The sequence below is a fragment of the Panonychus citri genome, unplaced genomic scaffold, assembly GCF_014898815.1.
Source record: "Panonychus citri isolate SS breed McGregor unplaced genomic scaffold, ASM1489881v1 Contig00090, whole genome shotgun sequence".
Classification (NCBI taxonomy): domain Eukaryota; kingdom Metazoa; phylum Arthropoda; class Arachnida; order Trombidiformes; family Tetranychidae; genus Panonychus; species Panonychus citri.
The window spans coordinates 658,877-723,842 of NW_026515495.1; the positions used below are offsets into that span (position 1 = coordinate 658,877).

At 31.3% G+C, this 64,966-nt stretch overlaps 5 protein-coding genes across 6 annotated transcripts; 4 read left to right on the top strand and 1 right to left on the bottom strand.

The window, feature by feature from the left end:
* Positions 1–295: 295 nt before the first annotated feature.
* On the bottom strand, positions 296–33,932 carry LOC128387494 (testis-specific serine/threonine-protein kinase 2-like). Of its 2 annotated transcripts, none has more exons than XM_053346705.1 (6): positions 33,581–33,932; positions 33,257–33,429; positions 4,383–4,824; positions 2,737–4,309; positions 1,348–2,565; positions 296–571 (listed from the first exon to the last, which is right to left on the bottom strand). In XM_053346705.1, the coding sequence occupies exons 3-4, from the start codon at positions 4,808–4,810 to the stop codon at positions 3,814–3,816; spliced, it is 924 nt and encodes a 307-aa protein (XP_053202680.1). In that variant the 5' UTR covers positions 4,811–4,824; positions 33,257–33,429; positions 33,581–33,932; the 3' UTR covers positions 296–571; positions 1,348–2,565; positions 2,737–3,813. The 2 variants fall into 2 exon arrangements, with proteins under 2 accessions (XP_053202680.1, XP_053202679.1); XM_053346704.1 differs by having other exon boundaries at positions 1,179–2,565.
* On the top strand, positions 26,094–30,876 carry LOC128387490 (probable serine/threonine-protein kinase DDB_G0282963). Its single transcript, XM_053346699.1, has 3 exons — positions 26,094–29,216; positions 30,040–30,226; positions 30,317–30,876. Exons 1-3 carry the CDS (start codon positions 26,422–26,424, stop codon positions 30,389–30,391), a joined length of 3,057 nt encoding a protein of 1,018 aa, XP_053202674.1. The 5' UTR covers positions 26,094–26,421; the 3' UTR covers positions 30,392–30,876.
* Positions 31,079–32,562, top strand: LOC128387493 (ribose-phosphate pyrophosphokinase 2). Its single transcript, XM_053346703.1, has 3 exons — positions 31,079–31,665; positions 31,751–32,112; positions 32,335–32,562. Exons 1-3 carry the CDS (start codon positions 31,164–31,166, stop codon positions 32,425–32,427), a joined length of 957 nt encoding a protein of 318 aa, XP_053202678.1. The 5' UTR covers positions 31,079–31,163; the 3' UTR covers positions 32,428–32,562.
* Positions 33,933–34,559: 627 nt separating the features above from the next.
* On the top strand, positions 34,560–36,483 carry LOC128387492 (ribose-phosphate pyrophosphokinase 2). Its single transcript, XM_053346701.1, has 3 exons — positions 34,560–35,573; positions 35,695–36,056; positions 36,256–36,483. The coding sequence occupies exons 1-3, from the start codon at positions 35,072–35,074 to the stop codon at positions 36,346–36,348; spliced, it is 957 nt and encodes a 318-aa protein (XP_053202676.1). The 5' UTR covers positions 34,560–35,071; the 3' UTR covers positions 36,349–36,483.
* A 1,272-nt stretch (positions 36,484–37,755) lies between these two features.
* On the top strand, positions 37,756–44,737 carry LOC128387491 (bestrophin homolog 24-like). Its single transcript, XM_053346700.1, is given in 6 exon segments — positions 37,756–37,778; positions 38,851–39,471; positions 41,160–41,294; positions 41,731–43,370; positions 43,373–43,426; positions 43,720–44,737. Coding segments are annotated over 5 exon segments (2,412 nt in total). The 5' UTR covers positions 37,756–37,778; positions 38,851–39,292; the 3' UTR covers positions 44,124–44,737.
* Positions 44,738–64,966: the final 20,229 nt, after the last annotated feature.

A 64,966-nucleotide genomic window follows, 5' to 3' on the forward strand; every position in this document is an offset into this window, starting at 1 on the left:
TAACTTTTGGAAATTGGAAAATATTTTCACAGGAATACATTTGATCGTATCGATGTATTAATACTTACACACTTTCTTTACCGAGAGATTTTTGACCATCCAAATACTCAAGCTCCATGCTTAGCCTGAACAATTCAGATAATCTTGAATAATCCAAAAGGTTCCAATTTTGTATAGCGATTGATAAATTGAGCTAATGAAATTACACATGTTGGCCAGAATATTGTATAAGATATTCCAACGCAATATTGTATAGTGATTATTGGACTTTTCATTGACTCTGATGAACGGTGTGTCCAATGAATGAAATAGTTTTTTATTACCACAAATTTTGAGTAATTTGGGTGATGAAAAGAAAATGATTGTTAATCGATGCCCACTGAATTCACTAAGATTATCTTCCATCAAAAATCGGTCTAGTTCACCTCTGCTTGAGTAAATTCGTAATCCAATTCATGAGATTGCAATACAACTTCTTCGATCGAACCTTTATAACCAACATTTAGATCAATTTTCGATATGAGGAAATTGTTTCTCTCCTTCTATTCCATGGTCGGGATAATCCAAAGTTCTAATCGAAGAGAAATACAAAATTATAGAGAAAATATAACACGAGAAATTAGCTAATTAATAATTAAGGGAAACAATTAAGAGAAAACGAAACAAGAGTAATAATGTTAATGATCAACATGGAAATAAACATTTCAAAGTTTTTTCACTAATTTTTCTTTGGACCTTTAAATTGATTAAATTAATTTCCAATAACATTTACACCACCAATCAAATCATTTGAATAACTAAATTAGAAATCACATCAACAATTAATAATCAATGATAATTGTGTTTTCTTTCATATTTTCCTCTGACCATCATTCCGATTATATCCGATTATTAATCTCAATTATATTAGAGGTCAATCAGTTATTAGGTAGTAATTAGCTATTATTAATAGATTTGATTGTGATTTTTACTTTTGTTAGTTAAATGAAAGAGAGTTTGATTATTTAAATGGTGTTGAATTCAATCAATGGAAACTTATTGATCTAAATTTATTGTAAAGAAAAACTTCAGAGAAAGATAATAATCACTGATTGAAAATATCCTTTTCTCATTAGTTTTTCTTAATCAACATGGGGCTCAGTGGGAATCTCAATCAAGTGCGCTTAATGAACTCCTACTTGTGTTCAGGCCAACATGAGTGGCAATATGGATTGATCATCTCTCCTATTGATCTTTATAAGGATTTACTTGATTTTTCATCAGGTTTAATTGAAGAAAGGCGACATTTAGAGGTAATCATTCCTGATTGTGATTGATTTTCACAATAATTAAGTGATTTGAAATTACCAGTAGTTATACAGCTTCCAGTGCAATTTTCAAGGGAAACATCGGAAATTTGGGTAGGGTAAGATCTTTGATTCCTCGATGAAAGGATAAGTTGTTGCCTTTGTTGAACTGAATAAACGACATTCGAGATTTGGTACAAAATTCATCTTCGGAACAAATTTCACCACAATCTTGATCGTGATCTCGCTGGATAACTTTGGTCGGATTCTCGACTGTGAAACCAGGAGTCTTGTAGAAATCGTATTGATAACTTGGTCTTTCCAATAGTTTACACGAAATGTAAACGACACTTCCAAGGTACGAAACTTGTATATCTGGTATTCGAATCTCGGGAATAAATGAAAGAACTTTTCTGGTTATCGCTTTTAATACTTCGTCTTAATCTTTCCAAGATTCAAGGTCATCTTTTTTACCAGAGAAAACGATTTGAAACCAAGTGTAGTCTTCAGGTTTATCGAAACATTCAGAGATGTCAAATCTTTCCTCGAAATCGATTGCTTTTACTTAATATTTGATCACTTTAATATCTGATTGTCTTTTATCTTATATCGAGAAATTTATGCTGTTGTAACGCTGATCCATTAGGTTGAGTGAAAAAGAGAGCAGTTTCCATGTTCAGATAAAAGTATCGACCTGAGCAAAACTGGGGATCATAATAGTCACAGAGGTAAGTTACTCGCACCCATGTGCTAGCCAATCATTAATAGTTGATTTCTTAACATCAGCAGTTAAACAGTTTGACAAAACAATATTGATCAATATCGACAAAAAAAAAATGATTCTTTAGCTTCTAGATGATACTAGAAAAATTTGTGTTGATAATCAGCTCAATCGCTTACTACTAGCATAAAGTGTCCAACGAAATTGAGTTAATGAAAAGTTTAATCGGCTGTTAATAAATGACCAGAACCAGTTCAACTTTACTAATGTAGATATCCAATTTGATGGACACCAAGTGACATTATAAGAGCAAGTTGAGATACTGCAGTTTCTACTTCAAAACCATTTTCCATTGGAAAGATAGATCAGGATTAAAATTATTCATCTCCGATCCACATGTGAGGTGTTTTCAACTGCGGGGAAAAAGTGATCAACGCCAACACTCATTGTTAGAAAACGCCTGCATCTTCATAATGGGTTGATTGGAAATTCCATCCATCTACTTGTTAGAATATGGAGACATTAATCCAATATGATCCCATTAGAAAACAAAAGATTCTAAAAAGAATAGAAAAATTGATTATTTAAAAAAGGAATAAATGATCAGCAATCTTATGAATTATGGGCCAATGAATTAGAAATTAAAGAGAATGGAATACGATGTAACGTTTAATCAGATGGAGACAAAAAGAACAAGAGATTTAGAAATAGAAGAGAAAAAAAACAAACCCATGGTGGTGATAGAAAATTATCATGTTGAGATTGACACAGAAGAAAATTCAATTCCAATGTTCCATCCAGAGATTTTATCTTCAGGGGTACACCCATTTTCCAGCCTTGGTGTTTTTACCTAATCACAGTTGATCAAGTAAATGATTGTAACAATTAAATTGTTACCTGGATAGAGAGAGAGAGAAAAAAAAGTGAAAACAGTTATAAATTATAACTTATAATCAAAGAGTAGAGATCCGAGTAAATCACTCGATCGCAATCGATGTTTTTCGGAAATTGATCGATCTTTTTTTCGAAAAGATCGATCATCCCAGACAGGGAGAAAAAGAAAGAGAAAAAAGTAAGAGAATTTCTCTTTCACATTTAATGGCGCGAATTTTTTTCTATTTAAAATTGATTAAAAACTTTTAGAGAAATTTGATCAAAGATCGATTGATCTTTTTGATCGATTTGAGATTCGCTGATCGTCCATTACTAAAAGTCACTTAAAAACAACTTGTTTCTTTTAGGAACCAAAGAGATTGACATCGCTGCTACACTGGAACACATTAGAGACCAACGAGGAGGAAGCGTCAAGTCAAAGGCCCAATTTGAGTTCGTTCTCGAGGCCATTGCCTAGGAGGTTTCGGCCATTCTCAAGACACTTAAGCCCAATTGATGGAGAAGATAAATTGATTACTGTTGGTAGATTTGAACAATCAAATTGATTCACCAAATATTCACTGACTATGACTATTATCACCACTACAACAACACCGACATCATCATCTTCACCAGAGATTCAAGAAAATGAATGAAACTCGTAAATAGAATTGACGAAAATTCTTTGAGCTTAAAAGTGAAAGTGTGAAAATTTTTCGTAATCTGAGAAAATAATGAATAACAATTAGTATTTTATCACAATTAAAGTTTAATTTTCAGGAACAATAGCACAACAGGATAATGAAAAGAAATGGTTAAAGTCTTTCCCATCAGGTGAATGAAAATCTATGAGAATCATTCAAATTCAATTGATTTCTATCAATTATTTTACTTCGGGATTTGATATCATGGAAAGAGAGACATTTGATAGTTTCACTTTTTTGGACCTAAACTTATACCGGTAGTTCCACTCGAATCTCTTAACCATGGATGTCGAAGTACTTTGGCAATGGTCAGTCTTTTAGAGGCATCAGGTTCTAGCATTTGACGAATCAAATCTTTCAAATCAGGTGACAGTTTATCCATTACTTTAGAATTGAAATTCCAACTTTTATTAATCTGACAGGTGATCATCTTGTTAAGATCAGAATCATCAAAGGGAAGTGCGTTATTGACCATAACGTAAAGAACCACACCAAGTGACCAAACATCCGATAATCTTGGATTATAAGGAACCGATCGTAAAACTTCAGGGGCCACATAGGCAGCGGAACCACAGTAAGTCTCGGATAAAACACCACGACCTGTTCTTTGATCAAAACAGTCCCGAGAAAAGCCGAAATCCGTTAATTTTGCATTCTTACATTTATCTAATAAAATGTTCTCTGATTTTAAATCCCGATGGGCTATTCCATGGTCATGAATATATCTAAGTGAAGGTTATACAAAGGAGTAAAATCATAAGAGGAAATATTGAACAATTGGAAAATACAAATAATTACCTGAGGGCTTCAGCAGCTTGTTTGAACCACAATTTAGCCTGAGGCTCTGAAATAGCTCCATGCTCTTTTAGATGATCTAAAATGTCACCTCCTTCAGCCAAATCCATAAATATATAAATTTTGTTGCTTATTGTCATAATTTTGTGAATTGTGACAATATTTGGATGTCGAAGTGTCTGGAGAGTGTGAAGTTCTCGAGGTAAAAATTTTTGACGATATTCGAACGATGTTTTAGTTAAATCGATCACTTTAACAGCGATATCTTTGTCGAGATATTTGGCCTTGTAAACTTTTGAGAAGCTTCCAAAGTTGATCTTATCCCCGATCTTGAATCCTTTCTTGTCCAACATTTTCGTTTCCTCAGGTGAACATGGATTCTCATCTTTTTTGGGAATATCCGATCTCTTACCACCCGCCATGTTTTTCATAGAATCAAGGAAAACTTTAAACGGAAACAAAATTAAATAAAGATTTGGCTATTTAATTGTTTGGGTCAAGTTAACAATATAAAAAGGATCAGTTTAGATGATCATAAAAAAAACAATAACAATTATAACAATACAAGGATTATGCTTGTTGAAAGTAAATCAACAAACAATTAGTAGATTGTAAAAAAAAATTCTTTTTTTTATTAGACTGGGATTAGTTAATTAGTTAATTTAGTTTTCTTATTCCAATTGTTAACATCTTTGAATTTTTCTCTATGGTTTCTCTTTATTAATCGAAAAGAAAAAGTTCAATCGAATCATTTATCGTGACGATTATCATCATTATCACCAAGACGAATCAATATTTACATGGAATTGAAAGGAAAGTGATAATAATAACCAAGAATTAAGAAGAAATCATGAGGCTGCTCTGAGTTTTTTTCTCCGAAATTTGAATTGGAAAATTTTCTTTCAGTTTAGTAAACAATAACCCGAGAAAGTAAAGTTGTAGTACTTTTCGTACTTTGTGGCAACTTTCATGAGCTTATGATTCTTGAGATATTCAGTGAAATCGCCCTGATGGATGAAAAGAAAATTCTGTATAAGAGGATTTGAATTAATCGCAAACTCGTTAATTGTCCTTAGTAACTAATTGTAACCCGAGATGGCGACTCAAGACACTTTTACATTTTCGTTTCTGTGTCTCCATCTGTTGGTTAATTAAGTTTCTAATTAAATTGAGTTTATTTCTTGTGTTTTATTTTACTCTATGAGAAGGTTAATTATCTAAGACTGATTAATTTAGTTGACCTTTAATCATTCTTCTGATGATTGTATTGTGAACAGTAATTAATGGAATCCAATAATAATAGTGATAAATGTAATTATTAGTTAACAAGTCGTTGGCGTTTAAAACATATCAAATATACAATTAGTTTGATGATGATGATGATTTATGTTATTAACGTTTAGTTAACAGTTTAATTTGATTTGGTTGATACAAAAAGACTTGAACAGCATCTGAATGACGCTTGTAATCAAATTTTATAACCAAATTAAGGTAAATGGTAATTCTGGTTGACTCCTTAGCTTTGCTGTTGATTAGTTGATTGCGTTCTAATAAATTGTAACAATATAATAACGAAGAAAATGAAATGAAATGAATCATCTAATTGTTTTGGATGAAGGACATTTCAATTTTTTAATTAATTAATTTCTTTCTATTGTTAATTGGTTAACCTCCATAACTATAGTTATAATTTCCTTAATTGTTAACCTCAACAAATCAAATTGATTAGAATCCTAATTAATTGATCTAAATAATTAAGAGATTATAATATCCCAACAATTAATAATAATTAATCAAAATTTCAATCTATATCTCAAGATATAATTATAGATGAAGTTAATTAAAATAATTAACTGAAATTTCTTAATTGTATTAACCTAAATCTCTTCATCTTAAGATGACCAAAAATTGGTTACAAAAGTAAGAGACCCGATTTTCTCTTTCTCTCTATCTTTCTTTTTACTTTCTTTTGTTTTTGGAAGATGTATTGTTAAGCTACAAGCATCTTTAGTTCATCTTTATCTTAACCATTTCGGTTAACCATATTTTTCATCATTGTCGAGACATAAGACAAAAAGTTACTTTGTAACAATTGTTTAACCTCATCACTAATGTGATTAATTTGGTTAATTTGATTTAATTGTGTTCCCCCAATTTAATTGTTACCTTCCTCATCATTAATTGATTCCCTTTAAATTTATTTTTGTTCTTTATTCTAAAAGAACTAAATTTTCCCTTTGTTCTTTAGTCGTTGTGATTTTCCCAACTATTCAAGTTGATCTTATTTTCTCTACAACGTACTCTTATTAAAAATTTTCAATTAAGTTCCATCTAAATCTTTAACAGTTAATGTTTAATTGTTACCTTGAATTCTAAAGAATTATCGAGTTTAAATGCAAGTGCTTAACATTGAGATCAATAGATCAGTAAGTAAAGTGAAGTGACACAATCCTAAAAGAATCTTGTATTCGGTAAATTTTGTGGGACCGAAAATCTTCTGTTTCCCTTCCAAGCCTAAAGACTTAATCTGAGTTTCATCTCAATCCATCCGAGTTTCATCTCAATCAATCTGAGTTTCGTCTCAATCTTAATCCATCGATCTAAGTGATCATCTAAACCTCATCATCTCAAATTTTCCCCCACAAATTGGCGACCCAGGCAGGATTGTGTTCATTTCTCCCCTTTGCTTATTCTTTTGATTTACTCAGCGTGAAAACGTTGTTTCCAGTGTTTTGTGTTTGTGTTTTTCTGCTCATCCAAAATTCTTTTGAATTATCTCCATCCATCCATCCATCTAACTCTCAATCAAAAATTCCACGGAATTAAATTCAATCCATCCATCTAAATTTCAATAAATCCATCCATCTAAATTTCAATTAAAATTCTACTGAATTATCTCCATCCATCCATCCATCCATCTTTCCATCTAACTCTTAACCAAAATTCTATTGAATTAATTTCAATTAATCCATCCATCCATCTTTCAATCAAAATGCCTCCTAAGCGTTCAAGAATCGCTGCTATTACTCGTGTTGCTGCTGCTCGTGCTGCTAAAGCTGCGAAAGCTACTCGTCGTGTTACTACTACACCCGAACCTGAACTTTCTGAGGATGAAACTCTCATCCCATCACCTCCATCTTTTAATGATATTCAAACCCCGGTCAACCCTCGACCACCCACTCGTGTTTCTACGATAATTTCCAAACCAAATCTCTCAGAGATCTCACATTCAACGAGATTCTCGAACTTTTCCGTCTTTGGAATTTCAATTCCAATTCGTTCTCTTGCCATGAAACGACTTACTGACATTGTGTCAACTAATTTTCTTCTTCTTGGAGAAAATCTCACTTCCGAAGAAATTCAATCTCTTCCTATTGAGGAAATAAAAAGCCAAAACCTCCCAAATTGGTTAACTGAATTCCGTATTCAAAATCTCTCTGAGCCAGAGATCCAAAATTTCATAAAAACATTGGAAGAAAACGAAATTATTTTCAATCTCTCCTCAGAACTTTATGCTCTCCCTCTCTCTCTTGGTGTTCTCTTAAAAATAAAAAACATTTTAAATTCACTCGGTGCAAATATTACCGATCCATCACCTCCATCAATCTCTCCATCTGTCAATTCAAATGACAATCTAACACCTTCAACTTTCTTCGAGTTAATGAAGCAGTTGAAAACGGATCCTCATGTACCCGAATTCCGTTCTGGTGAAGACCCCTATTCATGGTTGGTCAAAACTAAAGATCGTTTATCCAAAGAAAACGTGGATGACGAAACCCGATTACGACTTCTCCAAAAGTCTATGGCCCATGAGATAAAAACAAGTGCCACTGGTTTAGACGATATTACCAATTACCAGGAATACGTTGATGCCCTCTTCAAAGCTAAAGACCCTGAAAGCCAATATTCAGCGGACTTCGAATTAAGAAATTGTCGCTACAATCCCGAATTTCACCCTGAAAAATTCTTCTCAGACATGCGAAGGTTGGTAACCAAAGCGTTTGGTCCAACCAACGATTCCTCTTTCTCAATCTTGTTCTCAACACATCCTCGAAATATCAGAGATGATATTTATACTCTCGGCATAAATGATGATAAAACAAAATTTATAATCATTTAACTCGCATCCATTTTGATTACAAAATAATCAAAATCGCCAAAAGTTCAGAAATCAATCCCTCGAAAATCCCAACTCAAATCAATCGAATGAAAAATCTTCAGTTGCTCGAATGTTAAAAACTAACAATCCCCATTACTCTAACTCTAACTCTAATTATAAAAGGCCAAAACAGTTCATCATCCGCACCTAAAGATGCAAAGTTTTGCAACTATTGTAAAGGTGATGACCACACTATTGATGTTTGCTCTAAATTAGCCTACCGAAAAGCTCAAGAAGCTGCAGGAATTAAACCCCCTTACCAAAGAAAAGATCAGAATTACCCTCGTCAACAATTCAATCCCACCGTTACTCAAACTAATCTCGCTACCCTAGTAGGTCAAGATCAACCAACTCCTCAGGTACAACTTCCTCCTCAACCGATTAATACAATGGTTACCGTTCCCCAAAATCTTACTAACCCAATTCAGTTTGATTACCGTCCTCCCTCTCCTCCCGAACCAATGCAAAGTGGACTCCGTGGTAATGTTGGATTTGCCATATCTAAGGATATCAAGCAAATCTCGCAACTCGGTAATACCGCAATTGCCCACATGCCCCAAGTTAATCTCACTCTCTGTCTCCCCGATAAATCCCGAGTTCAAGAAGGTAAAGTTCTAGTTGATACTGGCGCTTCTGCTTGTGTGATTGATGCTGGTTTAGCTTCTTACCTTCAAGCTCATGTTATTCGAGTAAATCGAACTCTAAAAGGAATTGCATCCGGAGTTTATGTAGACTCTTTTGGTTTTTCTTACGCTATCTTTAAGCATGACGGAATGGATGAATCAAGAATCATCAAGTTCCAAATTTGTGACAAATTTGAGCCTGTCTTCTTATTAGGAAATGCTTTTCTTCATGTTTTTTATATGACACTAAATTCAGATGGAAATGAATATAACATTTCAGTGAAGAAAACCCAATTCTCCCAATTGTAATCCCGATTTTACTTCCGATTCTGTACTCCCGATGAAACTGACTTCATCATCGAAACTTCTATTAAAGTTACTGGTAATGCTTCTGATTACATCTTGGATTCTAATCCAGTTCCTCATCTCATTCGGCTTCAACAATTAATCCTCCCTCCAATCATCATCCAAATCTAACAACAATTAACATTCACCCTGATAATCAAAAATTCAAAAACTTTCCTCAACAATCACTAATTGCGCGGTGTATGCTAACTAGTGAATCTGAACTTAACGAATCTAAAATTCAACCTCTTCTTGACAAAATTAAGTCGAGAATCAATCCAAATCTCAATCCCTCTCAACAAGATGAACTTTTAAAACTTTTCGAAAGTTATCAAGACATTTTCTCTCAACATAAAAATGATCTTGGATTTGTCTCTTCAACTGTTTGCCCAGTTAAAATTGATCTCGAAGATCAAATCATCCCGTACCAAAAACCGTACAACTGTAATATCCATCGTCGTGGAGTTTTCCGTGAGATCATTAATGACATGATCGAACATGATCTGATCGAACCCTCTGATGCTCTCGGAGGTGCCCCTTCATTATTGGTTCCTCGATCAGATGGTACCCATCGAATGGTGACCGACTACCGGTTACTCAATAGACTCACTAAAATCCCAAGGTACCCGATGCCCCGAATAGACGATTGTCTTGAAGTCGTCCGCGGTGGTAAATTTTTCAACCTTTTTGACCTGGCACAAGGTTACCATCAAATTGAGCTTCCTCCCTCCGAACGAGAGAAAACCGCTTTTGTAACACCCGATGGTAAGTACCAATATAAGCGACTCCCTATGGGACTTGCCGGTGCTCCCTTTATCTTCCAACGCTTCATGAATAAAGTTCTGGAAGGACTTCAGTACGTCAATTGTATTGGATACTTTGACGATATCCCTGTTGTTGGTGTAACTTTTTACGATCTCATCAATAATACTAAATTGGTATTAGATCGATTAAGAAAATATAACCTAAAGGTTAAACCAGAAAAGTGCCACTTCGGTGAAACCGAAATTCTATTATTAGGTCATCTCGTCTCAGGCGAAGGAATTCGTCCCGATCCGAAAAAGGTTCAAGCCTTAGTGAATCTCCGTTACCCTAAAACTGTTCGTGAACTCCAATCCCTCTTAGGATGTTATAACTACTTCTCCAGGTACATCAAAAATTATTCATCAATCGCTGCCCCTCTCTATCGTCTAATCTCCAAAGAAAGAAAATTCAAAATTCTCCCTGCTGATAAACAAGCACTCGATTCTCTCAAATCATCTCTCATCAATACCACTCTCTTGGTACATTTCAATCCCAAACTCCGTCGAAAAATTTCCGTTGACGCATCTGATGTTGCTGTTGGTGGAATCCTATTACAGGAAGACGAAAATTCCGAAGACTTCAACCCGGAAAATCCCATCGAAACCGTAAGCCATTGGCTCCCAATTTCATTCTTTTCTCAAAAATTATTGAAGCACCAACTTCATTACAGTGTTTCAGAAAAAGAACTCTTAGCAATTCTTGTCGGTGTGTACAAGTACAGTCACTATCTTGATGGTGAAAATTTTCTAATTGAGACTGACCACCATGCCCTGTGTCAGCTCCCAAAAATTAACTTCAAAAACTCTCGTCTCCAAAGATGGTCTATTATGCTCTCATCTTATAATTTTAAGGTGATATATAAAAAAGGTCTAACCCATCCCCCTGACTGTTTCTCCCGTTATCAGTCCGAATGGGACCACAGAAAAACAATTGACCCCGAGAAGAATTTTAGACAAGTTTTCTTAACGAATATATCGAAGACCCATCCGATCATCACTATCATGATATTGGATTAAATCTCATCAATCTATCGTTCGAATCACCTCTCCTTGATTACGAACAAATCAAAGAACCTCCTCTCATTCTTTACTCCATCTCTTCAGAAATCGCTCATCTTCAACCTCAATCAAAATCATCTCCTCAAGAATTTTCCTTATGGAAGGAAAAAGTTAGAACTTCTCAGAAAAATAATCCTGATATTCAATCAATCATCTCTCAGCTCTCCAATCCAAATTCAATCGTCTCTAAACGATATGTCCTTAAAGACAATCTTCTCTATCGAAAAGACTCTCGAACACCCTTTGGTACTCGACTTGTAATCGACCCCGAGATCTTAAAAGAGATATTTAAATTAGAGCACGAATCAACATTAGGTGGACATTTCGCCACCGAGAAAACATATCTGAATATAGCCCGAAGATTCTGGTGTAAATTCTTATATGATGAAGTTAAAAAGTTATGCGAAAATTGTTTAGTTTGCAATTTATCGAAACCCTCCAACATCATATATGTTGATCCCTCCATCAAACCAATCCCTCAACAAATCTTCACCCGCTTTGAACTCGACGTTCAAGGGCCAATCACCATTGGAAATCAAAAGAAATACATCCTCGTCATTGTCGATGTTTTATCGCGATTTGTATACGCGAAATTAACCACCAATCAAACAGCTTCAACTGTAATTAACTTTCTCTCTCCCTTCTTTCATCTCTTCGGTTTTCCAACTCACATACAAACCGACTTAGGTACTAATTTCACCTCAGATGAATTCAAAAGGTTCATGGATAAACACGGAATCATTCATGATACAAGTACGTACCTCAATCCCAAGGAATAGTCGAAAGGTAATAGGACTATTGCCGAAAGACTTCATACATTTGTACCCAAGGAACAAAAATTAATTTCCCTCTCCAAGCATCTTTATATGCAATTAATTCATCCATCCACAAAATCACTCCTTCAGCCCCTATTTTCTTGTTTTTGGTCATGAGCCAAACAAACCCTTGACAATTACTTATCCATCAACAATTCCCCAGTGACCGTAAATGAAGCTCGAAAAATTGCTTATGCACGGCTTAATTCTCAACAACTCTACCAAGTTAACAGAACTAAATCCCTTCATCCTCACTCTCCTTATGCTATTGGAGATTATCTGTTAGTAAAAATGAATCTCAGTTCATCAGTTTCAAAAACTCCGTAATCGCTATCATATTTAGTTTGTGGTCTAAAGAAAGGTGCAATAATGCTCTTAGATACCTTAAGCTTTAATCTCTTCATTGCTAATGTTTCTAACACTAAGAAATATTCAGGTAAACTAACCACAGCAATGATTAACCTCAGAGATAATTTCTTTAATCCTGACTCATTTTTAGAAAATGAAAATTTCAATTCCCCAGAAATTGAGTTAATTACCAATAACCAATTTCAATCACTCAGTGATAATAATTATGATCAAGATGAAAATCAAGAACCAGATTTTCTTTCAAATGAAGATTTAAACAACTCAATTAACCCTAATGAAGATGAAAATCTAAATGAACTAATCCAAAACTCTCCTCAACCAAATGACCAATTTTCCCTAATTAACAATTCAAATTGTAACAATCAGTTGATTAATGATCACTCTGGTGATATATTAATCGATAATTTCAAGAAACCAAAAAGAAAGTACCGAACATCTGATCAACAGATTATTGATCAGCCCAAGTTAATTGTTAACAATCAAGAAAAAATCTTAACTCGACAACAATTAAAAAACAAAAAAGTTTTTGTATTGTTTAAATTGTCATTGTTAGAAGAAGATAATGAAAATATTTTTCTAATTAATCTTAATTGTTGTTCCCAATCTAATCATTATAATGATAAAAATCAAAAATTTTCTCAGAAAATTAATTTTGATCAACCCAATCACTTTAATGATTTTAATTTTTCGAAATTCGAAATTAGATCAACATCTGTGGGAAAGAAAAATCTTTTCTTTTTTAAGTTAACCATCTCCACCGAAGGCGTTAGTTTCGCTAATTACCTTTACCCGCCTTCCTCTTTGTTCTTATCTCAGTCAACCCATTGGTCACATCGAGTTAACATCTCTTCACTTGATTTCATTTTTCTTTTCAACATTGAAAATTGTTCATCGTCTGATTTGATCAAATCTTTAGATTTATTTAGTTTTCTCATCTCTTCATCTCACCTAAATTTCCTTAATTGTGAAAAATTAATTAGTTCAGTTAATTGTTTCAATCAAAATTTTCATCTCTTCATCTACCAAAAACAATCAATCGCCCTCTTCATCAGTGTTAAGTTAAGTGTTTCCGGTCAATTGACTCAAAGTGTTTCCCTCCACTTCAACCAATTTAATCATCTCCATCAAACTCTAATTAATCATCCATCTCATCTTAGCTTTAAAACGCTAATTAATCTCGTGATAAAAATGGACAACAATTCTAATTCACCACCCACACCTTCTAGTGTATCCGCTTCCTTCAACAATCAACGTGCCAACTCTCATCTCCTTAGATCAGTGATTCCTAATTGTGGTTACGAAAGTGATCCAGATTGTTGGTATGTTCCAGGCCCAATAGACAATACACCTCAACCAGAATTTCCTCTTGTTAACCTTGACTCTCCACCCAGAAAAAAGATCGATCTCAAAGTTGTTTCCTTCCGTTCTCCACTTGTTCATCATCGACCCCAATTAAAACGTTCGATTTCCGTAGAATCTTTGGATTCAATCGCCTCATCTCACCCCAAACAATTAAAGAAAATCACTCTCAGGAATCCAATGGAGGAAGAAAATAAAGGTAAGGTCGTTTCTTTGCCAAGTACTTCTCATGCTGAACCTTCTTCTTCTTCTTCTGATTTTCCTAATAAATATCCGAAACCCTTTGAATACCCAATAACACAGTAATGAAATTCCTGCTCTTCCGTTAGAACTTCCTCTCATGCTTCGATTGAAAATTCATGAAAATTAAAGCCTCGGTTCAAATGAAAATGAAACTTTAAAACAATTAAAGAAAAGTTCGAAAGAATGATTCGTGAAAAGATTTATTTGAATCTTTATCAAGATGAATCAATTTATTCTATTCCTCTACCAAAGATACCTAAAGGTATTTCAAGAAATTCAATCACTCATGAGAATCTAGACACCTTCATCGATGAAGTTCGTTGCTACTTTTGCGAACAAATCGCTCTCACTCCCCTCGAATGCAATTTCTGCAATCATTGGTATTGCACTAGATGTATCATGTTCATCCAAAATTTAATTGCAACCCTTAAACTATCACCTCCAAATCATCCAACCAAATTCATCTGTCTATTCCCCAATTGTCTCAAGAATTTCGCATCATTAGATGATTATCCTACTTATGGATTCGTTTGTTACTCTCAAACTTATGTTAATTATCGAAGTTGCAAATTCAATTGCCGTTACACTCTCTGTACTAGCCAGCTCAGTCCAAACTTATTCGAAGCCCATGAATCCCGATGCAGGTTAGGATTATTCAGAGAGGAAGTAGACCTCAACGCTATCCCACTCTTTCATCATGGTTCTTCAGTACAAGAACTTTCCAACATCACTCCCAAGCGTCTAATTAGTTTCATTCCGCCACATGTTAAACTAGCCCCTCAGCCTAAAATCTCATACTCAACTCATGAGTTTGATTTCGAAAAGAAATTCGAGTTGTACGCTTGTTTACTAGTAAACAAGGAAGAAAATCCAAATGACCCTCTCTTATCGGACACTAACATTCGTTCTCATGCGAATCTTAGATTAGGTTTTTGGGAAACTTTTAATAAAAGAAAAGACCCCACTCTTCCCCTATCCGAAAATGAAGAATTCGTCCGTTCAGTAGGCTTCCTCGTTCTCTCTTATGCACCTGCATCCCGACCTCGAACTACTTGGTCAACCAAGAAAAATCCAATCCTCATTACCTTCTCACCGACTCAGAAGAATGGTTAAAGTTACGAGAAGGAAAAAAACGCGATCTGCCTTGTTCACCCATCAGAACTTCCCTGATGCTGGTCATCCAATCACTCCCTACACCACAATTGACCCTCTTTCTAGATTAACCCAGGAAGAGCAAAAGATTAAAATAAAATCAAAGAATGGTTTCCATCTCTTCGAGAATTGGTCACCTTCACCCAAGACTCTAATACATCCAACCCGCTCCGACTCGAGTACAGAGTCAACAGGAAAATAAAGCGTGTGATCTTCAATTCCTAGTGGAACAACAAGTTGAAGACCTTAACCTGGTCAACAAGAACTTTTGACCAAACAAATTCGTGACCACCCTGATCCATCCAACGTCTACTCCATTAATGCTGCCTACGTAAGAATCTACAGATTCAGTCCAGAAGGAGTTCGAAAACTCGTTCATCAGCCAGTATGGATCACAATAATTGACGAAATTGTGAAACCGTTTATGAGACCTTCGTCCATTATAAATTCATTCCATGGATACTTATTATCATGGACTCAAAAGGAAGACTTGAAATTTGCTAAGCATCTTTCCTCAGTTAGAGATCAAGTTCTCTGTTATCTCGCCTGTGCCCGAAGAATTATTGGTGCTGGTCTTATAACCCTCTTCAAAGTCTTACCCCCGACGAAATTGACATTCTTCGACCAAAGATGCGAGATGTCACTATTTACTTCTCTCCCTACAGAACTTCACCTTCATTATCTCTCTAGCCTTCATTCTCTTTCAGGCTACACCATTAGAGCTCAACCTCATTCACCCGCCATCAAAGCTCTCACCGCCATGAGAATGTATATGTTTTCTGGCAAGACATTGAAGAAAAGTTCTGGAGACTGGACGTGGAATTCATAATGAATCCATTCAACATTATGTGAGAAACGATAAAGTTTCATATCTCCACCGAAAACTAAGTGATCTAGTCAAAGCTCAGAAAGCCCGTTGGCCAATCGATTGGAGTTATTTCCAACATCACCGAGAATCCCTGAGTACTCAGAATTCACTTGCGTCTCTCTCCATCACCTCTTCCATCATCATCATCATCTTCATCATCAACTTCATCAATCGATGAACCAAAATCTCATTTCACCTTATTCAAAATCGTAGACCCTCCGAATCAACCAAGAAAAGAAAACAATCACCCCGTAGCCTATCAGCTCGGAAATGATAAGAAAATTTATTCATTGGTTTCAACCAAGGAAATGAAAAGCCCTTCACCCAAAATTCCCTCATCTTCATCGTCACCAACATCTCCACCTAATTCAGCCCTGGACAAGAACTTTTATATTAGTTCTCTAATTTCTGATCCACCTTCAACCTTTGGTTCTCTCAACAGCTCACAAGATCCAAGGAAAAATCCCACCAAGCCCGACTACTCCGACTTCTTCCATTACACACCCACCGGTTCATTACCTCCGTCCCCGAATCCATCACCACCAAATCAAAATAGGATTCCAAAGGAAACCCTGAAGAAGTATCTTCATCAAAGTGCTGGGGACTGAAGGGTAGAAAAACATGAAATCCTCAGTCTTTCCTTTTCATCACTATTATGATTTGGAAACAATTTAAAAACTTTTCTAATTTTAATTCTCACTCTCAACAATTAGTTAATTGTTGTGCTTTCTTAATTTCTTTTCATTTAAAAATTTCTATTGTTAAATTGGTGTTACTCCCATAACTATAGTTATAATTTCCTTAATTGTTAATCAACAAATCAAATTGATTAGAATCTAATTAATTGATCTAAATAATTAAGAGATTATAATATCCTTAATTAACCAATAATAATTAATCAAAATTTCAATCTATATCTCAAGATATAATTATAGATGAAGTTAATTAAAATAATTAACTGAAATTTCTTAATTGTATTAACCTAAATCTCTTCATCTTAAGATGACCAAAAATTGGTTACAAAAGTAAGAGACCCGATTTTCTCTTTCTCTCTATCTTTCTTTTTACTTTCTTTTGTTTTTTAGGAAGATGTATTGTTAAGCCTACAAGCTTATCTTTAGTTCATCTTTATCTTAACCATTTCGGTTAACCATATTTTTCATCATTGTCGAGACATAAGACAAAAAAGTTACTTTGTAACAATTGTTTAACCTCATCACTAATGTGATTAATTTGGTTAATTTGATTTAATTGTGTTCCCCCAATTTAATTGTTACCCCTTCCTCATCATTAATTGATTCCCCTTTAAATTGTTACCCCCTTGTTCTTTATTCTAAAAAGAACTAAATTTTCCCTTTGTTCTTTAGTCGTTGTGATTTTCCCAACTATTCAAGTTGATCTTATTTTCTCTACAACGTACTCTTATTAAAAATTTTCAATTAAGTTCCATCTAAATCTTTAACAGTTAATGTTTAATTGTTACCTTGAATTCTAAAGAATTATCGAGTTTAAATGCAAGTGCTTAACATTGAGATCAATAGATCAGTAAGTAAAGTGAAGTGACACAATCCTAAAAGAATCTTGTATTCGGTAAATTTTGTGGGACCGAAAATCTTCTGTTTCCCTTCCAAGCCTAAAGACTTAATCTGAGTTTCATCTCAATCCATCCGAGTTTCATCTCAATCAATCTGAGTTTCGTCTCAATCTTAATCCATCGATCTAAGTGATCATCTAAACCTCATCATCTCAAATTTTCCCCCACAATGAAATAAACACCAAATAACGAGTATCATTGTTTTCATCAATTGTAAATAATTAAGATATTCATTCATAACACAAAAGGAAGTCAATATGTTTAATAATTTTCATTCATTCTCACGTGTGAACCCAATTAAATTTTGTTCATAATCTCTCATAATCCTAATTATTAGTAATCTAATGTTGCTGTTAAATTAATGAATGAAGATGATGTAGATGTAAAATAATACGATGACCTGACCTTTCCGTACGTAACAATTAGTTGATTGTTGTTTTTAATGAGATTGACCAAACTTGAATTTCCAAAAGTTTTTTACAAATAATATTCTGGTTACTAGAGATTGAGAAACTCAATGAAAATAAATTGTTGGCAAAAAGGCTTGAAAATCAATGGAAATTGAATATTTCCCCTGATAGAAACTCTATCAAATGGTGATTAGACTAATTGTAATCTGAGTAATTCAGTGATTGTTTTTTGTTTGCCAATCAAATTGTCGCGTATCACAATTATTAACCGTTTTTCTAATCATATTGATTGAAAATTATTACCAATCCTTATATTACTTGTATCGATAATGATAAAACAATGATTAATAATTTACCTTTTTCATAATGATTGAATTTTAATTGTGATGCTGTAATAGTTTTTTTTCCTGATTATCATTAAATCATCTCGATTGATAATCATGATGATTATTGTAATGTAAATATTGAAATGATCATTAATTTTTGTATAGTCATTTAATTGTGTTTTAAGGTTAAGGTCATTGAATTGAAGTAATCATCAGATTAAATTGTAATTGTGATTTTGATATTTTTATCATTATATTAATGAAGATGGTAGTTAGTTAATTAAACAAAGGAAAACTGTACAATTTCAAATGGAACTATTTTTTTTGTTCATTTATATATTTAAATTATCTGAGAAAAGCCTGAGCAATTAGCTAATTGTGAGAGTTTAAACTGAGTGATAAACGGTAACAATTAATTGTCACTCTTAATTTACTATTAACCATGAATGAAACATACAGAAGAGTTTACTTGTTATGATGAGAAAATTTCTTATTTTCCATTTCGGTTAAAAGTTCTGATCAAGATTCTAGATGATTAAATTCAGTTGAATGATGATGAACCTGTTGACGATTCTTGTCAAAATGCTAACAGAATCTGAGTTTACATGATAATAGAAAAAAAAGAAAATGATGAAAAGAGAATCACTTGATAAAGGAAACTGGTTCTTTTCCATTATCATTGAAAATTCTGTGATAATGATGCTCAATGAAACTGAATAGAACTGAACATCTCTCTCTCTCTCTCTCTCTCTCTCTCTCTCTCTCTATCTCCCTGAATTCACCATGATGGTCATTCATTGTTATGGACAATGAGCCAGAATCATTTTATTAATAAATTATTTCCGGTTACCAGTTTTTTTACTTCATCGTTGTTATCATCATGATGAATTAACTAAACAGTTACAATAAATGAATAATAAAAAAGGTTATTAGACAAACTTTTTTTTTCTTTATGTTCTAATTGTTGATCATCACTGACAACGGAAGTGATGATGTTTGATTATACCATTTGTTGGGTGAAATGATTAATTCACGATTACAATTCAATTCTGATTCTAGTTTTGTCAGTTGGTAAATTAAATGGTTCGTTGGTAAATTGTCATCGTTGTAACGAAGCGAGAAAATAATTTTTTCTTTTCGTTGATTGAACAATTTAAATATTATTACAATCGTTTAACTGTAATCATTTGTGCTTCATTTGGTTTATTATTATTATTATTATTATTAAATTGATTCTATATTATAATTAAGTTTCCGTTTCAATTAAGTTTCGGTTTAATTGTGAAAGCAAAAACATTTTGATTGTAAACTTTGTCTACAAAATTTGTTTTTTTGTTGCATTAAATTGTTTACTATTATCTAATAGTTGCTGTTGTTTTTTTAACCATGTTGATTGTTAATTGTTACTACTGTTGATCAATTAATGGTTTACAATTATATAATCACTATTTACTACTCTTTTTAATTGTTTACTTTAATTAACTTGATCAACTTTTACTTACGATCAGGTAAATACAAGCAGCAGAAACAATCAAAACCTAAATTGTTGTTGATTGTTACTTTTCTGGAAAATTGTTTAATTGTAAATTAAGTCATCTCAATTTAACCAAAAACCCGTTAATTAGTTCATTTGTCAAACAATTAGGATTACCAATTAAACTGCCAGTCATCAGTTACCATTTTAATTGTAATTTAATTAGATTACAGGATAAAATTTAGAATCACAATAATTTAATTGTAATATAACAATCAATTGACAACTTTTAACTTGAACTTTTGTATTACTATTACTATCAAATTATATGATAGTTGATTGTCATTGTGATTAATCAATTAATTGTATCTATTGATTTGATAAACTTTTATTACTTGACATTGGTAGTTGATAGTTAATCAATTTTACACTTTTCTAATCAAATTAATTTACCTGTAAACCTTTTGTCTGATTATCCGAAAAGTTAATTGTTGATCATGTTTTTTTGTTACTTTTCTCGCTAATTACAATTTAAATAACGGCTTTGCTAATTGTACACAGTTGATTGTTGAACCTTTTTTGTATACACATACATAATATATTTATGTTCCAGCGTTAATCCAGTTGTTTGATTTACGATTTAATTTGATTTTAATAAAGGTACAATCGACTACAGATTAAATTATATACAGAAAACAATAACTTCCTTGTTGGTTTTGTTTAGCAATTTAACTTGATTGACAAAATGGATTCATCATCATCATTTTTTTTTTCGTGGCAATTTGAGTAAACTTTTTGTTTCCATTCACTTATTGTTGTTAATAGTTTCCTTAATTGTTCACAATCAAGAGAAATCATTTTCGAGCTCATTAAATTATCAGAATTGGGATGAAATGACAATAATAATGATACATGATAGTTAGACAAAAAAAAAGTGAAGAGGAACAAGAAAATATCCTAAATAAGGTTGAATGTTACAAGCTTTTTGTATCACAATCAAAACTAATTGTAATTAGTTGAATGTTACATCATAATAGATAATTAACAACTTCATCAATTAGATTTGTTAACTTTTACTTTGAGTGTTTGAGTTTTTAATTTTTCCACTGATAAAGTTTAATTGTTTCAAGTGAATCCAAATCCAAATCATGATCTTGATTATCATGTTTCCAACAATTTACTACAATCTAATCACGCACTTGATTATGATTATACTGTAAATTGTTGTTGCTGTTGTTGGTACTTGTTTGATTATCTTAAATTGTGCTAATAATTATTTTACTGACCTTTGAATGATAATTACTCAATCTATTATTGATTAACTATCATTAAAATTACCATTGATTATTTCATTGATGATGAATTAAACTAACTATTCAATTAAATCATCGCTCTACCCAACACAATAATTTAAACCTTTTTCTTAATCATGATCATCAAATGAATGGTGATGTTAAATCAATTTGTCCGGTCCATTGAGTTTAATTATAATTATAATAATGATTAAATTGAGTGATGATTATAATCAGGTAATTGTTATCCAATTATTACAATCAATACAATCGGTGTGTGTATGTGTATATTACCTTGATTCAATTGAATTTAATCAACAAAAAAAACTTAAAGACTTTGATGATGATGATGATGATGATTACGTTTATTATTTTAATGATTAATTGAAAACCGATTGAGATTTGCTCTAATTATCTGATCAGCCATAATTAATTAGAGGGCCAATAATGGACATACTTATAGCAATTTAATGACAATCAATAAAATTGATTCTTTTGCCTTCATCATGAAAGTAAACAAAATATTACAAATCTTATTGAAGAAAAAAAAAGTTTGTTCAAATGATAAAATCAATCAATTGAAAACTATTAATAAATATATCAGGTAATTGAAATAACATTTTAATAGTTTTCTGTTTCCGGTGTATGTATAATTTTAATTTAATTGGGCTGAAATATTATCATGAAACAAGGATGATAATTAAAGGACAGAGAGATTCAAGTTTACAGGTAAACCTGGTTTTCTTATACAAAACCAGGTAAATGGTTTCAGTTAATTGCTTCTCAAAGTGGACAACTTTTTACAAGGAGAAAAAAAAAGTTGAGCCCAAATTGGCTTTGAAATGTATTATACAAAAAAAGACATAAAGTTTACCTGGGCTTTTGGACAAGGGAAACACTTAAATGCCCTTAGGGCAACCGAATCTCTTGTCATCTTTCAACTTTTGCAGAAACTTTTGTGTTTCTTCATCATCATCTTCTTTCTTATCATCATCAACATTTACCTTTTCGCCCAAACCCTGGACAGATAACCTTATATTTAACAGAAAACCAATGACCTGGGCCACTTTTACCTTCACCTTGAAGGTCAAATATTCACCTTAAGTTATCCTCATCTATCATCTCTTTCTTTCTTTCTTTCTTTCTGATTTTTTATTCCAATTGAAAGTTTTGACAATTTATTGAGGAAAATACAATAATCGTAATGATTAGTTAATTGTTTCTTTATGATTATTTTTTTTTGTTCACTCGTTTCAAATTTCGTCAATTGTTCAAACACTTTGACTCACCTAAAGCTCATCAATTTTACTGTTGAGTATTTCCCCTGTTTCCCTGAACAGAAACAAAACTTTTAAAGTGCTAATGGTGATTATAATTCATCAGAATGATTAACTAACATTGTATTAAATTATTGTTGTCGTTGAGTAAAGTTTGTCATTTACAATGGAACATGTTTCTCATAACAATAAAACCATGAAGGTTAGTTAATTGTTGATTAACATTAATTGCTTTGAAATGAGTTTCCTGTAGAAACCTTAAATTGTCAAGTTCAACCATCATCACTAATCATCACAATTTATCATTTACTTAGATGTCACAAATTGTTTGACCTTAATTGAATATCAATCTATTAATTCATTCATTCATTTAATCTAATTGTTCATTAGCCATTTGGCCTAATCAAGTTTGTTAACAATTTGGCAATCAATTAATTGACAAACTCTTGCGACTTGGCAACTAATTTAAATCCAATCAATTAGTTTATATAGTATTTAAGTTTTAATTGTAATCAAGGCTAATTGTCAACTGATATTATATTAAATGGTATTGATTGTTGTTGTTGTTGTTGCTAATTTTCAAATCACAATATTTTAATCAATCATTGATTTCATTGATTATAATTATGATTAACCTCTTGGTTTTATCATATTACAAATCAATCAATGATTTAAATTGATTGTTGAAAGGAAAATTTAATAATTTGATAAACAATTAAGGTGTGCTTTATGTTTATGATTAGCAGTATGATTTAGATTGGGAAAATAATAATTAGCACAACAATCAAGGTTTAACAAACTTTACCAATGATATTTAATATCAACCAAATCAGATCATTAATTGTAATCAAAATTCAAGGGATTTGTTATGGTAACAAGTTAAACAGCTAAAATCATATTGATTAAATTAAATTAAACCTAATTGTAAATAAGTTCAGTTAATTGTTTACTATTTATCGTAACAATCAAATGTTGATCAAGTATCAAAAACCATACAGGTTATCATTGTAATCCACAATATGTATTAAGGTTAATTTAAATTAATCACAGTTAACGGGGAAAAAAAATCACAATACAATTTAAAAACCTATCGAATGACAATCAAAATTAAACTAAATCAAGGATAATCGCAAGTTTAATTGTTGGATGATAATAGATGGGAATTAATCAACAGAAACAACATTGATTGTGTTGATTTAACGATTATCCTTGAAAGTAAACAAAACAATTACAATAATAGATGAAAATATCAATGAGTACGAAAATTTAATTTTCCAATTGATTGTATTTAAATTGTGCTTTAAATTGTTCACCGTTAATTCAGTTATGAAGTAAATAAATAGTTTGTCACTAATTGTGATTTACTAAATCAAATAAGTTAATCACTTTTCACACCCAAACGTCAATGAAATCCAATAATAATTACTAACCTTCGTTGGGACGATATGATTGTTTTTTATTATTTCTCGTTTAAATTGTAACCTTGGTAATGATTAGTTTTGGTTAAATTGAGTTGATCATTAATAACAATTTAAATGGTTCCAATTGATTGTTGATCATTTACTGATCATGATATTTATTACTTGTCATTAGATTATGTTGATTATTGTTCATTAAACATCAGTATCATTTGTCTCAACAATCAAACTTTGATGTACAATAAGATTAATAATATTAATTGAGTTGATTAAATTGTTGTTTTTCTAATAACAACAACAATTAATCTAATTATCGGATCTGTTAATCGTGGGAATGTATTAACATTGAGGAATTAATTTTTCTTAATCAGCTATAGTGATTTAATTTACTTTCTATCGTGTGTATGTGTGAGTGTTAATTAAGAGGCAAGGAATTAAAGAGAAGAGAAAAAAAAAATTAAATTCTAAATGAAAAAAAAAAGATTTCGATTCTATTTGATTAAAGGAAGATAATTAACTGATTGTTATCAGTTAATTTTAACGATAATAATCATCACCATAAGTAACAATTTAAGCTCTTGATTAGCTTGAGTTTTTGTTTTCACTCATTAACAATCTTAATTAAGAAAACAAAATGATTGATCAAAATCGGTGGATTCAAGAAAAGCCAATTAAACAGTTAATTGTTACTTTAAATTGTCTACTGATTGTAATTACAATTTGCATTTTTTACTCTTTCATTTGCTGCTGTTTCTTTGTTTTCATAATCAAGTTAATTGTTTCATTTGATTTGATTGGGTAATCAATTTTATTGATCACTGATTGTCGGGTTAAATTGCTGTTAATTAACAAGGTGTGGTAAACCCAAGTAACAATTAATAAAATCAAATATATATTAAATCAACCTTAATATTAATGATTATTGTTATGATGAAACTTTAATTGTTATTGTCAAGTTGATTGTGCCATTGATTTGACAAAGTACGGAAGATGATTTAAAATAGACACTATGATGAATTTGATTGCTTATTTTAGCTAATCAAGGTAACAATTAACGTTAATTTCATGTTGAGAATCAGTGTGAACCTTGATTGTTTAGAATAATATATAAATTGTAAACAATGTGAAACAATTTCATTGATTGTTATCAAAATGGAAACATTTAAATCACCATTCAGTTAATCAAGTACTAAATTCATTCGTGAACTAATTACATGATTTTCTGATTTTCTCTCTGGCATCAGGTTGATTTTGAGTTTACCTTTACCTGTGGAGGTAAAGAAAAAAGTGAAACAGGTAAGATGAAGATGAGATTAGATTTTTAGGGATGAAAAGAAGGTCAGGGACAGAGAGAAGATGAAGATGATGAGAAAGAAAGAAAGAAAGAAAGAAAGAGAAATGCGAAAGAAGATCCGGGAACCGGTAAAAAAAAAGAAAGAGAGTGAAAGGTATTAGGCCAAATGATGAAGAAGATGAAGATAAAAGAAGATGATAAGTGTATTTGAAGATAAAGAAAGATTTTGGTTCTTATATTTACCTTGTTAAGCCCCGAGGGTCAAGAAGAAAACGGCAAAGAAATGTTATATTAGCGATGATGGAGAAAAAAATAAGATAGAAAAACTTTTCGTGATGACTAAGCTCTCTCTCTCTCTCTCTCTCTCTCTCTCTTCTGGATCATCTTCTCTTTCACTCTTTCAACCTGACAGGGAAGACCACCTAGACTCACGTTCCAAGGTTGTAACAATATTATGGATGATGCAAAATTTGGTAATTATGATAATAATAAAAGGAGAAAGATGATAATTGTGATGATGAAGGAAAATGAAAGAGGATAAAGAGAGATGATGATGAGATTTTGATGTATCACCCATTCAAATGGCCATTATTATGGTCAATTGTTTACATCATCAAATTTTTCTCTATGGTTTCTCTTTGTTAATCAACAAAGCAAAAGTTCAATCAAATCATTTATCGTAACCATAATCATCATTATCATCATCAAGGAAAATCATCATCTACATGAAAAGCGAAGAGGAAAAAAAAATATAAAAAAACGATTAAGAATTAAAAAGAACCCACCAGGTGGCGCTCGAAGTTTTTTTCCTCCAAAATTTGAGTTTGAAAATTTTTCTTTCAGTTTGATAAACAGAAACCTGAGAGTAAAGTTGTTGTACTCTGTTGGTTGTGTCAACTTTTAACAATAACAATCAACCAAATAGTTAAAATCTATTCAAATTAACAAAATTGTTCAAATGATAATCAATTAGTCTTGTGATCAATTGTGACGAAACATTAAATAATCAACAGTTTCCAACATAAAATACAATTGAAACAAAAACCTTCACTTATTGTTTGTTGTTGTTGTTGTTTTGTTTTCTTACCTCAACCGATTATCTTATTGTTTAATTTAATCTGGATTAAATTGTTCACTAACTGTTTTATTTGTTTTCAATTCAATGGCTCCCAATAGACGATCTGTTCCTACCTCATTGTCACTCTCTGATTCATCTGATCCTGAATCATGGGGATCGCCAACAATTAACAATCATAACAACAATAGTAACACAAATATTGGTAAAGTTAAAACGTTAATAACAACAACGAGTGAAATTGTCAATGGTTCAACAAATGGACACTTTAATGGTAATTCAAATGGACACTATGTTAATACAACCATTTTCAACACTCGTAATCATATTAACAGGATACAAGTTAACAGTTCCAATGATTGTGTTACTAATGATAAAATTAATGGCAGTGTGAATGTTTCATCATCATCATCATCAACAACAACAATTACAACAACAACAAACTCATCATCCTCATTAAATCATAATCATCATCATCAGCATCGTGAAAACAATATCAATGGTAATCATGATCAACATCCTTGGAAAAATTGGCCTAAAATTGATTTGATTAGTTCAATTGATCCATTTGAATCGAGTGATTCAATGATTTCAGCATTCGCTTGTGTTGCCCATGTGATTAATAGTGATTCAGCAAATGAAGAAGAAGAAGATCAAATTGATGGAGATAATGAGATTATTAGAATTACTGGTGATAATTCAGAAAATGGAAACGATGATTATGATGAAGATAATGGTTCATACGATTCGTCTAATCATCCTAATTCATTGGAATCACCGGAAAATTACCGACCCATTCATAAACCACAATCACTTGTTGTTGATTATAAAAGTAACAATGATAAAATTAACAGTAAATTAAATGGTAAATGTTCAATTAACGATAAATACATTAACAAATCTGATCAAGTGAACACAATTAAACCTTCACCACCTCCGCTATCAACAATACCTCGTCCATTACAACAACCACCTCCACCTCCAGTCTCATCATCATCATCATCATCAACTAAATCAACGATAATTACAACACCAACAACTTCATCAACACTTTTCCCTAATCAAATTAACTCACCTACATCAAAATCAACTATTCCTTCAAACTGTTCATCAATTACAACTCCAATAACTGCCAAAGATCATCTTTATGAGACAATCTATCCATCCAATATCCGACTTACCAGAGAATCAAAGTATTTTTCTGATTATCAGAATTATCGTTCAATTCTGAGTCACCATATTGAATCAGCTTCATCGTCACTGAATCCAACCACCAATGGACACACCTCTATTAAAGTAAATCAATCTAATCCTACCAACGATAATCCTAATCATTCAGCTTCCATTGATCTGATTAACTCAAAAGATAACAAAGAAATGGTTCGAAGAGCAAATTATTCATCATCCCCATCATCATCATCATCATCGCCATCGTCATCATCAATTACAGGTAGAAACAGTTATAAAAATGTTACTGGACGATTATCAACATCGTCAACTGTCAATCAATCATATAATCAAGTAAAATCAATTCAATATAATCAAAATCAACGGACAAAACCACAATCATATAATTATCATCATCCACATCATCAGCATCATCTTCCTGGTCATAGTAATTCAAGTTCATTGTATAAACCATCATTATCTTCATCTTCATCATCACTAATGTCTCCACCTCCACCTTCATCACCTTCACCAATATCACAATTAAATCAAGGTGATCATAATCAACGATTGATGAAAAAATTATCAGACAATTCATCATCACTGAATAATAACAACAACAGCAACAGTAACAATAATAATAATAATTATTATCATTCATCATCATCTAAATCATCAACAATTAGCAGACCAACATATTTAAAATTTAATAAATCAACTAACCAGTTATTTGATGAAGTTGATGGTAAACTAATTAATAATAATAATCCACAACCTTCAACAATTGGAAACAAAGTTACTAATGAAAAATTACAATCAACACAAATCAGCTCAATTGATAATATTAATAAGGATAAAAATGTTGACAATCAAATTGAACAACAAACAATTAAACTTAAACCTGATCAAGTTTATCCAAATTCAATTAGTATACCGATTATATCTCGAGCCAATGTTAGATCAACGGAAGAATATGCAACAATAATTAAAAGCCGATCAATTAACTCGATGAAAAGTTCAACCTTAACTCCATCATCACCAATCAATAATGAAGAAATTAAATTGCTATCAAAAGATGATTCCAATTTAATTTCAGAATCAAAGGGTAAACAATCAATTGAATCACCAATGTCTCTAAATTCATTGTCTTCACTATCACCAACAAATTCACCATCAACATCATCAATTGGAAATAATTTAATTGAAACAAAGCACAAATCAATCAAATCTAAATCAAAGGATAAATCATCTGGATCACCTTTATCTCAATCATCTTCATCATCATCTCGATCATTTTTCTCAAGATTTTTCTCATTAACTCATGTAATCTCACGAACCTTTAGCGTTGAGAAGATTGATAAACACCATCGATCGTTAAACGATCATGGTAAAGGTACTAATCTAATCAAATCCGCTGTTTCCACGCCAGCGTTAACATTTTCAACTCGATCAAATACTTTGCTCAACGATCTCAATGGTAACAACAATCAATTCCCCTCGACACGAACTTTAATTGATTCACCGACTGGAAGTTATAACAATCAAGAGACAATCGAACCCGTTTCGTTAACAACATCAAATTCTGGTTCTAAATCTCTACAAACCAAATCGTCTTCATCCTTTGTTCGAGCTTTTAAGAATCGATTAAGTCTTCGGCGAAGTCGACGAAAGGTCAAAGTTAAAGTTGATGTTACTCGAACCAAATCAGATCCAAGGTTAGTAAATTTACTAATCACAATTAATTGTTCTCAGATAATTTCTAATTGTTCAGATTGTTTCAGAATCTTTTTTTTTATATATATTCTTTATTATTTATCATTTATCTAAATTGAATTTACTATTATCATCCAAGAGTTTAAACAAAAGTGATTAGGAGACAATTTAATTGATTAACAATCAAACTTGCCAGTGAACTGATTAACTATTAGATTGACATTTTGTGTCTGAAAAAACAACATACAATCTAATACAACATTAGTGTATTAAATTACTGTAATCTAATGATAATTTATAAATTGTTACTACACAAAAAAAAGTACACAAAGGTTAGAGTTAAATTGTGACAATTTAATTTTTTTTTGGCTCAAACAATAATCAGTTTAATGACAGTTAATACAACCTAACCCATCATCTTAATTATCATCAATTTCATTTTCATCTTTAACTTTTACTTTTGTGAAAATCATGATAATTGTTAACAATTAGAAAGAGCTGGCAAAATAAAAAACAATCATGGTAATCAAATTGTAGCACTTTTTGATTACCTTGACAATCAGATTAATTATTCATTTCCTGTCCAAACTGAATTAAGTTTCCGGTTACTATTAGTTGTTATCTTAATGACGACAAAAAAAGTTCAATTGTTTGATAAATTTATCTTTAATTACATATCGTAATTAGATCACAATTAGAACTTTTTTTTCCAACAACCAATGGTCAAACTTTTCTAAATTGTTGATCAATTGTAATTACACTTTTTTTAATTTTCTATCATCTAAACTCATTGATTTAATTGTGATTTTTTGACTTCTTTTCCAGAGTAACTAAAAGTAATCGATACGAAGATGACAAGATGATTCCAAAACAATCAATGAAAGAGGAAACGATCCATGGGTCAATCGTTGCAACGAATTCAGGTGACCACATGAAAATCGTTGAGATTCATCGTCCTCAAGGTAAACCTTTCGGATTTTTTGTCGCCGTGGAACTGTTAATAACGTTAAAGGTTAGTTAATCAGCTTAATCATATCTCGCTAATTACTCATCAATTGAATTCATTTAATCTAATCAATTGTGTTTTCCTTTTAACAATCAGGTATTTTCATCTCAAGAATTGATTCCAATGGAGAGAAAGCCTTTCAGGGATTACTTGAAATCGGTGACAGATTAATTGAAATTGATGGAAACGATGTAACCGAAGCTTCAGTTATCCAAGTTAATCAATTGATGTCAAACAAAACTAAATTAACTCTCAAGATTGTACCTTTCAGCGTGATTTCTGATACAACGAAAACCGGATAATAACATGATTATAATCATTCAATTCCTTTAACCATTACAATTAAAATGTCACATGTATATCCAATCAAACATAATACATGTTGATAGTTGTTGTCATTTTAGTTTGTTTATTAATCGTTTTTACAATTGTAATACTTTGATTGTCCATATTATCAACACACAATTATCTTGATAATATATAAATTGTTTACTACTATTGTTGTTAAATTTTTACAAATCAACTTTGAAAAGTTTCATATTATTAATTGTACTTGTATCATAATCTTAAAAAAATATTTAATTGTGAAAACTTTTTAACTTTGTAAAACTTAATGTTAACTGTTCAATGAAAATCGACCCAATTGTTAATCGTGATCTTTGAATTTTCACAATATTCTTTATTTAGAAAGTAGATTGATAAACATCCATAGTGACGAGAAAACTGATTAGTAGGTTTTGATTGAGAAATAATTAAGAAATTGTATCAAATTAAAAAAAGAAATTGAAACAAATGTATTTATATTAACGGTCCCTTCCAATGACGCATAGTCAGAACTGAGATCAATGTTTTCATGTGGAGATTTTTAAATCATTTGTTGACAATTTTTGGTGTTGATTGTTTGTGTTTTAATTATTAGCTTTTTGTTGTTAGCTGAATAATTATGCCAAATATCAAAGTGTTTAGCGGTTCATCTCATCCTGATTTGGCTCAGAAAATTGGAGAACGACTTGGAATTAATTCTGGTAAAACTGTTCTAAAGAAATTCAGTAACCAAGAAACTTCGGTTGAAATTGGTGAAAGTGTTCGAGGTGAAGATGTTTACATAATACAATCGGGTTGTGGTGAAGTAAATGATCACCTAATGGAACTTTTAATCATGATTAATGCCTGTAAATTTGCATCAGCTGCTAGAGTTACGGCTATTCTACCATGTTTTCCTTATGCTCGACAAGATAAAAAGGATAAATCTCGAGCCCCAATTAGTGCTAAATTAGTGGCCAACATGCTTTCAGTGGCTGGAGCAGATCACATAATCACCATGGATCTTCATGCAAGCCAAATTCAAGGATTCTTTGATATTCCTGTGGACAATTTATATGCTGAACCAGCGGTATTAAAATGGATCAGAGAAAACATTCCCGATTGGAAACAATGTGTAATCGGTTAGATTCACTTTTCTTTCCTTTGCATTTCTTTATTTTTTTTATTCTTATTATGATCCTAATTGTTATTCTAATTTGATTTTAGTCTCTCCTGATGCTGGTGGAGCAAAACGAGTTACATCAATTGCCGATAGACTAAATGTGGATTTCGCTTTGATCCACAAGGAAAGGAAAAAGGCCAATGAGGTCGCTTCCATGACCCTTGTAGGTGATGTCAAGGATAGAACAGCCATTTTGGTTGATGACATGGCCGATACTTGTGGGACCATTTGCCAAGCAGCTCAAAAGTTAAGAGAAGCTCAAGCGTCTAAAGTTTATGCGATCTTGACCCATGGGATTTTCAGTGGTCCTGCGCTACCAAGAATTAATTCAGCTTCATTTGAATCTTTAGTTGTTACTAATACCATTCCACAAGAAGAGAATATGAAAAGATGCTCAAAAATTCAGGTACAATATTCAATCTCTTATTACCACATTTTCTTTTCTTTTCTTTTCTTCTCTTTATCTTGTTTTCTCAATGACATTGAGATATTCCATCTCATCTTAGTGATAATCATTGAGCAAAAAAGAGATAATCACTATGAAGATCCCTCCGATTCTTATTCTGATTAATTCAATTAACATCATCTTTATCTTTCTATTTCTATTTCTATTTATATAATATTCTAGTGTATCGACGTTAGCATGATCCTTGCCGAAGCCATCAGGAGAACCCACAATGGTGAATCTGTCTCTTATCTGTTCAGTCATGTTCCCATGTGAGATGATATTATTAAAGAAATTGTGTTAAAATCACCAATCAAATTAGATTGACAATCGAGAAATCAAATCGAAATATATTATCATCTTAATATTGTAATAATAATAAAGAGAAAACAACAATCAATTCAAATTTGACCAACAACACAAACCAAATTGTTCGTTATATTATTAAATATTAATAGTTAATTAAAATCTAATCCATCTCAACAAGATTTATCATCTAATCAAGTAAACGATTCAAATTCATTACTTTTATCATCGACTATCCATAATTTCAATGTTTCAATCTCAGTTTCATCATCAAGAGATCAAAAGACTCAAGGATTATCTCCTTTTCCATCATTAATCAAGATTTATGATCAGATCTTGCTAGAAGATTAATTGATTAATTGCTTTTCTATCTGATTGCTAATCAGCGATAAATTAAACTTGTTTCTTTCATTAATTCAACTAGTAGTTTCGTTCTAAGTCCATGGTCACCATCAACAGTTTCCCAATTCCAACTTCTAGTGTAATGAAGGAAAATATTAAATTTAGAACCAAATATGAATTCAATTAGTGATTAAACTTGAACTTCTATTAAATCACTACCGATAACATGAGAAAATATATTCATGGTGACAAAACTTTTCCAATTTATTATCAGTCAAGTTTTTTTTTTCATCTACTTCTCGGTTCATATGATTTTCATATTCCTTTGAGCTTGACTAATGCATCAGAATATCTGATTAGTTGATTGTAGAGATAAAATTTGGCCGATTTAAGTTGACATTAATGTTTTGTTTTCTTTCATTATTAATAACAAATATAAAACTATTTCGTTACTTACCTTTGGTTAATTTTGTATTGGAAAAGTTTGATAATCAGATGGACTCAAGCAAATTGCCGAAAGTTGGTTATTCATTTTGGTCCTTTAATGGTCAAAGATGAGAGACCGAAGCAGCTCTTTAAGTCGAGAGAAATGAATTGATGGTCACATACCCAACGGGTGAATTATGGAATCTATTGTAAAGGATAAGAAGAAGAAGAAAAAAATTCATATTGTCATTAGTTGATTAGTGATTATAATCAAGTCTATGGATTAAGACTCGAACTTTAAATGAACTGTAATTGCGGTTCACGAAACAGTAAAAAAATGAGAAAATGAGTTTACCAATGTTATCGATTGTTTGGTGAATATTCAGAACAATTAGTCAACATAATTGGAATTGACATCAATTGGGAACAAATCGATTGGCAATCACTTAACCATTTACACGGAAATTTGTTGTTACCGATTTTTGCTTATCCAGGAAGAAAAGGAAAACCTTAGAAACAAAAATTCGGAAGTTTTTCTGGTTCTCAGCCAATCGCCTTGTTCATTTTTACATGACAACATCTCAATAGAACATAAAGAGAATATCAATTGATCAATTAATGAGAGAGAATTAAAATTTTCCTCTCTAATTAAAAATTCAAATTTTGAGATAAATAAACAAAGGAGAAAGTCACATGATCGAGTTACATGTGATTCTCCCCCAAATATATTAATTTACATTCGCTAATAGAGAGACCAAATTAATGAGAACAATTTGTTTTCTATTCTTTTTTATTATCTGGAATTGAATTCGATTAGTTAATTGATTGTTTTTGTTTTCGTTTCAGGAGCCAAAGAGATCGACATCGCTGCTACACTGGAACACATTAGAGACCAACGAGGAGGAAGCGTCAAGTCAAAGGCCCAATTTGAGTTCGTTCTCGAGGCCATTGCCGAGGAGGTTTCGGCCATTCTCAAGACACTTAAGCCCAATTGATGGAGGAGATAAATTGATTACTGTTGGTAGATTTGAACAATCAAAACGGTTCACCTTCATGTTTACCAGATATTCACTGATTATGATTATTATCACCACCACAACAACACCGACATCATCATCCTGATCATCACAATCATTAATAATTCATCAACAGAGTCTTTGGTTAAAGTAAATGTTGGATTTACATTATAACCGATGGTTTAAATCAATCACAATTTCCGGTTTAATTGTCCTGATAATTGTAGAACTGGCTAATTGTGTTTACCGACTAATTGCTTACAATGGAAAATTATCCTTAAAGAAAAGAGGAAGATGAATGTTCATATTGACAGAAAAAAACTAATCAAATCCAATTCCGATTCTACTTCTAATCAGCTGAACGATGTTCATTCATTTATACAGAAATTCATTTGAATTTATTACAATTTTTTCGTTCAATTATCAATTTGATGATGAAAATCTCCGATGATTTAATGTTTAACTTTGTGATTACAGAATCAAAAGATCAAACTACTTGACTCTGTCTATTGGAGACAATCAATAATAACCTCCTGCTGTGATTACGATTAAATCTCATCAAATCTATTGAGAAGATTGGAACTGATTAACTTTGTCTTTGTTAATTAGTGACAATCAACTGAATCTTGTTTCTTTGTGAACAATATTTATAAATGGTCCCTCACGCAGAGGCAATGAAATTGTTGAGAAACTCAGAGTTTGTTTTGTAAACATATTTACCTTTGTTTACCTTTAGCTTTTTGTCTGTGATTTTCAATTGTTTTTCCTCTTGTTTTTGTAAATTAATTTAATCTATTGGAAATTTTGTTGTTTTAATTGTGTTGATTAAAATGCCAAATATAAAAGTGTTTAGCGGTTCATCTCATCCTGATTTGGCTCAGAAAATTGGAGAACGACTTGGAATTAATTCTGGTAAAACTGTTCTAAAGAAATTCAGTAACCAAGAAACTTCGGTTGAAATTGGTGAAAGTGTTCGAGGTGAAGATGTTTACATAATACAATCGGGTTGTGGTGAAGTAAATGATCACCTAATGGAACTTTTAATCATGATTAATGCCTGTAAATTTGCATCAGCTGCTAGAGTTACGGCTATTCTACCATGTTTTCCTTATGCTCGACAAGATAAAAAGGATAAATCTCGAGCCCCAATTAGTGCTAAATTAGTGGCCAACATGCTTTCAGTGGCTGGAGCAGATCACATAATCACCATGGATCTTCATGCAAGCCAAATTCAAGGATTCTTTGATATTCCTGTGGACAATTTATATGCTGAACCAGCGGTATTAAAATGGATCAGAGAAAACATTCCCGATTGGAAACAATGTGTAATCGGTTAGATTTACTTTTCTTTTCTTTCCTTTTCTTTCCTTTCCTTTGCATTTCTTTATTTTTCATGACTCTTATTATGATTCTTATTATCTTGATTCTAATTGTTATTCTAATTTGATTTCAGTCTCTCCTGATGCTGGTGGAGCAAAACGAGTTACATCAATTGCCGATAGACTAAATGTGGATTTCGCTTTGATCCACAAGGAAAGGAAAAAGGCCAATGAGGTCGCTTCCATGACCCTTGTAGGTGATGTCAAGGATAGAACAGCCATTTTGGTTGATGACATGGCCGATACTTGTGGGACCATTTGCCAAGCAGCTCAAAAGTTAAGAGAAGCTCAAGCGTCTAAAGTTTATGCGATCTTGACCCATGGGATTTTCAGTGGTCCTGCGCTACCAAGAATTAATTCAGCTTCATTTGAATCTTTAGTTGTTACTAATACCATTCCACAAGAAGAGAATATGAAAAGATGCTCAAAAATTCAGGTACCACATTTTCTTTTCTTTTCTTCTCTTTATCTTGTTTTCTCAATGACATTGAGATATTCCATCTCATCTTAGTGATAATCATTGAGCAAAAAAGAGAGATAATCACTATGAAGATCCCTCCGATTCTTATTCTGATTAATTCAATTAACATCATCTTTATCTTTCTATTTCTATTTCTATTTATATAATATTCTAGTGTATCGACGTTAGCATGATCCTTGCCGAAGCCATCAGGAGAACCCACAATGGTGAATCTGTCTCTTATCTGTTCAGTCATGTTCCCATGTGAGATGATATTATTAAAGAAATTGTGTTAAAATCACCAATCAAATTAGATTGACAATCGAGAAATCAAATCGAAATATATTATCATCTTAATATTGTAATAATAATAAAGAGAAAACAACAATCAATTCAAATTTGATCAACAACACAAACCAAATTCTCGTTTTATTAATACAAAGTTAATCAATTAATCAAAAATCTATTTTGACCTTGATTTTAATTGCACGAATCATGATCAACAATAATAATCTAATTGTATCTCTTGCAAATTAAGGAAACTGAAACTTTTTTCCGCTTCCAATCAATGAAATCAATTGTATAATCCAATCAAATTAAAAAACTTTATCAGCAAATTTAATTATCTACTTCAAGTTACCTTTGAAAGTTACAATTAGTCAAACAATCAAATTGATTATTTCAAATTATAATCAATGTTTACCTCTAATCAATTAAATTTCCAACTTGATAACCTTTGTGATGATCATTGAAAACTGATTACAATCATTTAATTGTTATAATAAATGTCTACCCAATAGTTTCATCTCAGTGTCAAATCAATACATTTAATGTTCAACTGTTAATTGTGATTTAATTAGTATATTTTTCACTGTCACCTTAATGTTAACTCATTAATCTCAAAGGTAATTGTTCAAATATCCTAATTATAAATTGTTTCTTAATCCGGTTACATCGTTTTTCAGTTAATTGTTCAACTGTCCTCATTTACATGTCAACTTAATCATTAACATCATCATCATTGTCTTAATTAATATAATTAAGGAATAACCTTAATTGTTTTTTCCTCTGTTGAATCTAATTTCCGTTCTTTTTTTTTGTAATTGACCATTGATTGTAACGATTATCTCACTCAGGTAACAATTAACTTGAACAATTTAACATTAATCATGAAAAAAAACCATTTCCCCAATAAAAGTTAAACCATAAATTGGTAATAATAATTATTGATTTGATTCCCTGAAGATGATTAAAGGTAAATGTTGACAATTGTAATTGTTAAATTGTTACTTAAATTGCTAAATCATGATCATCAGTAAACAATTAACCAATAAAATAATAATAATGACTCATTTTGATGATTATGATAAATGATCAGAAAACAAAATTAACTTTCACTCAGTTGATAAAAAGCCTTAAGGTTAGAATCAATTTTTTCATTAATCGATAATCAATAAGATAATCACATTGTTTTACCAACAATTAACAACAATTAACATTGATTTTAAGGTTTGGCCAATCTAATTGATTGTGTAAACATTAATTTATTTTAAAAGTTGCTAAATTTAACATAATATTGTTTTCGTTACCTGATACAATTAACTTGTAATTGCCAACATTTACCATTGATATCAAGTGAATTAAATATTAGTTATGCTGTTGGTTAAAACTAATTATCATGACTCATACAACTTAAGGGTATAAATTAACAATAACAATTAACAGAATATGAAATTTAATAATCATCTTGGTAACAATTTACTCTGATTCTTTTTCTTATTTCTCTTTTCACCCTGTAATTCATTTCCATTTAATCATGTTAACTCTTCTCTTAATTAACCCTTTTCCTTTTCTTTCCATCATCATCATGATTCTCATGAGCCCCATAACCAAGATGCGAATCATTTTATTTGTCAGAATCAAATTTACCTTCAATCAGGTAACATGAACACACAATTGAAATAGTTATCATTTCAATCAGTTGCTCATCAGAATATTATTACATGAGAACCGAAAAACTTATTGTTACTCATTGAAAAAGTTCCTAGTTGATTATTGTTGTTGTTTGATTTCCATCTTCATGTTTACTTCCTATTAACTATTTTCTTTGCTACTTCCATCATCTTCATCATCATCATCATCTTCTTCTTCTTCTGTTATTATCACCAGAATTTTGAGAAAAAGAATTGAGTAAGTCTGCGCATTGAACTTTTCTTCATCTTCTTTTTTATCATCTTTCTCCTTCTTCCATCCTTTTCCCTAGGAATTGGATCGATTTCCTGTTACAATTCAGTCTCTTTTTCCCTGAGTGTCTGTGTAGATTTACCCTGGAGTCTTGTTATCCACAACATCCTAGCATTTTCACCCTCGTTCATCTTGTTGTTTTCCTCTCCTTCCTAGTGTTTCTCCCTCCTCTCCCCTTACTCTATGCATGTATGTCCTCCTCCATCTCCTCCACCACCACCTCCTTATCCCTCCCACTGCAATTCATTGAGTCAATTTTTTAATCAATTTTTACAATTTACTAAAATCACAATCAAATATCATTTCTTTTCTACACCAAACACTTTTACTTCCTCCTTCCATGTTTGTTGAAAGTGATATTTTCAATCTAAACCTCATGTAGATAAATGCTCATAAACGATAACTTTAAAATTTAAGTTCTAATGTTGATCTAATTCGTGTTTACAATTGTTTCTTACTTTAATGATCCAATCGACATTATTTCCATTAATTCTTGTCATCAATTGGTTTATCTACTTTTTCCCAGGGTTGCCCTAGTTTGGAATCAAAATTGAACTTTTTTTTTGATAATATATTCATTCATTAATATCACTTGGATACAAAATTCTGGTTCAATACTCATCTCAACACTCACACTCACACACTTACACATTGATTGCCTTGTTTGCTTATATTGATTGTTGACATAAACACTTAACCAGTTTTCTGATTTTTTCAATGTTACCCAAAAGGTAATTACTACTAAATCAGTCTACTGGTCAACTGGAATTACATCAACACCAATTGATTATTGCTCCATTTTTAATTCAAGTTATTGGTAAAAAGAGATATTGAAAGTGACCATTGATTTGGTAGGAACAATAAACACCATCAATAAAGTGATTGATTGGAGTTGCTTTTTTTATAATATTTCGATTTGATTGTAATACCTAAAAATAGAAATCAAATCAGTGATCAACTAATCAACCATGACCGTAACTTATTCACTGAATGTGGCCAATACAAGACTCAGCGGGTTCGCTAAATTGTTACTTCGTTGGAGAGGATCAATTTATAAACTACTCTATCGGGAGATGATTATTTTCTGTGTCTTCTATTACAGTCTAAGTCTCCTTTACCGTTACCTATTAGATCCAGACCAGCGAAGGTAAGAAGTTAATCATCTAATTAACTATACAATTAAAATTATCCTACCAAATTTAGTTGTTAATCTTAATCCTTTTCTCATCCTGTAACCACCAACATCTCTGAATAGCGTTTTGAACATAACAAAAAAAAATCAAATCTATCAAAAAATTGGATCCAAGCCAATTAATCATATTCACTTATCAAGTTTCACACTATTAAACCACAACAATCAACTCATTGGAAAGTAATTTATTAATTCTCATTAGTTGATTGAATTGATTTGATATTTACGATGAAACTTAATCACCATCAGAATTGTAATTTTAATAATTGGCGGGTAAAAAACATAAACAACACTTGATACGCAGTCGTAACTTAATTTGGGTTAACTAAATTGTTCAATTGTGCCCAGTTAATTGTTGATCATTTCATGATGATTTAATTAATTTCGTTAGTAATTGAATGTTTGTCATGAAGAATAAGAAAATTTAATCACAATCAGTTTAGTCTAAGGTTAATCAAAGTTAATGATCTTTTCTTGGAGTTGATTGATTTTTCTTTTGAAGGATTAATATGAATGAATTAGTAAACAAACAATTGGAATCAAGTGATTAAAACTAATCCTTAATTATAATCCAAAAGGGTAAAAATTTGGCAGAGATTGAGAAAAATTAACCAAAACATGAATTGTAATTTTAAACCATTCGGAAAATTAAATTGTTACAATCGATCGATCGATAATAATAATAATAGTTATCTATTATTTGATAAACTAGATCAACATTAAATTAATGACTTGTCTCAATAACCTAGAATCATAATGACTATGGCTACCTGATAATATTCAGTTAGCATTCACCTTATGATTAACCTAATTATCTTCAGGTAACTTAATTGGAAATGATTAATAACCAGTAATATGAAAATATTACTTGACCAATTGACCACCAAACACTTAATTGTTACAACTTTTTGCACTTTGATTTGATTGATTGGTCAATGAAAGTCTAATATTGACACTTAAGTAACTCAGGAAATTCATGTACTTTTGCTGATCAAATGTTCATATGAGATTATTAATTGATAGCAAAATAAATTGTCACAATTTAGATGATTAACTATTCTGAAAATTGATCAGATCAAACTAAGTTGATTAGGTTAAAATGGTAGATTTAATTAACAGTTTCTAAGATGTTATTTGGTGATAAGATTTGTATCACTCTATGTGTGTTACTATGTAATTAAACAATTTACTTCCAGGGTTAGTTAACATTGACAAATAATTGGAATCAATTCAATGATTATCTCGTTTGATTGATTAACCCTCAAGGTTAATGAAATGAGTGCCAAGGGCACGAAAAAAAGTAAATATAAGTCAAATATCACCGAAAATGAATTTCTCCCCCTTGTAAATTTGCTCTTTATTTTTAGATAATCTATTAAGAATCCTCATAGACAGAGATAAAGATTTCTGTTGATACAATCAGCTGATCAACTAATTATAACAACATTGTTGACATAAATTACAATTTAAGCTCATTAATCATAATCATTGTCGATTGAAGTTTTTGATAATAATAAAATAACCGAGAGAATCAGCTGATGTTCATGAAAACATTGCCCTGAACAAATTCAAGTTCATTCCTTTTCCAATTTGGGTTATGATTTTAATTACTAATTACAGTTTATTGATTTACTTAATTACAGAGTATTTGAAAAAGTTGCCTTATATTGTGAAGCCTTTTCCAAGTTGATTCCTTTATCATTCATACTTGGATTTTATGTTTCAATTGTGGTCAGTCGTTGGTGGAATCAGTATAATGCTATTCCATGGCCTGATAAGTAAGTAATCAGTTAATTGTCATGATATTCCCAATATCTCATTCTGATTTCAAGTTCATTGTCCAGTTGAATTACTCTAATCATTATTGTTTCAACCACAAACAGAGTGATAGAAGATATTAAATGTTACCTGTGAAACTTTTCCTATTGGATGATTTGTTCATTTTCATGTTAATATTTTATTGATGTGAAAAAAACATGATATTTAATAGCTTATCATTCAGACCATGAAAAAAGTAACTCAATTTCCACCATGATTAATATTTCTACTGAGAGTAACAGAGATAATTATTACATAGGAATATATTCAAATTTGAAATACTGAGGGGATAATATCCAGATCTTTTAGTTGATGAGTCAAATTTTGAGGTCATTCAATCGTTATTATTGATTAATAATTTTCTATTCTTTCTCTTTGATTGATATTCATTTTCAGTCTTCTCATGATGATCACTGGAACTGTTCTTGGTGACGATGAACGAGGCCGACTAATCAGACGGACCCTTGCTCGTTACCTGTTAATCCTTCAAGCGGTCACTTTTCAAGCGATAAGTATATCGGTTAAGCGCCGATTCCCGACAATAGACCATCTCGTCGAAGCGGGTATTATGACTAAAGAGGAAAAACTTGCCTACAACGATATCCCTGGTGTCTATGGTAAATGGTGGGCACCCGCTACCTGGTTTACCACTTTGGCCATTAGATCAAGACGAGAAGGTCGTATAAAAGATGACACCATGTTGAAGCATTTACTTCAAGAATTGTACAAATTTCGAGGAGGTTGTGGTGACCTATTCGCTTTCGATTGGATTTCAATTCCACTAGTTTATACTCAAGCAGTGACCATTGCCGTTTACACTTATTTTGCTGCCGTTATCATGGCTCGACAATATCTTGACCCTAGTCAAGGTTATTCTGGACACGAGGTTGACCTTTACATTCCAGTTTTTACTTTACTTGAATTTTTCTTCTTCATGGGCTGGCTCAAAGTTGCCGAGCAACTGATTAACCCTTTCGGTGAAGATGATGACGATTTTGAACTTAATTACATTCTCGATCGTAACCTGGTTGTTTCCATGTATGTAGTTGATCAAATGCACAATCAACTACCCAAACTTACCAAGGATAATTATTGGGATGACCTAAGACCTTCATTACCTTATACCAAATCATCAGTTGGTTTAAGATCTCAACCTTATCTTGGGTCAGCAATGAATCTTGATATTCATCCAGAAGACTCAGAATTTATTCCTCCTTCACTGGAAACCATCATGGAAGATGATTTAATCTCTGAAACTCATACTCACCATCGATTCAATCAACATGGTAACAGTGATTTGGCTTCTCCCTCAGTTGCTGAGCAATTAGTTAATTTTGATTACAATACAAATGCTTGTGATGTCTCTCTGGGCATCGGAAGTCGACCTCAATCAAGTGTCTCTCAAAGTGCCTTAAATTCAATACATGATTCGTTTCTTGGCTCTCGAATCATGAACATGATACTTGGAAGTTCAAACGAAAATATTACATCACAGCAACATGGTAACATTAAAAGTTCCAAAGATAAATTATCCGGCAAAGGTGAAAGTGGAGGCGGATTTTCCAGTGCCTTGGGACAGTTTTCCTTGAAATCACCTCGAAGACGAACCAGAAAAATTTCAATTCCAAATAATCTAAAGCCCTCAATTTCATCTTCATTAATAAGTAAAACTTCAATGGAAGATTTTGATCGTAAAATGGGCTCCGTTTCACCCAACACTGGTCGTCATCGAAATGTTCTCAATGGTCTATATGGTAATGACACTTCATCATCAACTTCATCATTCTCTCGTCACCATCCTAATCATCCTCACCATGCTCATGGTAATTCACATAATTATCCGGATGAACGTCGATCTCTTGTCATTGATCTGGATGAAAGTACAAATCTTGATACACCGAAACTTTATTCACAAACTCATCTTGGATCATCACAATTATCAAGAGCTTTCAGTGGTTCTATTGATGAAACTGGATTAGGATTAAGTTATCCACCTTCTCGAGCCGAGATACAATCAGCTGGACCTGGATCTCTAATTGAAGTCAAATTGATTCAAATGTTAACGAAGATTCAACAGCCTCTCATAGTCACAGTGAGTCGATCACCCAAAGTTCATCTCGTCCATTATTTTATATTCCTGAATAATTATTGAATTTTATTTTCTAGTTCCATAAATTAATTTTCCACACATTTTGATAAACCAAATATTAACTCAAGAGCTTAACCAAATTTTAATTGTTCCAAGAAAAAAAAAGATCTCTAATACCTAATTTTATTTTCTACTAAGAAAACATAATAAATTGTAATCAATAATTTGATTATTTACTTAACCATTTCATAATTAATTTAACTTTTGTCTCCTTTTTTCTTCCTTTGTCTTATTAGTTTTCCATAGTTCATCATATAATAATGATGTTGATTCATCGATAATCATGGATGGTATTCGAGGAAGTCCTAGCATTCGAAGTGGTGAAATATTTGGTTCCTCATATTCAGCACTTGGACCATATTCAACGACTCAATTGGGCGAATCTTCAGATATAGATGATGGTATTCCTAATGGTCGATGCAGTGTCCCTGGATCCAATGGTCTAAATAGTGCTAATAGTAATAATAATAATCAAAATTCAGTTGAAAATGACGCTGAAGAATCACCTGATCATTCTGGTGAATCAGAAACCTTTGACCACTCATCATCCCATGAAAGTCTGGGTCCCTATGGAAGTAATCAAAGTACCGTTACAAGTATCACTCAACTTTTGGGTAAAAGTAACAAGGAACACAAATAACCTGATCAAAAATGGATAACAATCTTTATGATTAACTAATAATCTTTTAACGATGAACAGAATCTCTCAATTGTCACAAACTTATGGACCAATTTATTATCAGAATCATTTTTTTTCTGGGAAATTAAATATCACTCATGAAAAATTTACATACATACTTATTGATACAATTCACTGGAATTTAATTGCTACTACTTATACATATATACTAATTATGATACTTAAATCATGACTTAAATACACTTGCAATTTATTTCGATACTTTAATCAACACAAACAACACAATCCAATTACCCAACTATCATCACCACTACTCTTGTATGTAATTCAATATACATTATGTATATTATGAATAATCAATGTAAAGTTTCAATAATGTTCATGTTATCAATTGAATAATCATTATCATTGTAAATTTGTAAGATTCAAATGGATTGCAATTAATGGATTAATAATCAACATGATCAATCTTTACTTTGGATATCAAACAAAAAATTTAATTAATCAAATTTGATCGAACAACCTGATTGTGATAACCAATGTAACTGAAAATTTCCTTAATTGTAAATCATCCGAAAGCTAAAATCTTATTATTACATGAGATTCATTTTTCACTTTGATACGAGAAAATTATTATTATCACACAATTAATACGATTCACGTTTTTTGATGCAAACATTGAGAAAGAACCTGATGTGCTACAGAGACACCGAGACCCTTATTCGAAAGCTTTTCAAATTCCGCACCAACAAAAAATAGAACGATTGTTGTAAAGGTCGAGGGTCAAAAGTTAAAATTTTTTCAAATTTTCTCTTTCTTTTCTCTTTCTTTTGACTTTTGCTTCTTTTCGTATCCTTCAAATATTAGTATTGTTTAACAGTTGCATTGTTGTTAAAAATGATTTTAAAGAGAGAGAGAGAGAGAGAGAGAGAGAGAGAGAGAGAGAGAGAGAGAGAGAAATAGCCGCGTAAACGTCCACGGAAACGACCTGGTCTGCGACATACGATCGTATGGGAACCAGGAACGCATTCGTGAAGTTTAGATAGCAAATGGCGGGGCTTAGCCTTGCATATACGAAGCTAACAATATTGTATAAGCTTAGCGATCATGTTGATCGCTCGCTCCCTTGTTATTATTATCAAGAGTCAATTGTAAAAATGATACTTTCACTAATCACAAATAAATTTCATTGGATTCAATTACGATTAAGCCAAACTAATGGTGATTTTGCGAAAATTGTATTAATGCCGATGGGAATCTTATTTCATTGTAATTATTTTATCGATAAATTTAAACAGTATGATTTTTTAATCATCCATCAAATACTTTGCTTGTTACCAAAATTCACTAGTTTTTGAGCTTACAATACTTTTTTTTCTGGTAAATCAAAAGTAAAATTATCTTAAAAATCAAACTGTTTGATTGATGTTGATCAATATTGCAACAAGAGACAAATAATATACAAAATGTATTGGTCATTTTGTCGTAAATTCAAGAAAATATGAATACTGTCCAGGCGATTAATGTCTTGGTCTTACATGTGTAATTTAACTTTTCTGCCTTTAATTTATTGTGATTAGAATCGAATCATTATAATGGCTATTAGACTAATAGTAATCTTGAAAAATTATTTCACCTCTTCTGAGCCCACGAATATTATTTCAAAGTCAATTCTAGAAAAAGGGTTAATCTACCGATTAATTCATCTAATTCTATCATTTGGATTATTCGTTAGAGGAGCAAATGGAATATACCATTGTATTCTAAGCATCTTTGTGAAAAATATTAAAAATGCTAAAATTTACCAGATACTAACCGGCTCACTCTTTTCGTTTGTTATAGGAATTTCATGTATTCTCCTGTTATTATATCCAAAAAATTACCGAAAGTTTCACGATTATCAACAGAGTTTGGTTATTGATCATAAAGAGATTGCGAATATGTACATAAGTGCGGAGAAACGAAAAATGTTTTGGTTCATTCTATCATATATAATCTCTGCATTTACACAAGATCTTACTATGAAGAAAGAATTTTTTCCGGTTCAGATTGGGAACTATCAAACGCTTTCAAAAGTTTCGTTTTATTTGATGGCGGCAGTACCAAGATTTGGCTTCATCAACTACCTTTATTTTATAGTAGAAAACTGTATCACCTTAGAGTCAATTTTCGAGGTAATATAGTGAAGGACAAATTAAATTGCTGATCGATTTTTTTTGAAAATCAGCGATTTTGTGTCGATTTAAGTTGATTTAATTGACAATAGAGTTTATAAAAAGGACATATCGATTAAAATATGCCCAAAAAATTTCCAAATTATTAATTGTTTTAGATAATTGGCTAATTATCAAAATCAGGGGGGACAAATTATTTTGCTGATTTGAAATTGATAAAAATTCAAGCAATTTGATGATTTGATTGTTAATTATATTGATTGCTTGTATAATTACAATCAATTTAAAACCATTTTGATCAAAATCGGACGAAATAAAAAGTTCTACCCGGTTGAATTTAACATGGGGCTCTATGGGCAATGACGGGTTTTGGCCTGTTACTCAGAGACGGTTCAGGTCGGTATCATGAAAATTCATGTACTTATAGTCTTTTTAGTCGCTATGATCGCTATGAGTCGTCCATGATAATCTTATTTCTCCATGTAAATTTCCTATTCGAAGAGCGATTTTATCAAAATCTTCCGTTCTTAACATAGTGGGGGTAAGAATAGTGATAATATTATGATTCTATTAATGATTTATTGTTAGCGACTAAAAAGACTATAAGTACATGAATTTTCATGATACCGACCTGAACCGTCTCTGAGTAACAGGCCAAAACCCGTCATTGCCCATAGAGCCCCATGTTAAATTCAACCGGGTAGAACTTTTTTATTTCTTGTCCGATTTTGATCAAAATGGTTTTAAATTGATTGTAATTATACAAGCAATCAATATAATTAACAATCAAATCATCAAATTGCTTGAATTTTTATCAATTTCAAATCAGCAAAATAATTTGTCCCCCCTGATTTTGATAATTAGCCAATTATCTAAAACAATTAATAATTTGGAAATTTTTTGGGCATATTTTAATCGATATGTCCTTTTTATAAACTCTATTGTCAATTAAATCAACTTAAATCGACACAAAATCGCTGATTTTCAAAAAAAATCGATCAGCAATTTAATTTGTCCCCCACCATAAGTTACCAACTAAATGGGTTGATTGCTAGTAAGTTGGAAAATCCGAGGCTCCAATATAATGCAATTAAAACAATTCGATTAACTTACCTGAAATCGATAGAAACGGTGACCATTATTGATGAAACTATGACCGTTATGATAATGGCCTTCTACTTATCCGCTATGTGCAATTGTTTACTCATATTTCGTATCATGTTCTCTTATGCACAAATGGGCCATAGACTAACTTTTGTTCTTGCCAATTTCATTAAACATTTGTCTTTTATTTCTATGATTACCTATTATCTTATTCGTGTCAATCGATCGGCTGTTGGAGTGTTTAAAAGTGTTTATCAGCTTTCATTTGATTCGAAATCGTTAGAATACAATAATGAGGTTCGTTTTAGATTATTGATATTTTAATATTCTCAAAATAATGTTTTTTTATTTTTCTATCTAATTTCAGATAAACTTATTCTTGTTGCGAATAAATCGTCAAGATATTGGCTTATCGTTCGCTCGTTTATTTGTTATAACACCGAATTTCGTCTCATCATTAGCAACGATTTCCTTAACTCTTGGATTAGCATTGGCAACAGCATTCAACTAATCGAAATTATATCAAGTATTAAAATAAAACTAATTGTTTGATGGCTCATGCTAACTAATCATAATATTCAATCTGATCCAAATGTTTAATCAATTGTTTATTTCATATTAAATTGAATGAACCAAACTTTTAAAGATTTCTGGATCAATCTTTACTTTGGATATCAAAATTCATTTAGATTAAGTGACCTTTTTTATTTCATTACTGTATAATACATATATATGTACATATATATTTGTATTTACATTGTGAGAATTTCTTATAAGATTGGTAACTCGAATAACAGTACTTTAATTGTGTATTAGGTTATTAATATTTAAGCAAAAATGATTCGATCAACAAGTGAAGTTGTGAAAAACTGTCTAAAATCATCCGATCCTATGAATTTAATCTCGCACTCGATTCAGGAAAAGGATTAATTTATCGATTAGCACATCTTATTCTCTCACTTGGATTATTGATTAAAGGGTCAATTGGTTAGGACCGTAATAAGCGCACAACTTTAAATTAATTCTCTATTATGCTAAACCAAGTTTGGTTGCAGGTTGAAATCATAATTAGTTTATCGATAAATTTAATCAGTATGAGTTTTGATCATCCGTCAAATTGTCTTATTGTTACCAAAATTCAAAAGTTTCTGAGCTTAAGATGCCGTTTTATTGCAAATCATAAGTCAAATTGTCTTATCAATCAAACAGTTTGATTAATATTGATCAATAACATAATATAAAAATTTTACTTGTTATTTTGCCATGAATTCAAGAAAATGTGACCACTATCTGTGTTTTAAATTGCGATTCAAATTTTAAATCGATTCGTTCAAACATAAAGCTTGAATAATAAAATAAATCTTTTGTCTGCAATCAATTATTAATATCTCATTTGCGCGAGTTGATAAATCAAGAGTTACACTGAATTTATAAACTCAATTTAATTGATATAATTTTAATAGTAAAGGTAAATTTGATATGAACAAGATGAAAGATCAACGTAAAGTTAAGATTAATTCAATTTGATTTAGATTATATATCTTATTTTAAAGATAATAAGAAAAGCAACAATTAAACGGATAATAATTTAAAATGGTTAAGCAACAAACAATTAACTAATTGTTAGACAATTTTGATTAACTTGATTTAGTTAACAATATCCCAAAAATGATTAAATGTAATGATTATAACTAATTACTTTCTCAGAAAGTCAATGTTAAGCTTACATAAGAAATTTACATGATGACTTTCCAAGAAAGTCAACTTGATAATCACAATGATTAGAGTTATTATCAATTGATTTGACTAAATAAGATGATCAATATTAACTTTCCAAGAAAGTGAAGCAAAATCATTATAATCAGAATTGTCTTTTACCAATTCTCCCACTCAATTTGCATTATTAATGATTTTCAATTGATTTCTAAATGTTTCAAATTTTTCTCTGGCCAATGGTTTTGTCAAAATATCGGCGATCATGTTTTCTGTTGAGCAATATTTAACTTCGATTATCTTTTCTCGGACTTTTTCACGAATGAAATGATACTTGACATCAATATGTTTACTTCTCGATTGAGAAACTGGATCTTTGCTAAGAGCAATAGCACATTGATTATCTTCGTTGATTATTATTGGTTTATCAAATTCGAACCCGATCTCAGTAATTAATGATTTTAACCAAATCACTTCCTTTAGACAAACATGAAGGGCAATATATTCGGCTTCAGCCGTTGATAAAGAAACTGTTTCTTGTTTCTTACTTCCCCAACTGATTAGATTTCCAAAGGTGTAAATAGCTGAACCACTAATACTTTTTCTATCGATAATACATGATGCAAAATCGGCATCTGAGTAACCAATTAATAAATCATTTCCGTTTTTATCGAAGGATAAATAATAATCAATTGTACCTTTCAGGTAACGGTAAATTCGCTTGACCATGAGCCAATGTTGTTGATTGTAAATTGTCATAAATTTACTAGCGACTCCCACTGCGAATGAAATGTCTGGTCTAGTACAAGTTGATAGATAAATTAACGCACCAACTGCACTTGAATAAGGGACATTTTTGTCAACTTCATTTTCATTTGCTTCTGTTAATTTGACAGAAACGTCGAATGGTGTTGAAAATGGTTTAGCATCAATCATATTGTACCTTTCAAGTATCTGTTGAATATATTTCGACTGACTCATTTTAATTTGACCAATTTGATGATCGATTTCAAAATCAATACCAAGAAATGATTTGATTGTTCCAAGATCTTTCATCTTGAATTTCTGTTTCAATTGCAATTTAACTTCATTAATTGTTTCAATTGATTCACTGAAAATTAAAAGATCATCAACATAAACCAGTAAATATATTCTTTCAGATTTCTCTCCTTTGTAATATAAACAATTATCTGATTGAGCTCGTTTGAATTTCAATTCCAACATGTAACTATTGAATAAGTTATTCCACATTCGACCTGATTGTTTCAACCCATATAAGCTTTTCTCAAGCTTACAAACCATTTGTTCATTTTCAATGAAACCTTCCGGTTGCTCCATGAAAATATCTTCTTCCAAGTTACCGTTAAGATAAGCTGTCTTAACATCTAATTGATGAATTTTGTAGCTGAATTTTACACTTAATGAAACCAAGAGTCTTAAGGTTGTAAATTTTGCCACTGGAGCAAAAGTTTCATGATAATCTTTACCATGAACTTGGGTAAAACCTTTAGCTACTAATCGAGCCTTGAACTGTTTATCACCACGATCATTTGTCTTTACTCGAAATACCCACTTATTTTTGACAATATTTACATTTTTCGGTCTCATTACCAATTTCCATGTATTACAATTAAGAAGTGATTTCATCTCTTCATCAATTGCCACTAACCACAATTTCGAGTCTGGACAATTAATAGCTTCATGGTAAGTTTCAGGTTCACCATTAACTGTAAGAAAAACTTTCTCATCACTTTCCTCTGAAAAGTTTTCATCAATATTTTCATCTTCATCAACTAACTTAAGATCATTAATATTAGTATCATTTTGTTTAAAAAGAATAGCTTTTTCGTCAAACTTAACATCACGTCCATAAATCACCTTGTGATTATCGATTTTAATAAGACGATAAGCCTTTTTACCAACACCGTAACCAGTGAAAATTGTTTCAATTGCTTTTGGTTCAACTTTCGAATGTCGCTCTGGTGGTAATCGAACGAAAGCTTTAGAACCGAAAATTCTCAAATGCTCGACAATTGGAACTCGGCCTTTCCATTTTTCGAATGGAGTCAAACCATTAATAGCCTTCGATGGACAACGGTTTCGAATATAACCAGCTGTTACCACGGCTTCAGCCCAGAATTCAATCGGTAGTTCGGCTTGATGAAGCATCGAACAAGCCATTTCTCTGATGGTCCGATTCATTCTTTCGGCGACACCGTTTTGTTCATGTAAATAAGAAACTATTGTCTCATGTTTAGTTCCTTTTTCCTTGAGATGATTAGCAAAATCAACAGATAAATATTCTTGACCATTATCTGATCTGAATGACTTGATTGTCTTATTGTGGAGATTAGTTACTTCAGATTCGTAAATCTTATATTCGGTGAAAATTTCATTACGATTTTTCACAGGAATCACTTTAACCCAATTACTGAAATCATCGATAAAGGTAATAAAGTAACGACATCCAGACAAAGATAAAGTACGAATCGGTCCACAAATATCGGAATGAATCAGATCAAGAATAGATTCAGTTTTCACTTGTGACCTTCCGGGATGTTTAACTTTAACCATTTTCCCTTTTAAACAACCACGACAAATATCTGATTTTTCACCATCAAATTCAATACCTTGAACATGCTTATTCTTCACAACCTGAATCAAATTTTCGTAATTCAAATGTCCATATCGTAAATGCCAAAGGTTAATATTCTTCTTACTATTATTAGTATTTTGAATATTTGTTTCTTTCTTTTCCCCCTTTTCGACATTTAGTAAAGCACAATTTGAATCGTTTTCAGATCCAACATTAAGGTAATATAATTTTCCAAGCCGATCACCAGTGACAATCAATTCAAAGTTGAGATAAATTTTACATTTTCCTCCTTTGAATGAGCAATAAGCACCATTGTCTTCAGCTGAACCTAATGAGAACAAGTTGATCGAAAGTTTTGGTACATGATAGCAATTTTTCAACAAGAAATTAGTTCCAAAATCAGAGCAAAGTTCAACAGTACCAACACCACTAACATCAATACAAGTACCATCAGCTTGTGTGACCTTTTTATTAGGTGTTTCTTGGTAATCTCTGAACAATTTCCTATTCCAACACATGTGACTTGAAGCACCAGAATCTATAACCCATTTAAGTTCATCGTCGTCTTCATTTACCATTGTCAAAGCTTTTTCATTATTACCTTTTTGAAATTTATTTGATTCTCTCTTAACAAATTCTGACCTTTCACCTTTCTCTTGTTTCGATTTTAAATCAGGACAATCTCTCTTATAATGTCCTTTCTTAGAACATTCGAAGCAGATAACATTTTTCTTATTTTTGTTCTTAAATGTTTTCTTCGTAAATAGAGCAGATTCGTCATTACCATTACCATCGAACTTAAGGTGTTCTTCTTCTTGAAGAAGTCGAGCCAATAGATCATCAAATTTAACTGTATCAAGAGATACTCGAATTGCTGAAACGAAATGTTTATACTCAGTTGGTAATTTACTTAACAACTCGATAACCTTATCTCCATCACTAATAGATTCACCGATAGACGATAACTCTGACCATAATCGTTCTAACTCAGCAACAGAATCTATCAAAGGTTGACCAGATTTAACTTTGAAATTATTCAACTTCGTTTTCAGAATAAATTTCTTTCCTAAATCTTTCCGTTCAAAAGTTTTCTCCAAAATATTCCAAACCTCCTTTGCTTTAGTCGCTTCCTTGATCAAACAAATATACTTCGATCCAATACAGCAACACAATAAACCTAAGGCTTTTTCATTTAATCGATTGAACATTTCAACTTTTCGCTGATCACCAGTGTCTAAAGGTTCACCAATAACACTCCATAGACCTTCTCGTTTAAGATAATTCATCATTTTGAATTTCCAAATATCGAAATTTTTACCGTTAAAAATATCAAATAAGCTCTGTGAGTTATTACCCAAATTCACTTGCGTTCCTGGACCCATAACCAGTTGATAAATCAAGAGTTACACTGAATTTATAAACTCAATTTAATTGATATAATTTTAATAGTAAAGGTAAATTTGATATGAACAAGATGAAAGATCAACGTAAAGTTAAGATTAATTCAATTTGATTTAGATTATATATCTTATTTTAAAGATAATAAGAAAAGCAACAATTAAACGGATAATAATTTAAAATGGTTAAGCAACAAACAATTAACTAATTGTTAGACAATTTTGATTAACTTGATTTAGTTAACAATATCCCAAAAATGATTAAATGTAATGATTATAACTAATTACTTTCTCAGAAAGTCAATGTTAAGCTTACATAAGAAATTTACATGATGACTTTCCAAGAAAGTCAACTTGATAATCACAATGATTAGAGTTATTATCAATTGATTTGACTAAATAAGATGATCAATATTAACTTTCCAAGAAAGTGAAGCAAAATCATTATAATCAGAATTGTCTTTTACCAATTGCGCGAATGAAAATCAGAAATAATACAGAGATTTCTTTTAGTGCTTGCTCGATGGTCAGCTCCTCAATTGTCTAGGATATTAGCATCTTGATCTTACATTTGTAATTTCACTTTTCTCCCTTTATTTTATTGTGATTAGAATCGAATCATTATAATGGCTATTAGACTAATAATAATCTTGAAAAATTATTTCACCTCTTCTGGGCCCACGAATATTTTTTCAAAGTCAATTCTAGAAAGAGGATTAATCTACCGACTATTACATCTAATTTTATCTTTTGGAATATTCGTTAGAGGAACAAATGGAATATACATTGTTATTCTAAGCATCTCTGTAAAGAATATTATGAATGCTAAAATTTACCAGCTACTAACCGGCTCACTCTTTTTGTTTGTTATAGGCATTTCGTGTATTCTCTTGTTATTAAATCGAAAAAATTACCGAAAGTTTCACGATTATCAACAGAGTTTGGTTATTGATCATAAAGAGATTGCGAATATGTACATTAGTGCGGAGAAACGAAAAATGTTTTGGTTCATTCTATCATATATCATCTCTGCAATTACACAAGATCTTACTATGAAGAAAGAATTTTTTCCGGTTCAAATTGGGAACTATCAAACGCTTTCAAAAGTTTTGCTCTATTTGATGTTGTCAGTACCGAGATTTGGCTTCATCAATTACCTTTATTTTATAGTAGAAAACTGTATCACCTTAGAGTCCATTTTCGAGGTAATAAGTTACCAACTTAATGGGTTGATTGCTAGTAAGTTGGAAAATCCGAGGCTTCAATATAATGCAATTAAAACAATTCGATTAACTTACCTGAAATCGATAGAAACGATAAATATTATCGACGCAACTATGACCATAATGATACTGGCTTTCTACATATTCGCAATGTCCAATTGTTTACTCATATTTCGTATCCTGTTCTTTTATTCACAAATGGGTCATGGAATAACATATGTTCTCGCGATTTTCATTAAACATTTGTCTTGCATTTCTATGATTACCTATTATCTTATTCGTGTTAATCGATCAGCTATTGGAGTGTTTAAAAGTGTTTATCAGCTTTCATTTGATTCGAAATCGTTAGAATACAATGATGAGGTTAGTTCAAGATTATTGATATTCTAAAATTCTCAAAATAATGCTTTCGTTTTTCTATCTAATTTCAGATAAACTTATTCTTGTTGCGAATAAATCGTCAAGATATTGGCTTATCTTTCGCTCGTTTATTTGTTATAACACCGAATTTTGTCTCATCATTAGCAACAATCTCCCTAACTCTTGGGTTAGCATTGGCAACAGCGTTCAACTAATCGAAATGATATCAAGTATTAAAATAATATTAAAAGATATCAATATAAAACTAATAGTTTGATGGCTCATGCCAACTAATCATAATATTCAATCTGATCCAAATGTTTAATCAATTGTTTATTTCATATTAAATTGAATGAACCAAATCAAATGAGTCAAAATGTTAAATATTTCTCGATATCATGCTAATTAATAACATGTTAACACGATCTTTACATGAAACTATCATTTAAATTTCATCTTATTTCCTTCATTCGTGTCAAATATACTTGGTTGCTTAAAACCTTCATTCACTTCTACCTAATAGTTTGTAAGTTCAAAAACTTTATTATTCAATCACCTAATACGCCAAAATGAATCTATCAATTAAATCAATATTTTCCATATTTAGATAAACTATCAAAGTGACTGTTGTTTTGATTATTTCAATGATTTACTGATGGAAATTGTGAAAAATTTTGTTAAATCATCTGAACCTACCAATTTAATCTCAAGATCAATTCTGGGAGAAGGTTCAATTTATCGATTACTTCATCTTGTTCTTTCCTTTGGATTATTAGTTGAAGGATCAATTGGAACTTACAAGAATATTAATCAAATCATCTCCGCATCGAACACATCAAAGGCCAATATTTATCAATTACTCGCATACTCGCTCTACATATTTGTTGTTGGCATATCATGTGTACTCTTATTAGTTACTCGGAAACGATACCGACAGTTTCTTGACTGTCAAAAAGGTTTGGTTGAAGAGCATAAAGCGTTGGCTGATGAATACATTGACCGACAGAGGATCAGGTCACTTTTTGTAATTCTACTGATTGTGATCCATGAATTTACCATAGATATTATACGAAAACCGACATATTTGAATCTTGAAATAACGAAAAGTAAAATTTTCTCAGAAGTTACAAGTGTAATAATACTCATTTTATCAAGAAGCGCTTTCATAAATAACATTTATTTTATCGTCGAAAACTGTATAATCCTGGAATCTATTTTCGTGGTAATAACTTATCGTCTTAATCTATTAATCGGAGGGAAATTTATCCCGTCAGAAAACCCTAGGCTTCAATATAACTCGATCAAATCGATTCGTTTGAATTATCTGAAAGGTTTAGAGTCAATAACATTAATCGATGGGACCATATTCATTGTAATATTTGGTTTCTACACATTTGCAGTTGCCAATTGTTTACTCATATTTCGTACTCTTTTCTCATCAGAACAAACGATTTATGGTCTGATTTATATTCTCGCCATATTCACCAAACAAATGACTTTTGTCTCATTGATCACCTATCATCTGATTCGTGTTAATAGATCTGCAGTCGGAGTGTTCAAAGATGTTTATCTTCTTTCGTTTGATTCAAAATCTGTCGAGTACACGGACGAGGTTCGTTAAATCTTATCAGTTGTTTCAAAGATTTTGAATTAATTTATGTTAGAAGATTATGTTATGCAGGTTTAACATATGAACATTTTAAAACTATACAATTTTAAACATTATAACGTTATAATGTTTTTTGTTTCTTTTTCCTTTCCAGATAAACTTATTCTTGTTGCGAATAAATCGTCAAGACATTGGCTTATCTTTCGCTCGTTTATTTGTTATAACACCGAATTTCGTCTCATCATTAGCAACAATTTCCCTAACTCTTGGATTAGCATTGGCAACAGCATTCAACTAAAAAGATCTTACTCAATGTTACACTAAATGATCCACTTAGATGAAAACTTTTGATTTCTTTCTTGTAAAAACTGTAAATATTTTACGCAAACAAACAAATTACTTTAATTAAACTCACTCATTCAAATCAACAGCAACAACTGCTTGTGATTTTTGTGCGAAAAAAGCATCAAAGTGATTCTTGACAGGACATTACTACAAGCTTTTATGGATAATTTTTTTTGAGTATTTAGACTTCAGACTCGAGCTGTGAGTTTAACTGATGATCAATATCCATCAAGGTCATTTGGTGGTCAGCATCAACTAATAATGAGGCTGTGATCAAGGTTATGGCAGCGATTTAGCTTCCCCTTCAGTTGTTGGGCAATTAGTTCATTTATTAATCTAAAGCCCTCAATCTCATCTCCATTGATAAGTCTACGATAGAGTGAAAAAAAGGCCCAACAAAGTTCCAAGTGCAAAATACAATTTAGCAAAAAATAATCCATCTAAATTATGTACCAAATTATCTAATTAGATTGTATTTTATTTGAATCAATAATATATCTAAAGTTATATTGTTCGTGCTGGAAATCAATAAAGTGAATATTAATATACATAGAAAAGGGAATGAAGTAACTTTCTGATTATTACATTGGTTCACTAAAAGTTCATCAATCAATTTCTGTTTACACAAACTGAAGAAAATATCAAAATTCATTTAGAACAAGTGACTTTTTCTTATTTCATTATTGTATAAAATTTACATGTTGAGAATGTCTTATAAGATTGGTGGCTATTGGAAGCTTTTTTCAAGCTTGGTAACTCGAACAACAGTACTTTAAGTGTGTATGTGTATTAGGTTATTAATATTTAAGCAAAATGATTCGATCATCAATTGAAATTGTGAAAAAATGTCTAAAATCATCCGATCCTATGAATTTAATCTCGCACTCAATTCTAGGAAAAGGATTAATTTATCGATTAGTGCATCTTATTCTCTCACTTGGATTATTGATTAAAGGGTCAATTGGAACCTACAAAAATATTCATCAGCTCAACTCGATTCCTAACGAATCTAAGATTGTTTATTATAAGTCACTCGCTTACGCGCTGAATGACTTAGCTGTCGGGTTATCATTCGCTATTTTAGTATTTTCTCGAAAAAATTATCAAAAGTTTCTCGACTATCAACAAAATTTGGTAAGTGAACATGAAGCGATAGCCAACGAATACATTTCCAAACAGAGGAAAATAACACTTTTGTTGATCGTTACAATTGTTATTCCTGAGCTGATATTGGATTTTACAAAGAAGTCGAAATATGCTGTGTTCTATTTTTTAGATCAAAAGATAATCGCAAATGTTTTGAGTTCTATTACACTTTTGACAACGAGAATCGCTTTGTTCAATTTCATCTTTTTCATCACTGAGAGCTGTATTTTCCTCGAGTCAATTTTCATTGTGATTGATTATCGCCTTGAAAACATGAGACTGGAAAATTTAAGATTATCATTAGATCCTAGCGCTCAGATAAATGCAATAAAATCCATTCGTTTATCTTATCTCGACGCGATAGAAGCTGTTAATCTAATCGACAATATTATGACCATTGTTATATTGGGCTTCTACACGTTTGCAGTCGCTAACTGTTTACTTATATTTCACATCGTATTTTGGTTCAAACAATTGGGTTACGGATTCTCTTACACATTTGCAATTCTCATTAAACAAGCAGCTTTTATCTCATTAATTACTTATCATCTGATCCGAGTTAATCGATTGGCCATAGGAATTTTCAAAAGTGTCTATCAAAGCTCATTCAATTCGAAATCATTAGAATACACTGATGAGGTTTGTTGAACAACCAGAAAATAATAACATTCGTAACTTTTAGGATTTTACGTTCTTTTTCAATAGGTAAAGTTATTTTTATTGCGGATAAAACAGCAAGATATCGGATTTTCTTTCGCTCGTCTATTTGTTATAACACCAAATTTCGTCACATCTTTAGCGACAATTTCTCTAACTCTTGGATTAGCTTTGGCTACAACATTCGACTAATAAACACATTCAAAATCTAAAACTCATGTTGTCTTTGTTTGTTGACAGTTGTCATTGTCAACTCATCTTTGGCAATTCGCATGATAATCAAGTGAAGTGATTTGATATCTAATCAGTTGACCATTTTAAGACTACACTAGTTAAATGAGTGGACATACTCATTATCATATCTCTGGGTTAACTCTGGCTCTCTCATTGATTATTTTCTACTTCGTGAATGATTTAAAAACTGGTTGCATACTCGAAGTTTTTGGCTGTTAAAGATCTGAACTGTAACAATAAAAATATTAATCGTTACTCAGCATTGAATAAAAGATCTTCGTTTTAATGAAATCAACAAGTTGAACTTTTTAAACATGCATAAAATACTATTAACATACAGTCGTGAAAAATGAGTTTCGAATGATTTTTAGTCATTCGCGCAACTTAGCTACTAAAATTAATTGATAATCTTTATCATCAGTGATAAGACTTAGATGATTTACTCATTGATTTTTCTTAAATTGATTGTTTAATCTGTTAATTTTAGTCACTACCTGCGCGAATGACTAAAACCATTCGAAACTCATTTTTCACGACTGTATAAATAATAACAGAACTCACAAAACTGACCAAAAAAACCTTCGAACAATCAAACTATTTGATTGATGTAATATTACTTAACCGATAAACCGCAAAAATCAATCATAAATGTTTGGACATTAATCAATTTTTTCCATGCCCATAAATTATATTAACTAACTCTACTTATCATGTTTTTTGTTGTTGAGAATCAACAGCACAATTGTCTTGGTGATCAACGGTATAATCTGACTATAATCAATTGGAATTAAGTATTAATATAATAATAATCGGAATAATGATTCTATCGCTAATTGAAATTGTGAAAAAAATTTTCGACTCCTCTCAGCCCACGAATATTATCTCAAATTCAATTCTAGAAAAAGGATTAATCTACCGATTAGTTCATCTAATTCTATCCTTTGGACTATTGGCTAGAGGAGCAATTGGAATTTACAATTGTCGTCTAATTATTTCTGTCAAGAGCTTAACCGATGCTAACATTTACCAGTCACTTTCATTTTCACTCTACATATTTGTTATCGCTCTTTCATGTTTATTTCTATTATTTACTCAAGAAAGTTATCAAAAGTTTCACAATTATCAACAAGATCTGGTTATTGATCATAAAGAGATGGCAGATGAGTATATTCAAACAGAGAAACGAAAATCATTTTGGTTGATTCCATTATATATCATTTATGACATTATATTAGAACTTTTCAACGAGCAATACTTTAACTTTGACCTTATAGATGATCCGATTATGTCGAAAGTTTTTTACTTTCTGATTATGTTAACATCGAGACTTTGTTTCGTAAATTACGTTTATTTTATAGTAGAAAATTGTATCATCTTGGAATCTATTTTCAAGATAATTAGTTATCGTCTTAATTCATTGGTTGAGGGAAAATTTACTTCGTTGGAAAATCCAAGGCTTCAGTACAAGGCAATTAAATCGATTCGTTTGACTTATCTAAAGTCAATAGAAGTGATAAATATAATCGACTCAACTATGACCATCGTGATTATGGGTTTCTACATATTTGCAGTATCCAATTGTTTACTCGTATTTCGAGTATTATTTTCTTACATACAAACAGGCCATGGACTAACATATATTCTCGCGATTTTCATTAAACATTTGGCTTTCATTTCCATGATTACCTATTATCTAATTCGTGTCAATCGATCAGCTGTCAGAGTATTTAAAAGTGTCTATCACCTTTCATTCGATTCAAAGTCGGTAGAATACACTCTTGAGGTTAGTTTAATATCATAAACATTTCGACCTCAAATTTTCGAGTTTAGCTTGATCGACCATTCATCAACAGATTCACATCTACTCACCAATAAAACTATTATACATAACATTATACTGTAATACTATAACACGAACACTAATAGATTTTACATATCCCTTTTTCTCTTCTATCAGATAAATTTATTCTTACTGCGAATAAATCAGCAAGACATTGGATTCTCTTTCGCTCGTTTAATTGTTATAACACCGAATTTTGTCTCATCATTAGCGACAATTTCCTTAACTCTTGGATTAGCATTGGCAACAGCATTCAACTGATCATTATATTCACCCCTCATCTTAAATTCACTTGTAACTTGAACATCTCCAATGTTCAGCTCAATATTAGATCTCAGCTTTCCAATTAGAAATCTGAACTCTCAATGGCCCGGATGATTTAAAATTTCAGGATTATATTGATAACAATACAGTTTCCATGAAGGTTGGATCAAAAAGGCTCAAACTTTTGCCCCATGAGTTATAAACAAATTTTGTTCATCAATATTGTTAGAGTCGAACAGAAATTTATCATGATGACAACAATTAATTGAATATCTTTTTTTTATTTCGATAAAAGTTCAGAATGGTTGATTGCTAATTGGCTAAATGTTCATCATTCTAAATGTTCATGGAATAACTAATTTACTAGACCTTTTTGTATTTCAACTTTTGTCCAGAATTATTGATTGCTGATTGAACTATTGTTAATAACAATAATGTAATTTTACTTTCAATTCATATTTAAATGATTGATTGTCTAAATAACCTTTATCTAAACCGTTATTCATTAATAAATTTGCGCATTTAAATATAATCATATCGAATTTATTTAGTTCGTATAATTAAGTCATGATGGTTCTATCGCTGATTCAAATTGTGAAAAATTATATCAAAGCTTCTGAGCCTACCAATTTAATCTCAGAGTCAATTCTGAGAAAAGGTCTAGTCTACCAATTCATCTCGTTCTTTCATTCGGATTATTAATTGAAGGAACGATAGGAACTTACAAGAATATTAATCAACTAATCTTTGCAAAAAATATAAATAATATATCCATAGATCTGTAGTTGGAGTATTCAACGACGTTTATCTTCTTTCGTTCGCTTCAAAATCTGTCGAGTACACGGGCGAGGTGGCTTAAATCTTATAATTTATTTCAAAGATTTTAATTTATGTTAGAAGATAAAGTTCAGCTCAATATAAAATCTCATCGTTTCAATCAGAAATTTTCAACTGTCAATAGCCATGAGGACGTGATACTAATGTTTACCAGTAAATCTTAATTATTGTTGTGTTTGTAGTTAAAATAACCACAAATTGACTTTGATTTGCTTCATAAATGTGTTGATGTAATTTAGCTTATCTTAAATGTATTTGTTTTCATTATTAATCAAAAAATTAAATATTTCAAAATCTGCTGGTATTGAAGTTATATTTCTCAGGTTATGGGTTCAGGTGAAAATTAATTGCAGGACAGTTTTATAAAATTCAAGATATATAGTTGCAAGAAAAGATAATTTTATTAAAGGGTGTAGCACTTAACAAGTTAAAAATCGGGAGGTGTAAGAAAAGGTTAATCTTACCTGAATTTGATGAATATGAAGATGATTAGATAATGAAGATGATTAGAAGATGAAGATGTAAACAATAACAATTAGCACATTTTTTTAGCTATGAGTGAATTAATCAAATATCGTACAAAAATTGTCTCAACTTATTTCATGTATTATCAACAATTTATCGATTACTTCATCTTGTTCTTTCCTTTGGATTATTAGTTGAAGGATCAATTGGAACTTACAAGAATATTAATCAAATCATCTCCGCATCTCCGCATCGAACACATCAAAGGCCAATATTTATCAATTACTCGCATACTCGCTCTACATATTTGTGCAAAAAAAAAGCATCGAAGTGATTCTCGACAGGACATTTCTAAAGGGTGTAACGGATAAACCGTTGTGAATAGGAGGAGCTTCTTCTTACTTTCTTGTCTTTCTATTGTCACTTGTTTACCTGGTCAAGGCAAGAATAAGCTTCTCCTATTCACAACACTTTATCCGTTACACTCTTTACAAGCTTTCATGGATAATTTTTTTTTGAGTATTCAGACTCGAGCTGTGAGAGTTTAACCGATGATCAATATCCATCAAGGTCATTTGGTGGTCAACATCAACTAGTAATGAGGCTGTTGACAAGGCTATCACAGCGATTTAGCTGCCCCTTCAGTTGCTGGGCAATTAGTTCATTTATTAATCTAAAGCCCTCAATCTCATCTTCATTGATAAGTCTACGATAAAGTGAAAAAAAGGTTTAAAAGAATTCCGAGTGCAAAATACAATTTAGCAAAAAATAATCCATCTAAATTATGTTACAAATTATCTAATTAGATTGTATTTTATTTGGGTAAGAGTTCCGTATAAAAAATCTCCGCTAGGAGGCGTTTCCGCGCAAAATAAATAGCATCAATCAATTTGTTACACAATGTTACATATGTGTACAAAGTTTCATCAAAAAAATCGACTGACCTAATACGGAACTCTAGCCTTTTCTCCATATTAAATTATGGGAAGCTAAGACCAATTTTTGTTAATTTTGGCCGTTGATTTCAATAACCTTACTTTGGATAATGATCGTCAAAGTGTTCAAAGATGTTTATCTTCTTTCGTTCGATTCAAAATCTGTTGAGTACATGGACGAGGTTCGTCAAGTCTTAGTAATATTTTGAAATCGTTATAACACCGAATTTCTTCTCATCATTATCAACAATTTCTTCAACTCGTCAAGTCTTTTGACTTTTAAAACTTTCATATTTTCTGTTTCTTTTTTCTTTCCATATAAACTTATTCTTAATGTTTATAAATTTGCGAGATCTAATTCCGAGATAATTATCGTTCTTTATTTATTTATAATAATAAATAAATTCAATATCATTCTACAGGGCAATTCAGCTAACTTGTTGGTTTTCTTTTCACGATTACTCCAAAACTACATGGCCAATAGGGTCCATATTTCGTCTATGGAAGTTTGACCGATACTCAGCTAGCTCCACCTCCAACCATTAATGCGCATTTTATCAAAGGACATATTTAGTATTTAATATGCGCAACTTAATCTTAAACCCACGTATTACGAATCGTTTTGCTTCGACTCGATAAAGTGAAGATGAATATAAATCGTTGAGAAAAAAATTGAAGTACACTAGATAGATACCATCGTAAAGTTATACTAAAATTCGTGATCTTCCAACTTCTTTAACATTGCTCTTGTCTCATTCAATTAATTCGCCTTAAGTGTTTGATTGATAATATTCTTGCGCCATCAGTTCTAGTCTCCTATCAACATAACATTCATTACTTTATGACCAGCTTTTCGGTAAGTAAAACAGCGTAAGTTAATTTCATCACAATTCAAGATAAAATAAATTCTATAATTCTGAGTGAAGCTATTGTGAAGTATTTGTACCAGATACTATAGCTCTGATATTTTTAATTCATTTAAAGTTGATGCACATCATAAATAATAAATAACATGACGGTGTTCACTCGAAATGGAACATGATTGTTACCTTATTAGATGTCAATACTAAAAATTATTCGACATTATATTTTTTATTCAGTCTTTAAGGTTGCGTCTCAATGTCTTTTCTGGCCCTTCCGTTCAATAGACATCTACAATCTACAATTTGTATTATCATTTGCAATAGCTATAGGGGCAATATTAAAGTAAACACGTACTCACATTTAGATCAACGGATATTTTTTGAGACGATAGTCGTCCAAATCCTAAGCCTCTACAGTATTTTGGAACAGCTCATTCGATTTCGATAAAGTAGGTGTTTGAAACAAATTCGCCTACAAATAATAATAATAATGAAAATTCAGTTGAAAATGACGCTGAAGAATCGCCTGATCATTCTGGTGAATCAGAAACCTTTGACCACTCATCATCCCATGAAAGTCTGGATCCCTATGGAATTAATCAAAGTACCGTTACAAGTATCACTCAACTTTTGTGTAAAAGTAACAAGGAACACAAATAACCTGATCAAAAATGGATAACAATCTTTATGATTAACTAATAATCTTTTAACGATGAACAGAATCTCTCAATTGTCACAAACTTATGGACCAATTTATTATCAGAATCATTTTTTTTCTGGGAAATTAAATATCACTCATGAAAAATTTATATAAATACTTATTGATACAATTCACTGGAATTTAGTTGCTACTGCTACTTGAACAGTCGTGAAAAATGAATTTCGAATGGTTTTTAAAAATTCGCGCAGGTAGTGACTAAAATCAACAGATTAAACAATCAAGATAAGAAAATCATCTAAGTCTTATAACTGATGATAAAGATTATCAATTGATTTAGTAGCTAAGTTGCATGAATGAGCAAAAACCATTCGAAACTCATTTTTCACGACTGTATATTGATAGATTCTACGTTCTTTTTGT

Excerpts from the sequence above, each read along its gene's own strand:
- LOC128387493 (XM_053346703.1), top strand. The coding sequence starts at position 31,164 with ATGCCAAATATCAAAGTGTTTAGCGGTTCATCTCATCCTGATTTGGCT. Across the intron at positions 31,666-31,750 it reads TTGGAAACAATGTGTAATCG|TCTCTCCTGATGCTGGTGGA; the intron begins GTTAGATTCACT and ends ATTTGATTTTAG. Across the intron at positions 32,113-32,334 it reads AAAGATGCTCAAAAATTCAG|TGTATCGACGTTAGCATGAT; the intron begins GTACAATATTCA and ends ATAATATTCTAG.
- LOC128387492 (XM_053346701.1), top strand. The coding sequence starts at position 35,072 with ATGCCAAATATAAAAGTGTTTAGCGGTTCATCTCATCCTGATTTGGCT. Across the intron at positions 35,574-35,694 it reads TTGGAAACAATGTGTAATCG|TCTCTCCTGATGCTGGTGGA; the intron begins GTTAGATTTACT and ends ATTTGATTTCAG. Across the intron at positions 36,057-36,255 it reads AAAGATGCTCAAAAATTCAG|TGTATCGACGTTAGCATGAT; the intron begins GTACCACATTTT and ends ATAATATTCTAG.
- LOC128387490 (XM_053346699.1), top strand. The coding sequence starts at position 26,422 with ATGGCTCCCAATAGACGATCTGTTCCTACCTCATTGTCACTCTCTGAT. Across the intron at positions 29,217-30,039 it reads CGAACCAAATCAGATCCAAG|AGTAACTAAAAGTAATCGAT; the intron begins GTTAGTAAATTT and ends CTTCTTTTCCAG. Across the intron at positions 30,227-30,316 it reads AACTGTTAATAACGTTAAAG|GTATTTTCATCTCAAGAATT; the intron begins GTTAGTTAATCA and ends TTTAACAATCAG.
- LOC128387494 (XM_053346705.1), bottom strand. The coding sequence starts at position 4,810 with ATGAAAAACATGGCGGGTGGTAAGAGATCGGATATTCCCAAAAAAGAT. Across the intron at positions 4,310-4,382 it reads CAAGCTGCTGAAGCCCTCAG|ATATATTCATGACCATGGAA; the intron begins GTAATTATTTGT and ends ACCTTCACTTAG.